Genomic DNA, 72,089 nt, shown 5'->3' with positions numbered 1-72,089 from the left:
ACTGAGAGCCAAAAATCATTAAAAACAACTACTGATATACAAACCCATGATGACACTCCAGCAAATATAGATGACGCCATTGCACTAGCCTTTCAGTACTTCTATACAGCCCTCACTTAGAGCAGGCTCACACATATCTATCAGGAACCTGCACTCCCACCCTGCCCATCGTAGATGCACAAACCTTTGACACATATATCGGAAAGGAGGAGGCCTCGCTGCTAAAGCTATACTTCGGACAGGTAAAGCTCCAGCCCTTTGACAGGCTCATCCCATTATTCTATAAGACATTTGGCTCCCGACTTATGCCCATCCTTACTCACCTACACAACTCATTCAGTGATACAGGCTCACTACCTGACATGGTGTGTGAAGCAGTCATTACGTTGCTTCCCAAGCTGTCAAGGATCTGACCCTTTGCTCGTAGTACCACCCCATCTCCCTCCTTAATGCTGACTTCAAGCTTTTCACTGGAATACTGGTGGCGCATCTCAATCTGTACATGCAAGACCTCATAGACCCCGACCAAACAGGGTTTGAAACGATAATATGAAACGCCTATTCCACTATAGACAAATCTTCAGGACCGAGACTCTGCACTCTTACCTTCCATAGATGCAGAAAAGGCGTTCAACAGGGCCCATTGCCTTTCCTGCAAGGCATACTAGGCAAACTGGGTCTAGGACCCCGGTTTCAAGAATAGATATGGAGCAACTACAGCAAGCTCAATACCGCATGCTGGTCAATGGGACTTTGTCCAAGGCTTTTGCAAGTGGCTGAGGAACAAGACAGGGCTGTCCCCTGGCACCACTTCTTTTCGCTCTATTGTGGAACCACTGGGCAACAGAATCTGAATGCACCCACAAATCACTGGCATCACAATAGGTCAGGATCGCAAAATCACATTAAAAGCAGACGAAGTCATGATCTCCCTCTCCTGCCCACATTCCTCCCTCCCAGCTCTCATGGGGGAGCTTCAGGCTTTCACTCAAGCCTTGGGCTTTAAAGTCAACATACTAAAATCACGTACCCTGAACCTGACCACACTCCCTGCAGATCAGACACAACTAGAAACGCTGTACCCCTATCCCTGGGCTGCACACTAGGTACAATACCTGGAGATAAAACCATGCTCCTCCACAGACAAGACAGTGGAGTGAAACTATTCAGATCTCATAGATGCTGTGGGTGCAAAAAAAGAAGCCTGAGGGGCTCACTTAGGTAGGCAGAGTGACCGCCACTAAAATGATCCTCTTACCCCAAATTCTGTATATTACGGAGACTGTGCATCTGCAGCCACCGCCACTCTAGATCTCCAAACTACAGCATCTTATGGAATGTTTCATATGGAACAGAAAAAAAAAGGCGGGCACTGCCAAAAAAGAGCCCACCTCCCAATAGCAGCTGGGGCCTTGTGGTGCCAATCCTCCTTACCTACTACTAAGCTGCACAGCTAAGATATGTAGTGGAGTGGTATTGACCACTCACCGAAAAGCATTGGCGTTTCCTGGAACAAGCTGTGGCAGGGATCTACATATGAAAATACCCTGGCTCCCCAAGAGGCATAGGCCTTTAAGTGTCTATATCTCACCTGTGGTGAGAGCGACAGTGGATGCCTGGGACAAGGTAATCACATCAAAAAGACTCTCTATTATTAAATCCTCTCCCTTCACGCCCATCTTAGGCAATCCTGATTTTCTGCCGTCTTACACCGGCACAGAATACATTGCATAGCAGACAGCCAATTGTAAAAGGGGTGGGGACTTATTTGACCACAATGGTTTGGTGCGTTTTATGCAACCACAATCACACTATGCCCCCCCCCCCCCCGATCACAAGCGATGGAAGTACACCACTATCGCACACTCAGTCACCCAATGAGACATTAAACCCCAAGCTGGTAGGCAACTAACATCTTTCGAGAAATGGTTTGTTACCAAAACAGAAGAGAAGCGATTACTGTCCGCCATGTACAACTTGCTAAACACTTCACCCAACGGTGACCAATTAGTAGCACAAAAACTATGGGAACCAGAATAAGAGCGCTTGTTCACCCCTAAAGAGTGCAAATACATTCCACACAGAACCCACACCTCTGCCAGAAGTTCAGCTGGCCTAGAAACACTACTAAAAGTTAAGCTTTACTGGTATTATACCCCAGCCTGAGTGGTGACATGGAAACCAAACGCTTCTGATAAATGCTGGCGCAACTGCGGAGGGACTGGCACACGGATCCACCTGTTATGGCGCTGTCCCAAATTAAAACGATACTTGGAAGACATATTCAAAGATATTGATGAAATCTTTAACCCAGAAAGTCCCTGGTTTACCAGCTTGTAATAAGTCCATGTAGTCGAGGTGTAGAATAAGGAAGAATGCTATATTGGTACTGTTCTTAGCTGTAGGTAAGTATCAAGCATATAGTAGTACAGAACCAGATATAGTATAGGTCTTCAGGACGGAGTCACAGAGCCCCACCAGGAGCAGCCTCCTTGCTGCTCAGCCCATCCTCTCAACTGACACACAACACCTGTTACCTCACCACACATACCAACATTCCACAGTACATCCACCCTGGCTGAGCAGCAGGGCAGAGAAGCTGGAAAGGTGCATTACACTAAAGACCAGCATACTACACCCCCCCCCTGTAATGAACAGCAACAAAAGAATTATGTAAGAAGTAAACATAGTAGATGCATAAACAAACGTAGGTGTAAAAATGCTGCCAAATCATGCTAGGTCTTCCCAACACGCTCACCTGTCTTTTCCCAGGCGCAAACCAATGACAATGGACCTATGCCCAGCCAAACACGTTATTACAGCTAAGTGGGGAACGGACGCCACACCAACCCACACAGACTGCCTATATAAATTGTGTGACTTGTTAGGCAGGGAAAGGTTAACAGCTTCCTTAGAACATAACCTCCAACACGTTGATGCAATGTGGCCCCCATGCGTTCGATTCCTAGCACAAGAATTCGGAGAACACTCAAGCCCCCAATATCTTCGAGTGTTGCGACCCACCACTGAAACTCCACATCGGCCAAATGCAAGTAAACGCTGGTGTCAGTAGCCACTCTACCCGCTGCGAAGTGATACAGCACACTGGTGGTTCACTACATGGGGAACCACCTCCGCCCCCCTCAAACTGAACCACTACACCCCTATAGTCTAGTTTATTCCTCCCTTATAATTATTTCCCCCCACCCATCACCCTCATTCCACATGTTTACTCCTCACCGGCCTATGGATGAAGGTAGGTGAATCTGTAACCCTGATAAAACCAATAAAAAAAAATTGCACTATAAATAATTGTTTACAGCATCATACAGACCTAAAAAAGAAAAAAGCACAAATGGGAGAAAGGGACGGACAGTAACCGACATAAGGGTAAGAAATACAATAAAATAAAAGTTGGAAATGAAACTGTGGCGATTCATCAGAAAAGACATTTTGTTGGGCAGATATGGATGAAAAAGAAAATATAAACTAAGATAAAAACAGGAGTGAAAGCCAGAAACAAAAATTGATAGGGCGAGTGACTTGGAAGACTGCTCCGAAGTTACAAGGCTTCAACAAGATGTGAAGTTTACATCGCGAGCCAGGGGGTGACTGTGTGCGCGCTCTCAGTGCGAACCAGCAGCCAGGCTGATGTGTGATGAAGTGCAGCCTTCCGTAAATACACTCCAGGGCTCCCATGTGCTGCGGACGGAACCTGTCATTTCAGACCTAAAGTTGCAGCGCCAGCTTTTTCTCACATGATCAGTTATCAAAACGTGAGAGGCTTGCCCAGCTCGGCGGGAAAACTCTAAGGGGCTGATACCTCCTCACGAGCCGTACGTAACGTGTCACACAGCAGAGTTGGACAGGCCTCAGACTCCGTGCCTTCATCCAGCCCGGACTCGCATACCTATAAAGCCATTCTCACATTAAGAAGTCATTAAGCTGACACATTAAAAGTTATCTGGCAGCTAATGTTTCCATTATGCGAGTTTTGGCAGTGGAACAACCAACACTCTGTTCTTAAGATGTCATACTTTGTTTAAGAATTCGCAGGAGGGTATGTGTGTCTACTTGAATGACATTAGCGTGCTGAGCTTTGATCACTGCGTGAGCATCCGCCATGCCTGTATTATGGGTTATCCGTAATGAGTGATGTCACTGGCTTCGTTACTCTGCAGCCAATCAGCACAGTTGTCTGGCATGAGAACGTCCAGTCCAGCAATGGAAGCAGCTATTGTTTCTTATGGCTTCAAGCAGCATCCCCTGGCATTTTTTCCAATCCTGAGAGTCCCATGCTTTTGCGGCTGGCATCTACTGAGGGTGGAGTGTTGGGCAAACAAAACACAAAAAAAGAAAAACACTTAGCGGTCGTGAGAGACGTCCTTCTCACTCCTAAGTCTTCTGCTGAGACTCCAATGCAGGCCCCAGCAAACTCCCTCCGCCAGGCCTGCTCACGAGCTGTTAACCAGCATATGAGCAGCGCCCTGAGTGGTGGGAGCGGCCTCTGTCGCCACTTCCAAGGGTAAAGGACAGGGCCGGACTGGCCGTAGCGGGCAGTTGTTTTCCTGGTGGGCTGGAAGGGTGGGAGCTGGTTTTGGACCGGTGGGGGCTGTTTAGGTCGAGGCTACCGCTGCACAGTGAAGCAGTGGGCGGAGCCGAAGATTTTATGACTTCAACAGTGGGGCTTTCCCCCGCCTCTCTCTTCCATTGGCTAGCTTCGTAAATGGAGGCTTGCCATTGGAAGAGATGTGCGTCACTCATTTGTAGTCCCGGCTTGAGCAGATTAGTTGGCGTTTCTTTAACATTTTTTAAGCCCCGTCTCTTTTTCAGAGGTGGGCCTTTGTGGGCGTTTCCTTTTTTTTTTTTTTTTTTTTTACAGGGCTGTTTTTGCGCAGTTGGTAACGTCTCTGTTGCCGGGATGGACGTAGCAATTTCTGTTGCCGGGATCTCACACACACCAGGCAGCCTGGGATGTTTTCCTTCTCTGTCGCCGCCGCCTCCCCCTCGCTGCCGGGCTGCACACCTCCCTCCCTCTCCAGCGGCCATGCTGCCTCGGCTCAACACACACACAATGAAGGCACGCAGCTGGCAGGCAGCAAGTTACCTGTCTTTCCCATGGCGCTCTGCCCCAGCACCACCAGGCACATGGTGCGAGCAGCGAGCGGGAGCCAGGCTGACGGAGCGCCGCCGGGGCAGAGGGAAGGGCGAGCTCATGGTGCCCAGGCACAGTCAGCTGCTCCGTCCTCGGTGCCCCAACATCTCCGCTGCCCGCTGCTCCCTGGACCCCGCTCCCTCGGTTTCTCCTCAGACTCCGATGCGGCGAGCACGCTGGCTCTGGCGCAGCTCCAGGTCCCCAGCCTCGGCGCTTGCACCCTTCTTCTACCCGGATCTCTGCTCTTGATGTGGCAGTGGGCATCTTTTCCTGCCTGCCGGCCTAGGAGGAGCGGCCGCAACATTTTAGAAAGGCGCCGGAGCGCCATAAAAATCACTCAGGCGTCCCGCAGCGGGGAGCCACTTTTGCCAGCCCTAGTCTTTTTCCTCCCCACCTTTTTCCTCCCCACATCTGATCCCCAGAGGCTGGCTTACTCTTTGCTTTCTCTTTGTATCACATATTTGGATGCAATGACGGAAACAGCAAAATACAAGTTGGGCGCCACACTTTGTATTTATGATGTGACTTGTATCATATATTTGGATGCAATGACGGAAACAGCAAAATACAAGTCGGGCGCCACACTTTGTATTTATGATGTGACTTGTATCACATATTTGGATGCAATGACGGAAACACAAAATACAAGTCGGGTGGCACACTTTGTATTTATGATGTGTATCACATATTTGGATGCAATGACGGAAACAGCAAAATACAAGTCGGGCGCCACACAGTGTGGCTCTGTGTGGGTGTAAATGCAATAGGCCCTGCATTTGCGAGCGATTACGCTATTGGCATTGTAAATGACAATGACATTTATTTAACGATTAAGCTATAGGCAATGTAAATGACAATGCCATTTATTTATGATTTAAAAAAAAAAAGTCATGAGCAATGCTAATAGCTCTACCTTTAATAATGCCGAGACCATTGCATTGTAAATGCTTGTTTTGCTACTGGGGGTCAGTCTTGCAGCAGTGCTACAATATCGCCCCCCCTGTAACAAAAGCGCATACCACCCGCCCCACCCCCAGGCCAAACCAATGTAATTGCCACGGCTGCTTTGCGTTCGAAGTCGAGTCCTGGTACTGGATGCCCACACTCGTTTTCAACCTAGCTGTCTTAATACAGCTGAGTTGAGAGGTTTAAAGTGCACATGTGTGGCTGGCCGTTTCAAGACGGCCAACCAAAGAGGCATGCACACATTAAACAAGTGCAAAGGCAGCCCTCTGCCCACTATTTCTCCCTGCTCACTCAGCATGCCCCACCTCATCCTGACGCTTGGTTCAGGACGGGACGATACAAAAATAAAATGGTTATCAATTACCATTTCATTTTTTTAATCTCCGGGGCTTTGAGGGGGCACATAAGTGGGGCGACGCTCCTCCGCTACAATGGAGGAGCTGCCCCATGTCCCATGGCCCCAATGCCCTCTAAGCAGTGGGCCTCATACTGTGATGAGAGCTCTGAAACGCACACCCGCTTCACAAGAATGTCGTAGCATCATGTACAATGTCGCTAGGAGGCCTAGCAGCCAAACACTGATAGGCCTTAATATTTAGACCAGAGATGTGTGACCGAGGAAACGGGACTGGAACTATAATTTTTTACTGATCTAATAACCACCCGAGTGAGTAAGTGGGATAAGTGGAGATTGGCATGCTCGAGTAAAACGGGTCAGGCAGGGATATGAGTGACAGAGTGAGTGTTTCTAAACAAATCTCATGTCATAACTCGCCCCACAAACTTCTGGAATCCATCCATGAGCAGCTATTCCATTCCAGGTTATATCTTTACTTTTGAGAATTGTAGTCCCAATTGCAGAAAGGGGATCACACTACAAATTCCAGGAGGAAAATAAGATATATATTTATTTTGTTTTGATCTAAAAAAAACTTCGCAGATAACAAAACTTTTATATTTCCTTAAAAAAAATTGTATTCAAAAGTCATATCCGTATAATAGAAAAAACAGCATTCTAAGAAGTTATTAGATTTAAATTACCTTGTTTAAAACTGCCCTAAAACTGATAAAACTATTTATATAAATTCCATAACAACCTGTTATTTTTGTGGCGCAGACAAACTTCGGACTTTCAAGTGCACCACTAACGTCATTCCACTGGAACACATTTTTAAGGAACAGATGGCAGAACTGAGGCCGCTGTGGACAAGCAAATGATGTGCAAGTATGTCCTGGGCACAGGACCTCCAGTACGGGCGATTACGATCACCTGATTTATTCCCATACCATTTGCCTACATGAATTGGAAAATGCTTAGTGCAAACACATAAGAAGAATTTCTGTATGAAATGATCTCTCAACATTTTCAAGTACCGTTGTTTGTACACAAATTCAAAACCTGGACTGAATAAGTTACTCAGTGCAGGGTGGACTAACCCACAGGGCAATCTGTCAGTGCCATAAGGGTGGGGCGGACTGGTCAGTGTGTGAGCTATCTTTTTGGCTGTATTTGGGCCTGTTTTATGATCTTGTGGGTCTATTTTTAGGTTGAGCCTAGCCAGCGCATGTGCTGTCTCTGCGAGGCATGCTCTATTCAGGTATCGACTTGAATCTCTGCCCACTCTCAGCCCATATTTTTCATTGTCTTGTGTCATTGTCCACTGTAAATTGTGGCTGTTCATTGGTCAATGGGGTGAGCCTCTCCTTAGTCCGCCTTGACTCATTTTGTAACCTCACATGGCGATATCCCCTGTAACGTGTGTTGTTACTCAGTAGGCTTTAATTACAGCCTCAGAGCACTAATTTCTCAAATAGCATTGTCCTGCTTTAGGTTGCAGGCAGGACACACTCTCTCCTAACGCTTTTTTTTCTTTTTATAGCCCGGGCACTGGCATTTCGAATGGAATAGGTCTCGCATTTGCAAGAGTTTAAGCTATTGGCATTGTAAATGACAATGACTTTTATTTATCTGTTTTAAAAACAAAACATAAATAAAAGGCATTGTCATTTGCAATGGCAATAGCTCAAACTCTCGTAAATGCAAGACCTATCACATTGCAAATGTTTGTCACTTTTGCTATCTCCGCTATTATCATAAACATTGACTGCAGCAAACACAGGTGTATACCATACACCATGCATTGCAAAACACTTATGCAGCGCACCTTTACAAGTTCAAACTGCCCTGATTTGTAAATGTGGGTGACTTTTATGTTGGTGTCTGGGCCTATTTTTTGTCACAGTTCGACCCTGTCTCAGGATGGCAATTTTTAATGCTCCGGTACCACAATTTTTAACACCAAGTTCAAATGGTTTGCTGGCTCCATTCTAGGCTGCGCTGATCTTCTACAACCCTAAAAAGATCCTTTTTTACAAATCCTCTCACTAGTTTATTTACACATTTGGTATTCTGAGACTGGGAACGCTTTTCGGAATACCTGGGCAATTAATGGGTACTGGCAATGTCGGAGCCATTACCGCTGGTTTCCTGTGGCTTAATCTTGGTATTGGACCCACAACTGCGCATCAAGTACACCCAAAGGCTGTCCTTGCCACTACAAATGGTATTGCTGTATCCCTCTGGAGACCATGTAGCAGGGCCGGACTGGGAACCAAAACCGGCTCTGACAAAGTGCTCCCCCCCCCCCCTACCCCGGGGGGTTGTGGGTGTTGCCGAGCTCTTTGCCAGGGCCGGTTTTCGTCCAATTTTGTTACAGGACCGATTAAAAACGCCCCTGTAACAAAAACGGCTTCCCGGGGGCCCCCCACCCGGGCAGCGCACCGGGGGATTGACCGGTGCCCGCTACGGCCAGTCCGGCCCGGCCACGTAGCCCGACTGTAGGTCTCAGTCTATGTCACTGGAATCCAACACGTACGCATGACTGTCGTGTGAATGTGAGCTGGGGGTCAAAAAAATCTACAACGTGCTATAATGAATTAGAGGCAGGGATGCTTGCTCTCGAGAGACCTGCAGGGGACCTTTCTTACCCCCAACAGAGATTGTCTTTGCATATTTACAGTTCAAGTTAAGAAAATTACACTGGTGATTTCTGGATAATTAAGCAGATTTAAAACAAATGCAGGGGTAAATAGTGAAAAAACATTTATCTAATACTGTAAACTTTAAGGCAAACTCGAAGAAATGTATGGCTTGCCATATAGCAATTATTCTATTGTTTTATATAAAAAGGAGCATTTGAAGCAATATATTAGGTGATTTGGCAGCTGTAAAGAGAAGCTATGCTCTACAAGATGTTCCTTGGCTGCCGACCATCCTGTTCTACATACTTTCCTTGGGCGATTTTTCTGCCCTGAGGAAGACCTCTTCACAAAGAAACAAAGACTTCGTGGGATGTGGGTTAGACTTTTGGATAAACTGAGGGCTGATGTAGCAGTGCAGGTTTAAATTGAATTAGCCTCAAAGGTCTGATGAGAGAGATGCACGCTTCCATCGAGAGCATGGCAAGCGCCTTGATGCTAATTCTTAGAGATGAGGCTTCAATGATGTCACATGTTGGGTGAAACTGGCACAGGTGTCTGCCCTTACACCTAGTTCTAGTTATTAATGAGCCTTCTTGTAGGAAGCTGGCACTTTGTATGATATATAAAACGTAGATATACTGTATAAAGAGTCCAGGGGTTCCCCTTTGAGTGGACAGGGACTTGCTGTGGCAATCCCAAAGTGCTCTGTTAGGGAGTAGTGTGGTTGAGCAGCCTTAGGCTTAACACAGAGGAGTGCAAGACATCTTACAATACTCACAATGATCAATAAATGAGACACACAACTCAAGAAGGAAATCCACACCAATTTATAAATATAGCAAGTATCTTTATATATGTTTAGGCATCAGAAGAAAATTGTTTAGGTAAGTAAGTTTTTAAAGAGAAATACTTTTCAGTTCAAAAAGTCAACACTGTGCAATTTCCGAGTTCTGTAATGTTAACCTATAGGAGGAAAATCATATGCGGATTACTGGTTCTTGCCAGCAACTTATGGGGCCCTTCTCCTGGAGTTTAGGTGAGTGGTGGGCAAGGTCCAAGGCAGCACCAGCAGAACACCACCACCAGCAGCACAAGGACGGCTGGGTGCAGGGTGCAAAACAGCATTGGGTGCCTAATGTTATCAAATGGAGAATGGTCGCAGTAGAAAAAAGGCTGCAGGAGGGCACTGAGGGGCCAGTCCAGTGAAACCGACTGGCATCAGGTTTTGCAATGATGGGGGAACATGAAGACACCTTTCGTCCTCTTCTTAGGACAGGCGTCCAGGAGCAGAGAGTCTTTGGGGTGTCAGGTTGTTCTGTCCGGCAGTTCTCACAGTTGAGGGGGCCTGTCAACAGAGGCTGCAGGCGATGTCAAGGAGTTCACGAGGAGTCACTCCACAGTGGACACAGTACCTTGAGGGCTTGCAGACCATGCTGACAACATTGTCCCACTTCAGCACAGGCTGGGGGGCTGGGTGCAGTGGTGAATGGCAGTGTCAGGTTTTGGTGGGGCTGGAGTCCTCTTAGTCTTTCTTTTGCTGTCTGCTGGATGTAGGGGACAGTTCCGCTGTCCCTCTAGAGGTCTTGGTTTCTTGGCAAAGGCTGGCAGGTGTCCCAGGCTGTGGGGACTCAGCCGCTGCAGGACAAGTTGACATTTGGTGCAATATGGGAAGTCAACAGGCAGGTCGGCAGGTCAGTTGCTGGATCTTGTGTTCTTGCTGTGTAACTCTCCTCATCCATCTTCTTTCTTCAGGTCATCAGGATCTGCTTCTCTGGTACCGGGGGTCCCCATAATACTGGATTTAGAGGCTTTAGGGAACTGTAGGTAGTAGCAAATGGGCTACTGACCATTGGGGTCACTACGCCCCCTATATGACCACTTCCTGTTGGAAGTGGGCATAACCCTATGCCAGAACTCCTAAGTATGCCATCACAAAGATGGCTACCTCTGAAAAATCATGTCCACCTCAGTTTAGCCCACCTTAGAAGTGGTACCAGCTTGGGGGTGGCACACCTACTTGAGTAGCTAATTTCTCCACCTGTCTAGGTGCCAAAGGGGCTCTGGATAAGGGGTCAGCTTCCTCTACTGTGAGGGGCAGCCAGATTCGCATTTCAAAGGCTCTTTGAAGCTTGCCGGCCTAGGAAGGTTAATCAGCAGGTCATCCTGTGGGAAGGGGTGTTACATCCTCTTCCCGGACAAGCTTTTGTTCTTGGTCTCTTCAGAGCAGAGGCTCTCACTCTAGGAGGTCAGAACAGTGTCTCAGGTGGCATACTGGCAGAAACCAGTCAGGGAGCACACCAGAGGCTGGTAGGTTTTCAGGGGGCACTTCTAAGGTGCCCTCTGTGTGCCTGTGTTGGTAAATCTGTTAGTGGAATCAATGTGGGTGTATCAATCCGAGATGTTTGATACCAAACATTCCTATCTTCAGTAAAGCCATCATGTAGCTGGGGAACTCGTGTCCAGCACATGTATAAAAATGCCTTCCCTGGTCACTTGTCCTGGCAGTAATAGGACTAACCAGCACAGGGGCATTTCTGCTCATGCAGGTATGCCCTCACTTGTAATATTCAGCACCCTGCCTTAGGGCTGTCGGGACTGCTGTTGGGGTGACTTACAAATATTAAATGCAGTGTTAGGAGACATGGAACACAGGGATGTGCGAGACGTCATGTTTTCACTTTTGTCTGCACCAAGACACACAGCTTGCAATAGCAGCCTTGCATTTGCTTGGTGAGGGGTCCCTTAGGGTGGCACAATTTGTGCTACTGCCCTCTTTAGTACCTCAGGCCCAAGGTACCATGGGTACCACTTACTAGAGACTTACAGGGAGTGTTAAAGGTTTTGCTAATTGGGTAAAACAATTGTACAGTTTTGGAAAAGAAGTCTAGCACTGGGGACCTGCATAGCAGCAACCCAGTGCACTTCCAGTTGAAATCACATCAGTTTCAGGCAAAATGTGGAGATGGCCATGCCAGAAAGGGCTACTTTCCAACAACACTGTATTTCCATGTATAAGTATAAACTGTAAAACAGCCCTAGCAAAAAAAGGCCACCCGAAAAAGAAGAAAAGAACCCCTCCAACCACAGCCATACATAAATATTACAGTAGAACTATTTAGATCTGTGTTTAATACCCAACTGCAGTCACATTTCCCACATATTTTATGGCTAGCTTAACATACTGTTTTTTTTAGGTCTATGTTCTGATACCCTACAAGTTGAACCTTAAATGACATATAAATAAGATCACCCTAAAATGAATTGATATGGACCTCCCTAGGGCATATAGTGTGTCAAGGTTGACAGATGTCCGTCATTGTCGGACACAAACATGTTTCAAGTGACCTAACATTTGGAGTATGACATTTTTCAGTGCATTTGCTATTGGCCATTGAAGTTAAAAGTAGACCCAACACTTTGGACATATCCAGTCCCCCAGTGTCTGGAGGTGCCCTCATGTTGGGGGAAGTACCCCTGATGAAGGGTTGCACAGTGTGTGGGTGTGTATTGTATATATTATTGACAAATTGTTTTCATAGCACATTATGTTATGGTATGGGCATGCATATAGAGCTTACTAGCCCTGAAGAAGTGCTGAAGTGATTTACGAACAGACGAGTAGAGAACACCTCTATGGGATTCCAGTGTCTATAATATACAGGAGCGGCCCGGGCAGGTAAGAGCAGTGAGGTCGAGTTGGATTCGACAGATGACCACGAGGGAAAATTAAATAAATAATTTCCCCTCGTCGGCGTCTACTAAAATCACACCCCCCCACCAAGCCCCACCGCTCTTACCTGCATGGGCCCCTGCTGGTAATATAGGCAAGCATTAGGGCTATAGTCAGTCAAGCTATTTCTAGCTTGTGCCGTAAACTTTGCAATATTCTTCTCATGTAAACAAATTCCAAAAGCGGATGCTAATTTTCATGTACCCGGAGATGCTTCACACTACACTGTTAGTAACATTGTTATGCATATAGACATTTTATCATATGCGTTTTTTTATTTTTCTACTCGCCGTGGCACTGAAATTGCTTGGTTACCTTTTTGATTCAGCCTCAGCACATACAACCTGTACTTCTCCTGTTTTAAGAGCAAACCACATTTTAGCTATAGGTTTAATATTCTATGTTGCTTCATCCAACATTTGGGATGTTTTTTCAGTGGCAAACTGATCTTTGGATTAAGGGGTGTTGAACTTCCCCAGGTTTTAGGCAGGTGGTGGGAATACTGAAAGGGGCCAAGACAGCTGCCTTCAAACGCTGATGTCCTGACCAACACAACTAGGTGCTTGGGCCCCTTGACTGATGTAGCAAGCCCATGACTAAACAGTCCCTGCCAGCCAGCCAAACCTCCAGCACAGATGCCTCTGCGTACCCTTGGCTTTTGGACGATGCCCCCCGCCACACTTGAGAAAAAAACTAAAGGTAGTTATGCTCATGTACGTCCCCTGGTGTGTGCTGGGTATTAAAAAACTGCCCCAAAAGCAGTATTTAACAAAAGTTTTTCTCCCCAGCCCACCATCTGTGCTCGGGAGTGCCGAGATTGGTGAATATGATGACGGCTTAATATCTTGATTCTATCATCTCTTTCGTTTACTACCCAGCCGTATCTCACTCTTGCACACTGACAACCCTCAACCACGTCAGATTGGGAACGCAAACCGGCTCAGGCAATTGGGTCAGACCGGCCACGGTAGTGAGGTTCTGTGATTTTGCGTGCTTTTAAAGTGCACGACTTTCTTTTCTAAACATGGGTTTTTGCCATGCGTCGTGACTGCCATCTGGTGTTGCCTTTTACGTAGGCCTCAGAAGTTAGTCTGCGAGCAAAGCAGTCTGACCTTTTGTGGGTCATGTGTACATTAACTAAGGTTTCCTTCGTGCGCTGGAGTTAATTTCAGAAGCTGGCCTTTCACCTGGAATTGACGGATGTATGACGTTACAACGCATACTTTTACTCCGCAGACCATTACAACGCGACTTTTACTCCGCATACCGTTACAACGCATAGCGCCTTGGGGCGCTGGATAGTGGTAAGTATAATTTACTATTCTAACTCCAGTCCCCGTGGACCCTAGGGAAGGTGTTGGATAGTAAATTATACTTATTACCTATCCTAGAGCGCCCCCCAGCGCAATGCGTTGTAATGGTATGCGGAGTAATGGTCGCGTTGTAATGGTAGTGCGGAGTAAAAAATGCGTTGTAACAGGTGTATACCGGAATTGACCCTGCCAAGCCAATTTCCCTGCAAGATCGTTATCCACTTTCCCAATCACCATTCAAGACATTTGTTAACTTTTAAGTTTCTTTACGTTTCTGTTATCTTGCACATTATCTGAAACTACTTTTCTTTACTGTTTCTTCATATCATGGGTTACGCTTTCAATGAAGGGTTTGTCCGGGCCTTCCAGATTATTATTTAGATATGCCTAAATATTAAATTGTGGGTTGGGACACTGTAAAATGAGCTTTACTATATGATGCTGTGTGATGTCATGTATTTTCTATTGGTTGAATTTTGGTGCAGGGGCGTGCATTTTAAATGTACCTTTTTGTGTATAAATAGGGATGTCTCGCCTTAATAAAATTGAGCAGTTTCTTGAGTTGTACACCGTGTTGTATTGCTGGGATTTCTGCTACTAGCTGCAGCTAATAAATTTGATCTCTGACGCCACCTAGAAGTATTCCGTGTCTGTGTATACCAAGGCAAGGGAACCCAGAGGACTTTGGACGTGTCCCTGGCGTCGCTGGGTACTTGAAATCCCAGTTCTTCAGTTGGCGCGGCCAACGTGGGACGACTTCAGTGGTACCGGTCCAAGCCCGAAGATTGCGAGGAGCCACGTGAGGAAAATATGGAGGAGGGCCCCCACTTCATCGACCCCTGCATGTCGACGTGGACCGAAAGTCTTTTCTGCGAGGCTTCCCGCTTTCCAACGGCTACGAAGGACTGCTGCCCTGACTGTTGCCTGGTCTTGGACCCTCCGATTGATGTTTGTAAAGCGAGACGATAGACGGTCTTCTGGTGGCGTGACAGATATTTGGTTAAGTATAAGTGGGTCGCTCCCACGACTTTGTTTGGTTCCTTGGTTTTGATTTGGTTGCTGCAGTACCCAAAGCCGAAGGGCTTGTATATTTACGAGTGTATCATTTTTTGATTCCTTTTGAACTTTGAAACCAGACTAGTGAGCAAGATGCCTGGTCTTGGTAAATTTGGTAATTGGTTTATTTGTGGTAGTAACAGGGATTCCCGATTGGAGGATTCGTGTCCGATACCTCCGGTTGGAACGCCGACTTATGAGCTCTATTCTAAACACGGAGTGGGTCCCATTACTTATAATGAAGTATGGGTCCACTACACTAAAAAGGATGGTGTTTTGCTAAGTTAAGCTATTTAAGAAGAAAGCCCGGCTGGGAATGTTTGACTCCTTCCGCCTTTGGCGTAAGGAAGCCAAACAAAGACAAATTAAACAAGCAAAATGAGATAGGAAAGATAAGAATATGTCAGTACTACAAGCTGCTAGACAGTTTAAGGAAGATGGAGAAGAGCGTGCGAGTGAAGTTTTATATAGACAGCATTGCATGGCCATAGATAAATGTTATCCGGCCTTGCCGTCTTCTCCTCCAAAAGTGATTGAAGACCTTGAAAAAGATCCTTTGATCTCTCATTTACTGAGATTGCCACCTCCCTATGTACAGGGTGCTGCTGCACCTCTATTACCCCCGGTTGTTCCACCCTTTGTTGTTCAACCTCCTGCTGTTGTTCAGCCACCCGGTGCTCCACAGATGGTTTTGCCTCCTCCTGCGCAACCCATTCTAGGGTCGCCAGCCTTGCTACCAGCTTTGCCTCAAACTCCTTTGCCTTCTGCTTCTGCATCTTCGATTTCTACTGTTCTTGTCCCTACACCTTCTTTGCCTCAAAATACTTATTCTCCTGTTCTTATGTCTGCTGCTTCTCCTTCTGTTCGAAAACGAATGACAGAAACGGTTTCTAATTTGTTGTCACCATTGTTTGGGTCACTGAATATGACCCCTGTTTCGGAGCGTAAGCAGAGTCGTAGTCAGCTTCCTGGTTCCGAGGAACGGGCTGTGTTGGATTTGTTGGCTCGTAAATGGATTATAAATGCCTCAAGGTATAGTTTGCCAGCGGTTATGGATGTTTTCTTTCAGTGGGAGCCACCTAAGCAAAGGTATGTTTTTAATGTGATGTGTATGTTTTTGCGTCAGGAATGGGAAGATAATGATTTGGGTTTGATCCAGCAGGAACTACTTGATGTTCAGTCGGATTTTGCTAAAGGGATGATAGTGGAATCTGATATTACAGATGCCGTAGAGACGATACTGGCTTTTAGATCTAGCCTTCCGCCTCAGACATTGTACGAACCTGATTCCTCTATTAGAAGAAAAGCGAGACAGTATCCTATGAGAGAAGTTCCTCCTGTATGGAAAGAAGCAGTTCAGGCTAATGAAATTTGGGTATTCAGGACGCTCCGGCTCATTTTCAGCGAGTATGGGTGCATGTCCCTTGGAAGAGAGCAGAGGTCTTGGCTCTTAAGCAGACCTTACCTGACCCTCGTAAGAATCCTGCTGGTTATTACAAGGAGTTGTCCCAGACAGTTGAAGCGTGTATTATGAATTTAGCTGACATCAATATGTTGATGGGTAATGTAGTCCCCCAACCTTTGTTGGTGAAGATTCGTCATGAGAATCATGCTGCTGAATTAGGTGATACCTGGGCGAATATTGTTGCCGCAGATGGTAGACAGGAGGGAGGTGCTAAACCTGAACCTCTAGTTTCAGAATTACCAGTTAGAATTATTAATCTGATGAAAACGATGATGCCCGCTTTACGAGTAAATTGGGATAAGTTAGCAGCATGTAAGCAGAAGAAAGACGAGAGTGTATCTGATTTCTTCACTAGGTTTGAAGAGACGTTTATTGATCATAGTGGTCAGGATATGAGTACGGAAGGTGGTCAAAGGTTGTTTGTGGATAAATTTGTCTTTCATTTGCTTCCCGAACTTTCTAATAAGTTAAAGGACTCTGAGAGTTCATGGGCTGTCTCTTCGTCGGCCCAGATATTGGCTACTGCACAATATTACGAGAATAGGGATAAAGATGAGAAGGATAAAGTGGAGAAGAAAACTAAAGAGTTAAAGACGAAAGTTCTTTTGCAGCAAGCTTATCCGCCTCGTCAGAATCAGCCTCAGTTTCAGCAACCTCCACAATTTCAGAGAATGTTACAGAAGCCTGAGCCTTATGTTCAGTGATTCTTTCCTGGCCCTAATCAGTGTGCTTATTGCAGAGAGGAAGGTCATTACAAGAATAGTTGCCCGGCTTTGTTACAGCGTGCGAATGGTGTTTATGGTCAGAGAGGTCGTGGTTGTTTTCAGCAAGCTCCTAGGGGTAGGGGACGTGGTGTGATCCCACAGAATGAGCGTTCCTCTTCCCTACAGAATTCTGCGAATTATTTTGACAGACAGAATGTTCCGAGTGGTCAGTCCGCCCAGTATTATGTTGAGGATTATTATGTCGAAGATGAGAGTTCTGGTTATAATGATAACTAGGACAGCCAAGGACAAAGAGAGGGAGTAGTGTCAGTTCCAGTAGACCAGAGTGGACCTTATGTTGAAGTGATTACATCAGGTGTGGTAGAACCTTTTCTTTTGGATACTGGCGCGATGAAGAGTTCTATTATGCACTCTAAACTTCCTGGCGCACCTTTGTCTGGCTTGACCAATGTTTCAGTAGGATTTTCAGGCGCCCCAGTTCGTAATCCGGTTTCTAGCCCTTTGTCCCTTACCATTGGCCCTTGTGAATTGGAAGCTCCACTTATTTTAACGACTGGTTGTGGTGAGAATCTGTTGGGTTTGGACTTGCTGAAAAGATTGTATGCGACGTTGCATTGTTCTCCTTCAGGAGTACAACTTACCCTTGGTAAGAAAGTGATTTCTCCAATGTATTTGTCTAAGGATTGTTTGCCACTGGAATTGCGTTCGCTTCCTGATACACTTTGGGCTACAGGTCCAAATGATGTTGGTCTTTTGCAGATTCCACCTTATGTTGTCACCCTTAAGTCAAATGCTAGGCTACCTCGTATTCCACAATACAAGATCTCGAGTGATGGTGAGAGATCTCTTTTAGCTATTGTCTATGATCTGGTTGAGAAGGGTGTAGTTGAGGAAACGAGAGGTAATGTGTGTAACAGTCCTGTTTTGCCTGTTCTTAAACATACTGATGCTTCTCAGCCACCTGTGTACAGGTTTGTGATCGACCTTCGAGAGGTCAATAAGATAGTAGTGCCACAGTTTCCTGTGGTACCTGATATCACTGCTTTGTTGACTTTGATTCCTGCTTCGGCAGCTTGGTTTTCTGTCATCGATTTGAAGAATGCTTTCTTCAGTATTCCTATTGCTGAGGAGAGTAGGGATATTTTTGGCTTCTCTTTAGGAGGCCGAAGCTTCCGGTTTAAGAGAGCTCCCCAAGGTTATTGTGAAAGTCCCTCCATCTATAGTCAAGCGTTGAAAACTCAGCTTGACGGTTTTGTGTTACCTGTTGGTGCTACTCTTATTCAGTACGTCGATGATTTGTTGATTACTGCTGATGATGAAAAGATTTGTAAAGAGGCTACTCTTTCTTTGTTGCGGTATTTGTCTGACCTTCACCATAAAGTGTCACCTTCAAAGTTGCAATATTGTCGCCAAGAAGTGACCTACTTAGGTCATCTCTTGTCGAAGGAGGGAAGGAGATTGACCCCAGAACGAATTCAAGCGATTGTGCAAATGAATGTACCATCCACACAGAGAGAAGTGCGTGCCTTTTTAGGTATTACATCATATTGTAGACAGTGGATCCCCAATTTTTCCTTGCTAGCGAAACCACTGTTGGCATTGACTCTGAAAGATACTCCGCATCCTCTTCCTTGGTCTGACGAATGTCAGAAAAGTTTTTCTGAACTACGCGATGCATTGTGTTCGCCTCCTGTGTTGGGTACTCCAGACTATAGTAAGCCTGTCACGTTGTACGTGCACGAGAGATAAGGTTGTGCATTGTCAGTGTTGACACAACCATTTGGGGACAAGCAGCGTCCATGCGCTTATTTTTCAGCAACGTTAGACCCAGTTGCTAAGGCGTTGCCGAGTTGTCTGAGAGCTACAGCTGCAGCGGCTGTTTCTATTCGACAGACTGCTGGTTTGGTATTGGACAATACGTTGATTGTGATGGTCCCACATACAGTGGATACCTTATTGAACAGGACTAAGACACAGCACCTTACTAGTGCACGTCTGTCAGGTTACGAGTTGACATTGTTGGCTAGTCATGTTCACATTAAACGATGTAATGTGCTGAATCCAGCCACGTTGTTACCGATCTCTACAGAGACGGATCCTCAGGAACAGCATGATTGTTTTCTTCGTACAGAGAAAGAAACGAAAGCTAGAGTTGACCTGAGGGATACTCCCCTTACGGATGTTGATGGTACCCTATGGGTAGATGGTTCGTGTTTTAAGCTTCCGAATGGTGAAACGACTGCAGCGTATGCTATCACAACTTTACATACAGTTGTTGAGACAGCACGCATACCACAGAATTCTGCGCAAGCAGCAGAGTTGATTGCATTGACGAGAGCGTGTGTGTTGTCAGAAGGAAAGCGAGTGAATGTTTACACCGATAGTCAGTATGCGTTTGGTGTTGCCCATAGTTTTGGGCGTTTGTGGAGAGAGCGTGGGTTCCTTACTTCGCATGGGACAAAAATACAGCATGGGCAGTTGGTGAATGTACTTTTGGAATCTCTCACTCTCCCAAAGCAGATTGCAATTGTGAAGTGTAGTGCGCATAAGAAAGTTGTGGACGATGTTGGTCGAGGGAATGCGTTTGCAGATGAAGTTGCGAAGGAAATGGCGAAAGACATGATGAGCCGTATGTATGTTGCAGGCCCAGCTAATTGGGTTATGGCTGGTGGAATGTGTGAAGACACAATAGAAAGTGTGAAAACGATTCAGGCTGAAGCGACTGAGAAAGAAGTGAGTGTTTGGAGAGAGACTACGGGTATGTTGGATTCGACAGGTTGTTCGGTTGAGTTGTCAGAACACCAGCGATGGTTGTTGCCTGATGCGTATGTACTCCCAGTGGTTACAATGGCTCATGGAATGGCTCACATAAGTTCGAAGGGAATATGCAAGTTGTTGGCTCCAGTTTGGCAGAATGCTGGAATTCCGAAATGTGCAGAGAACGTGGTGAAACATTGTATGATTTGTCTGAAGTATAATCCTGGTAAGGGAACTCCAACTCCAGCTGGTCATTTTGTTCCTCCAACGTATCCGTTTGAAGTGATACAGTTAGACTACATTCACATGGAGAGATGCAATAATTTGAAGTATGTCCTTGTGGTTGTTTGCGCCTTTTCCAGGTGGATAGAGGCCTACCCCCTAAAAGATAATACTGCCTTGTCTACAGCCAAGGTTTTGCTGAGAGAGTACTTCCCTAGGTATGGTTTGCCGAGAATTGTATGGTCGGACAATGGGAGTGAATTTGTGGGTCAAATCATGAAGAAAGTGTGTGCTGGATTGGGAATAAATCAAAAGTTCCATGCAGCGAATCACCCCCAGTCTGCTGGACTTGTTGAATGTTACAATGGTACCTTGAAGCTGAAATTAGCTAAGGTACAAGCGAGCACTGGTCTTACATGGCCGGATGCCTTGCCGTTGGCTCTTTCGTCAACAAGGACGACTGTGCATTCTCGAGTGGGACTTAGTCCGTATGAAATTGTTTTTGGTCGTCCTGCGAATGTTTGGGGTGTGCCTCGTCCTAAAGAATACAGCAGTATTGAGTACCCTATGTTGGTGGATTACTTACATGACTTGACTGCTAAATTACGTGTTCTCCACCAACAGGTCTATGACAGTCTACCGACAGCTACTACAGATCCAGAACATTCAATCCAACCTGGTCAATACTTCCTCGTCAAGAACTTTCAGCGTACCAAGAACTTGGAACCTAGATGGACTGGTCCTTACTTAGTCCTTTTGGTTACTAGAACCCCTGTTAGAGTAGCTTTCAAAAAGAACTGGGTGCATGCCACCCATTGTAAAAAAGTTCCATTGCCCTTACCATATGACAAGTGGGTGAGGGGAGGTATAGCCGATTCTGAATGTGAAAAAACTCCTAGATTTGTTCCATTTAGTGATGCTCATTTGACATGGACACGGTCAGAACGCGAGGATGATGATGTTCTGCAAGCTGCTGTGCCTCCTCATCTAAAGATTGACACCACCAATCCGGAACTTTTATTTAAGGATCCAACTGTACCTTATAAAGAACGCTACGATCTAAGACCGCGAAAGACTGTACATATGGACAAATAAAGTTGAAACTGGAATTTTTTATATAGTGAATTACACCTCGTCAGATCAAGAGACTTTTTTTTGCTTTTTCCTTTTTCGAGTCACCATCCGGACTCAGCTGTAAGGTCGCGGTGTAAAGACTTGGGAGTGCAAGCCGAAGACACAAGGTTGAGGTTCTGGTTGGTCTCAGGGCGTTCCCTGGACTGACAGACGCATTCCTTAGCACGGAACACCCAACCGCCGCGAACAGCACGGTTAGAGGATGGAGTCTTTTGGGTCTGAGAAAGGTGTTGAGAAAAGTGGTTTCAAAATGAACATGTGTACATTGGTTCGTAGCAAATGTTTTTTAATAATGTGTTTCCTTATGCTTGTGAATATTACGTTAGCTTGTGTGGGTTGGAATGTCTATGTCACACAATTTACGCTTACATCTACCTCCCAACCTACCCTTTCTTTTTCTACTGCATCTCCACATGAGTTTCATACGTTACCTGAACATGAACAGACACGAAGATCAGAATTTGTGAATAATTTGTTTATACAGATGTTGCATCAGCATCAGCTAGTCATAAATACCACGAATTGTTGGGTGTGTGGTCTTATGCCACATACTACAGATAAGGGAATGCCATATTTGGTTTTGCCTTTTTCACCTAATGGGTCAGTTTGGGCACTCCAATCAATGTTTAACTATGCGAACGAAGTCTCTCCAGTGCGTTCTGTTGACGATAACGTGAGCAAGAATGCTTTGATACGGGGAATAGTCGATATGATTAGAGATATTGGCGCGTATAATGCTATCCCTAAAGATGAGGTACGAGCATATGTCGGTTGGAATAAGACGACATATAGTGTTAGCTTGACGGAGAAAGAAAGGCAGCGAAGGTCTCTCCCTATTTGGATTGTACCCCACCGAGGTCATCTTTGTTTGCAAGGTAATGGTCAGAATCCGAGAGCTCATCTTGGTAAGAGTGTGTGTGTTCACACATACGTTTATACGTCCCAGAAATCTCCTCCGTTCGTGCCAGCCAAAGGCACGTATTTTGTTTGTCACGATAGAGCATACACATGGTTGCCATCTGATTTTTCCGGCACATGTTACGTGGCATTTTTGCTACCCCCTACATACACTGCTGTTTCCGATTACCATAAGACAAGATATGGTAGAGGTGTAATCGATGCAAAAGATACTGTCGCACAAGAAGCTGGAGACTTCTTTAAGGGTTTCCTACCCTTTTGGGGTCCTATGGCTAATAGTAGGAATATTCGTCAGCTTACGAGAGTGGTTGAGGCCACTATAAATGAGACTGCAGGTGCCTGTATCAATATTACAGCTGAGCTTCAAGCGGATCGCCTTATGACATTACAGAACCGTTTTGTTTTAGATATTATACTTGCAGATAGAGGTGGGGTATGCATATTGATTAGATCTAGTTGCTGCGTTTTCATACCAGATAATGCCCCGACAGTGTACCAAGCCATCTCTAGACTACATAAGATCTCTGAGTCTATTCATGTGGACGAAGGAGACTGGTCGTTGATGGGATGGTTATGGGAATTGTTGTCCAAATGGGGATGGAAGATTCTGATGTTCCTTGGTATGGCGTTAGCTATCCTTTTCTCGTGTTGTTTATGCATCCAGTGTGGTCCCGCCATTTGTAGTCTTTGTGCTACGATCTGTGTGAGAAGACCAGTCCCGAGAGAAGTGAAGGATAATAAGATGATGTTACAGCAACACCTTGATGACCTGATGAGAATAGATATAGACCTAGATTCAAATTGACATGAGTTTAGGCTATTGCCTACGTAATAGCAAAAGGAGGGCTGAGGTTCTGTGATTTTGCGTGCTTTTAAAGTGCACGACTTTCTTTTCTAAACATGGGTTTTTGCCATGCGTCGTGACTGCTATCTGGTGTTGCCTTTTACGTAGGCCTCAGAAGTTAGTCTGCGAGCAAAGCAGTCTGACCTTTTGTGGGTCATGTGTACATTAACTAAGGTTTCCTTCGTGCGCTGGAGTTAATTTCAGAAGCTGGCCTTTCACCTGGAATTGACCCTGCCAAGCCAATTTCTCAGCAAGATCGTTACCCACTTTCCCAATCACCATTCAAGACATTTGTTAACTTTTAAGTTTCTTTACGTTTCTGTTATCTTGCACATTATCTGAAACTACTTTTCTTTACTGTTTCTTCATTTCATGGGTTACGCTTTCAATTAAGGGTTTGTCCGGGCCTTCCAGATTATTATTTAGATATGCCTAAATATTAACTTGTGGGTTGGGACACTGTAAAATGAGCTTTACTATATGATGCTGTGTGATGTCATGTATTTTCTATTGGTTGAATTTTAGTGCAAGGGCGTGCATTTTAAATGTACCTTTTTGTGTATAAATAGGGATGTCTTGCCTTAGTAACATTGAACAGTTTCTTGAGTTGTACATCGTGTTGTATTGCTGGGATTTCTGCTACTAGCTGCAGCTAATAAATTTGATCTCTGACGCCACCTAGAAGTATTCTGTGTCTCTGTATACCAAGGCAAGGGAACCCAGAGGACTTTGGGCGTGTCCCTTGCGCCGCTGGGTACTTGAAAACCCAGTTCTTCAGTGGGAGCGCGTGGAAAAACACTGCAGCTGCTTTTGTTACAGGTGGCCGATATTGTAGTACTGCTGCAAAACCGCCCCCCAGTAACAAAATCGGCCCTCAGGGGCCCAAAACTAGCCCCCACCCTGGCGACTCACCAGGGAAACCCTCGGTGCCCTTTATGGCCAGTCCGGCCCTGCCCTCAACACACTGAACATCTGCAATGCCAAGACAAGTGCAAACCTTTTCAATTTCCAGCATTTTTAGATACCCCACAACCTTATGTTGGTTCTTTTTCCCAACTAAATATTCATATACGTTCTCGTTCCATATTGAAAACATGAGTATTTTGGTTTAAGTCCACAGTCCATACGTTTGGTGCCACAGACATCACAAGTAGAGTTTCAGCTGTATTGCTGCATTGCAAAAAGCAACTTAGTTTTCACCAATGTAATATGGAAAATAATCGTTCATCTCTTCCACTGGCTATATACCAAATGATACACAGATCCTTTTCTGAAGGGTTAACAAGGATTAGTACAGTGAAAATATTCTACTTCCAGGGTTTGTCACAGGGCCAATCAACACCAAACCTTGCCTAAGATTGCGATCTGTGAAAGTCTATGTGAGAAAGACATAGACTTTATTAAAGACTACAGTCTTTAATAAAGGGTGAAAATAAGCCATTCTTGAAAACCTTCTACCTTTAACAAATGCTTTTCACAATAAATAAGCAAGACTTACTGCTTATGCCATAACTTTATATAATAAACAGATCAGACATATGACATGAGATATTATAGAATATCTTTACCAGTTTCAACCTTCTATTATCTTGGCATTGGCCTCCACCACTCCCTGCTCACATCTGCTTGCCTGCATTTGTAAGATGTGTTTTCAACTCCACATCAGCCTCTCTTTGTGCAATCATGACCAGGGGCCGTATTACAGAACATACCCCAGGAACGCAACAAGCGTTTGGACCCACTTTGCACACCTCATGGCACGATAGTATTACAGCGGGGCCACAGACACTTGTGCTGCCCCTTCTGTAATATGAAACGTGCTTGTGCACATGTAGTAGCAGCGCTTTCTTAAGAGAGCATTAATTGCATGGGGATGTGGCCTCATGCAAATGAGGGAATCCCTTTGCCTCCGCACCCACACCGTTTTATAGACTCGGGGCAGAGGCAAAGAAGCTGTCAGGAGGTGCACTGAGAGCACCACCTAAAAGATGGCGCACTGTTAGTGCCCCTCCTGATGGAAGCCCTCTGGAGGGGAGGAAAGGGGGTCCTATGGACCCCCGTCCCCAGACATCCCATTGCAGGCAGGTGCCAACACGGCACTTGCCTGCAAGGGGATCTCAAATCTCACTTTCAAGTGCAGGTGGGTTGCCGCCTGCACAGCGAAACAAAACAACTGCTCTGTATTTATCTTGAATGCTTTGCCACCAGGGCAGCGTGAGTTCACGGCTGCCCTGAGGGCAGCACATTCTACATGAGAGGGTGCAATTTTCCTGTTTGCAGCTGGCACACCTGCCTAAAGGTGCGCCATGGTGCAAACAAGAAAAGTGTGCCCTATCTATAATAGGGCCCCAGGTAGTACAAGGCACTTTTTGCATGGCTGAAGTAACAGACAAAGAGGTGCAGAGGTCAGTAAGGCCCTCAAAAAAGGACTCTCAGTGGGCCCTCGTCAGGCAAGTAAAATGCGGGAGGAACACTTTCAGGATGGAAAAATTCACCAGAGGATAAAAACCTGAATCCTACTCAGTTGTGCATAAATCTCTTCTGAAACTTCTCACCTCTTCCCAAAACGAAATCTAAAGTCAGGATATGACGAATACCATTTTCTATTGATGTATAGTTTGACAATTCACTCCCCAAATTAGTGACCGAGTTCTATTTTGAGTAGCCACCTATGACTATCCCATTAACTGCACTGCGGGCAGAAAAAAACATTACTGGTGTAATAGGCAACCATCTAACTTCTAAAATAGAGGCCAGTGGTCAACAGGAGTTTGGGTTTGCCCATCCTTCTATGTTTGGGCAAAAGGGTGTACAGAGTGTCCTTCCAGGAAGCTGGCATAAGATATTTAGTGTGACATCTGGATACAGAATGCCAGATTAAGTGCTGGTTGATATAGGCAAAGCATAGAATGAGGCACATTTTGTCATCCCACTTGGAGCTCTGAGTGATTGTAAAGTGATGGGCCATGGGCTTCCATTGTGAATAACAAACAACACACAGATTAAAGAGCTGTTGGGGAGTGGAGTGAGGGCTTGTTTGCTCATCTCCTCTTTAATTAGCCCCGGGTGACCTGACTGGTGACCCCTGTGAGAGATGGATGTGGGAAAGTGTAGGACAGTCCTCTTAGGAGAGGGGGTTGGTCAGGAACCTGTACTCAAGCACATCTGAGTGAGGTCAAAGGATTGTCTAGTACACTGCTTAATTTATCAAAGCAAAAGTGTGGCCGGCTTTATTTAAGGTTGGGATGCTGAATCCCAAGGCTGCATTGTCTTGATTCCACCCCAAACCTCTGTAATCCACTACTAGACCCTCCCAGCCTCTTTATCTCAATATTGAGAGTTCTTTTTCATCCCTGTTTCATTCTCCATCACTAGTTGTCCGTCTATCTCTTCCTCCTTTCTCCTTTAGTGTTTTTCTCTCTCTTGCTCTGGATCAAATTCTTCTAAGTAAAAATAATAGTTGGTCCCCCAAAAAGAGGGCCAGTGGGCCCCACCTGCAACCACTGGCTCAAATTAAACAATGGCTCTAGTATTGAAGCACCAAGTACGGAATCCCACCCTACCAGTAGATACAGCCTGAACTCTGCGCTGACACTGACTGTGTGATCTTGGGCATGGCATTGCTTGTCTCCCTCAGCGAACTGCTGCCATTTTTCCACATGGTAAAATGAGACGGTGAACAAATGACGTGCATAAGATATTAGTCTCTGAATATTGACAAAAACAATGCTTGTTAAGCTAGATAATTGAATCAGGAGTGGCAGCATAGTTTATCCCAAAACAAGACATCACGCCCCGTTTTCATGGAACGTGCAGACATGTTCCATGCCGTCAAATCCCGCATCCAGCCGCTAGGGGGCAGGCCGCTGCCGCCGGAAGCGCCCAGGGGGAGTGGTCTCCGAGGAAGCCTGCTCCTGCCATGTGTTCCGTATTTGACTTATTTCGCTTTTTTTCCGCTCCCTGCTTGGCGTGAGGTCGAGGAGGGCCTGGCCCGGGGAAACAGCAGGGACTGCGGGCGGCAGCCAAGCCGCCAGATCCTTCAGGAAAAAACAAATTAATCAAGAGCCGGCTGAAGTGGCTTTAATGATTGAATTCTGCATACAATCAGCTTTCCCCTTTTCGAGGGCCATCAATATGTCAAGGGAAGACGTATCCGAAGGATACACCGCTTCACATCAAGGTTATCTATTGAGCACAAGGCCCTCCGCCTAGCCCGGCCCGGCGCGCGCTCCGCTGGTGTCGCTAACATTTTCATCAGCCCGGCAATCCATCACGGTAATAATGTTGTGCAAAAAAATCAATTAACAACGCAATTAAACTTTCCTTATTATCTCAGAGGGCTGAAATAATACCTAACGGGGGAGATGGACTCGCGGGCAGGCCGGAGTGAGTTATGGGGCGCGTCGCAGGCCACCGTGTTCCAGCTCAGTCCGTCTTGCCTTCCCAGAGGATATATCTCGGCCGCCTCACCAGCAGCCCCACATCTTAAAATTCCAAATTGCTTTTAAGAAATATATACGATGGCCCTGGCCTTCGTCTCACATCCGCTGCAGAGATGGCCAGAAAAAAATAGACAACGCCGCGCCAAGAGCTAATGAGGAACATTACAAGGATAGGGCTGAGTGATCTGTGGGGAGAGCGGATAAACATATACCATATGAAGAATGGACTGCTCTAAATCTGAACGCAGCCGCGGCGTCACTATTATGCGTGCACGCACTGTCACCCATGAACCATATAGCTGCCAAGGTTCCCAGGTCCATGTATGATGAGCGGTTCCACTACAGTTTTTTTATGTGACATTTGGGACAGGTATTTCTGGTTTTAATAATTAAATAAACAAAACTACAAGTCCCAGAATTCAAAGAAAAAACCTGGACAAAAGCAATTAGTTCCACTTGGCAAAGCTGATAGACCTGGGCCACCCATCACCAGCATGTGCACATGTCCACCGCGAGCCATTACCACAGGCCATACCTCAGCAACACATGCATCCAAACACATTCACCCGTAGCCACATACCGCACAAAAAGGACACACACCTGTGGGTAATTTCTCACCATAAATATAAAAAGAACTTAAACTAAGTTGTATCCACCACTCCAGGTCCATTGAGGCCAAAAATCAATATGTCCGTATATGAACCTTTGCCCTTAAAAACAGGTGGAACATCACCAACACATTGGTGCTCTATCACCCACAAACTGTTCTTCTCTAATAAGCGGATTTGTGCTCCTGTTTCAACACAAACACAGGGTGTGCATCAATATACATGAGTTAGAGCACAAACACAGCCAATGTATCACTAATAAGTGCATCTATCAGCTCACTAATAAATCCAGAATGGCCCTGGCGATGTATGAGAACTCTCTAGCACCAGGTGTGGTTTTCCGTTTGTGTTTGATGTGTACAAGTAAGAGTACGGATGAGTGAAGGCGTCTGGAAGATGAGTGAAAGCAAATGTGATTGTTAAGCCATGCTGGGCAAGTGTTACCTAATGCCTTGAAAAGAGGGGGTGAGGAGTTTGAATTGTGCTAGTTTGTGTATGGGGATCCAGTGGAGCTCCTACATGTGTGATGTGAGTGTCCCGAGGGAGGTTGAGAGTGATTCTGGCTGCCGAGTTCTGAATATTCTGCAGGCTTCTACTGAGTGTTTTGTTGACCCCGGCAGCGAGGGTATTCAGTCCAGCTTGCTTGAGACAAGGGCATGTGTGACAGATTTTCTAGTGCTGGTTGAGAGCTATTTGAAAACCTTCCTCAGCACCTCAGGGTATGGAAGTATGAGGCAATGACGGTTTTGACTTGGACAGTCAGGTTGACTTTCTATTGACGACAACTCAAAGGTTCTTGGAATGGGTGGTGGGGATAGGTGTCCGTCCTGGCCACCAGATGGAGCCTCACAGAGAAGGTCTCTTCCTGAAGATCATGATTTCGGTCTTGCCAGGGTTCAGCTTCAGATACTTGGTCTTCATACAGTGGGCAATTTCATTCAAACAGGTATTGAACTTGATCCTGGTATTGGGCATCTTGTCCGTCAGGGACAGAATGATTTGTGTGTTGTCGGCGTAGCAGAAGACGTTGATGTTGTGAAAGCAGAAGATGCTGGACAGAGGGTTAATGTAAGCATTGAAGAGGGTCAGGCTCATGGAGGATCCTTGCAGAACTCCATAGATGAAGTTGCAGGCATCCAAGAGTGTAACGTGCCAGGCTGACTGACTGTCCTTCCAGTCATGAAGGAGCAGATGCATCAGAATACGTGTCCTTGGAATCCCGCGCTGTGTAGCTATTGGATGAGGATGGATGGAAGACTGTGTTCATGGCTGGCACCATGCATCTTCCAATATCCATAACATAAACCCTCTTGCTCATAATCAGAGCCCACACATTTCTAACATCTGTTTTCAGGCACTCTACCAACTACAGACATAGATCTTAGAATTCCAGCACATGGATCTGTGGCACCACTCACCCATAAACACAAGCAGTACATCTCTAACCCATATATATGTGCATGCTATGCATCACTAATACATACATTTTAGCCTCATCCACTGACACATCGCTCTATACTGTCAGGGTTTTTTGGAAAGGGTGTGGGTGGGGGTTAGCCACACATACTTAGAATGAATGCTATATTTTTAAATTCTTATCGGAGCTTGATAAAGTGTAAAACTTGCCAGAATAGGCACTAAGTCACCGTACAAATAAAAGCAATTTGTCAGCTTATAATGGAAATTAGCAAAGATTATGAAAAAAGAAACAGAGGCAGCAGCTTTAGGCTGGGTATACGGCTACAAGATTGCACAAAATTGGCGAGCAACTCACTGGGGTGGCCTGCAGAAAATGGAAACAGTCAAAGGATTTGACATGCATATAAAGAGTTTCTATTTTCTGCAGGATAGCTTTTTACATTTTTACAAAAAATGAGCTCATTCTTCTAAAAAAATGTTACAAAAAACCTGTATTTGTATTGTAAAATATCAAACTCCTATGTTTCGTTCATTATAAGATAGACGAACATCTAGAAAGTCCCTTTCACTTAAATACAATGGGGCAAGTCACCAAAAAGTAGACAAGCTCCGCCGGTAACAGCCCTCCTACAAAAGGTACAGATTTACTATTCAATGAAATTCACAAACATTCCCAGTAGTGCACCTAGAACGTTACACCAAGGACTCCAAGTTCCAAAATGAGTACATCTACATAGTTTGCACGTATGCACTGGGGAAACAGAGCCCTTTGTGTAAATACAAATTCTTTCTTTTCTTAGGTTCCTCCATGCAAATTTTTCCCATTAGCAGAATCATTTACCTTAAACTCTTGTCTAAGTTTAAAAGTGGCATGTGCTCATTCTCATCCTGGAAGTGGAGTTACTCCAGCCCTGCACTGGAGTGTTAAACCAACCAATTTCAGGGTGGGGAGGGTCAGATTGGCATTTGTGAATGTCTACAAATGTAAATGCTTGTGGGAGTTCAAAAATATATGACTAGCCACACCTTGTTCTGCCTGCTTCCCACCCCTTCCATTGGAGTTACTACTATATACTTCATTGTAGTCATGGTGAAGAAATATAGCATAGTAAACCCATTCAGCCTGCCAGGATTCCAGGAAGGGTGTCATAAATGTAGGCATTTGTGCCCTTATGCAGATGCTTATAGCAGAAAACACATTTGTGAATTGTCTCAAATAACTTCAGAATATGCATAGTACCTGGAAAATTTTCTTAGAACTCTGTTTTTTTCAGAGGTTTAACAAGCATTTGCAATGCATATAGGTTTCGCTTATGAGAGCTATTGGCATTTGCAATGTTTTGCAGCCATGCGATAGAGCAGCATGGATGCTTTGCAGTGTGACTAAAACTAATTTTTAAAAAGTGCTATGACGCCGCCAGGGCCAATGCACTTTTTTTAAGTGCATTTGCACTGCAGGCTTCATAGTCCTTTAAAAAGAATGTTTAGCCATTGCTGCACAGCTGCCATACTACTATACAGCATGGCTACAAATCATTGCCAAAGTCAGCAATGCCCATGCTAAATACAGCAGGAACTAGAGGCAATAGCAGAGTCAGTGGTGCCAAAGGTGGGATCTATTGGCTTTACCAATGCTTGTTAGGTCTCATTTCAACACTCTGGGATTCTTAGCAAATTAGTTAATCTATCCATGCATAAAAAGAAAAAAATAACATTTGACAAAAAACCCTATCACATTAAGAAAGCAACAGTGCCCATATCCATGTCCTAGTGAAAATACATTTGGAAGCAGGGAACATCTGTTGTCACAATCAAAGCAGAGAGCATCCGTTGTCACAATAAACATCCATTTTAAATAATAAATGGGCATTAAAAAAATATATTTTAATAAACAGTTGCAGCATTATACAGCAAGTAAGCACATCGAAAAGTGTTGTACCATATCATCATTATACGGGTCCCACACAGAAATACATTGCCTTACGAACATTACACTTCCAACAAATAGAATGCCACACAGTACATACTGTAATACACTGTCTACCAGTAAAATGGTTTGTTTGAGGTGTGTGTGGTATAGAAAAACATAGCTACAAGTGGGAAGGACGATAGAGAAGAAGAAAAAATGTAAATAGATCTTCAATCACAGCACAATCAGCGGAAGGACAGCAATCAAGCTGAAGCTATCAGTATGTGGTCCATACTCCAGCCCAAAGAAGAGGAAGTGAAGCCAGCATATGCTGGCCAATTAAAAGGCAGCAAATAAGAGTGATAATGAAGCCAACAACTGTTAAGCAATGAGCGTGCCATAAGCCCCTTGTATACACTATATCTTGCAAGTGAGTGCATACGCTGTCGCCGCCGAGACTTTATAAAAAAAAAAATTTTTTTTTTGTTAATTACTAGGAATTCATAAGAAGAAGTTGTCAATAAAAATAGATGAAAGGATGACTTACTCTGCAGACCAGGCAACGAAGGGCAATTTCATCCTTAGACTCAATTATACACATGTGACAATTAAAAGTTTGTAATATTTTATTGGGATTTTTCCATGAAAAACAAGTAATAAATACCAAAAAAGACAAAAGTGCCATGCCATTTATAAATAGTACTAATAGATATTGGCAAACTCGGATATTTTCTCATCTCAGGAGCTAATGTCTGTAAAACATAACATATTGAACATAGGTTTTATTGGGTCTGTGCTCCAGGGCCTTGAAGTGAGAAGAGGTTAGGGCAGAGTGAGTCAGGAGAGTAAGTGTCATACAGAAGGAGAGTAGGAGTTTGTGGTACTTTGGTTGTGCAAGTATGGAAGAAAGAAAGAGTACAACAATATGCTTTTTAAAGTCTCGTTACTATAAACTATATAGTGGCTTGGGTCAATACTTAACATTTAACCCTTCATGGCAGTTGTTCTATGTGTAGAATATTATCAAGGTAATCCCAGAGGAGCCCATCACAAGAAATTATGTTGGTACCCTTTACAGTGCTGTTGCTCTTATGCATGCGTTATCCAAGCCCACCAACTGAACGCTGAGAATGTATGTACCTGTTTCCATTTGGATAAGAAGTTTTTAACTGCAACTCTGAGGAGAAAGTCGAAGAATAGGGTGTCACAGTCCTTGGGTGGTAAATCCCTTTGTAAGATCTGAGAGCCTAATCAACCTCTAATGTGCCAGGTTTTTATGTGAACTTTACAGATATCTCATAGTGTGCATCATGTGTCTTTCAAGTGTGCCTGTATGTGACTGCCATTCACAATACAGTCAATACATTTCATGAATCAGTTTTTAGGTCTCGGCTAGAAGCGCGCAGAGCGCGTTCTCGCCAGAGAACTATAGCTGTCAGCTCAGCCGACAACGAGTGGAGACAAGAGATGGCCACGCGCACATTAAGAAGCATGGCAGAGTTGGATTCCGACGCGCGTGACCCAATCCCAAGGCGCACGTCGGAATCCGACTCTGCCATGCCCCTTGGGATTGGGTCGCGCGCGTGAGCTTCTACCGTAGACAGCTCACGGCGCGCGGCTCGTAGGTTTCGGTTTCGTTTTGACTTGCTCACCAAGGCGGCGCTTCTGTGAGCACATTAAATCCATCTGCACCGCCATTCTGCAGCAGCACCCCAGCTTTGCAGTGGACAGGTGGGTGAGAGCTGCACTGTCGGCTGCTGGTAGTGGTGCCTATCCCTGAACCCCTGTCCCAACGCCCCCGCGCTTCCAGTAGGAGAGCTGTCCATGCCATTAGGAGTGCCCCCGGTGTAGTAACCTTCTGAATGTCACATGTGCCCTGAGATTCGCGTGGAAGCGGTGAGCCCGGCTCTCGGGTTCCTGGCATGTTCACACTTGAGTGGGAGAAGCGCTGTCCTGTCATACTTCATCGGAGCAGCATTCACACCAGGGCCTGGAGCCGGTACGTAGGCCGAGGAGGGGACCAGAAACGCGCGCACCATGTCCGGGGTGTGGAGCGAGGAGTACCACTGGCAGCACATCCACGGGTCAGTTCGGTCAGGTGTTATGTACTGACTTTGTTAGGCTAGTAGAGTGCATTACGTACAAAAAGGAGGGAAGAGTGCGAAGCAGAACAGAGTGTGTGCACATCCCACCAAGGCTTGTTGGAAAGGCAGGGTATTAAATGATTGTTTCACGAAATACCACACTTGCGCTTATTTGCTTGTTTTTCTGACAGTGTCCACCACCGCCACTTTTCCACTCCACTGAGGTTGACATCATGAAGTCGCTGACGCCGGCTCTTGCTCGGCAGATGGCTCCTTTACACGGCGCCGGCGCCCCTGTCGCAATGCATGTTTCCCCCCCAGTCAGCGCATTTCCATGGGGCAAAACCCTCTCCCCAGCAAGTGGCCCCGCAATTTGCCAACATAGGTAATTTTTGTGGCCACATCACTTTCAACCAAGGCTTTGCAGTCTGTTCCACACTCTAATTACTAGTGCCAAAAAAGGACATACATTTCACAATGGGTCGTAAAATCAGACGGAGGCACTGAATTGTCTGTGCATGCTCTTTATTCCAGGCAGCCCGTTTCTGCTGGGGTTTTTTTTTTTTTTTTTTTTGTTAACACTGGCGATCATGCTCTGAAAACCCGTGCCTTTGCAGAGATTTCTTGTTGGCCCAATCGTGGCCCTGCCTTGGAAGTCGTTGCTTGTGAAAGGAAGGCCCTGAATTACTACCCTCTCGTTAATACCTGGGTATTAACTCTGCAGTTTTGCTTAGAGCTGCAGCAATAGCATGATAACAACACTCACTGGCAAAGCCAATAGGTCTCGCCTTTGGGACCCCAGATGCCGTGCAGCATGCTTAAAGAATAAAAAGAAAAGCCTTTGAGTTGGCGGCTTTTATTTATTTATTTTTTTAGTTACCCATCGAAGATGGATCAGTAACTCAAAAGGAATAAAATGCTCAGTGTTTGTTTTTGTTTATTTATTTTTTTAAGCAGTGGGGAAAGCAACATGGTGGCGTGTTTGGGGGGCCACAGTAGCATGGAGAGTGAAGGAGGTCAGGGGGACACAAGTGACACGGGAGAGCACAGGTGTGGCATCTGTAATATGGAGGGCGTGGGTGGGAGAAAACTAAACGTGTGAGAGGAGAGAGCGCAACAGGGAGCTGGAAGGGAGAAGCACAAGAGGGAGAGAGGATCATGGAGCACGGCGGAGGCGGAGAGAAATACCAGAGGGAAACAGCTAGAAAACACATGCACTTTTGAGGTGTGCTTAAACAAAAAGAAACAAGCAATTGCAATGCAATAGGTCTCGCATTTACGCAAGTTTAAGCTATTGGCATTGTAAATGACAATGCCTTTTATTTTTGTGTTGGTTTTTAAAATATAAATAAAAGGCATAGTCATTTACAATGCCAATAGCTCAAACTTGTGTAAATGCGAGACCTGTTGCATTGCAAATGCTTGTTAGTGCTAGCGTGTAGTTGTTAAGAAGCGTAGCTGTGAAATGTCTCATGATCCTATAGTACTCACTAAAATCACAATTTAAATTGCAACAAAATGAATTGTTTAAAAGTGAAAAGATCTTAAGGGTGTGTTTATAGCAAATGGTGTAATGTGTTCATTTTAACACATACTAAGATGGAGGTCTCAGTTATGGTCTGGAATAGTGGTTTAGTCCAACAAGTAGTGTAATGTGAGCGCTGTGTCCAGAGGCACTGTCTGTCCCATCTCATTTAGCCTGTAGGCAGCAAGCGGTAGGGTCCAGGAAAATGAGAACGCAGCAGTCCAACCCTCTGGCAGTGATGGTGTGGGCTTGCATATCTGCACTCCCCTCAATGGAACAACAAACTGTGCAGGCCAATGAAAATATGAATAAAGGGGAGCTGACATGAGATCCACCGGCATTTAGGTGTATGTCCCATGGGGTGAGGGGAGGACTTCCATAATCTGTGCTGTTGGAATATTGTTGTGAGAATTGGGGCATCCACTTTTACAATAGGTTTGGGCCGTAACAGAGGTACAGTATAAATGAATGAGAAATGGTAGTCAGATTACTATAAGTGCTATGTTCGCCTCAATCTTATGTAGGCCTTGGGAGACAGGAATTAACACACCTAAGAAGGGACGTTGTTTACTAATGGCATCTCATTTTCCTCCTCAATTGCTTTTATTAGGTCACATGGCTGCAGACAGTGTATGGGTTCTCTGCCATTTCTTGGTGAAGAGAGTAGAGGTTACATTTCAGCTGGGCGAGTTCCAAAGGCTGGCAACAACAGCAGATCTACAAATACATTGGCCCAGTATTGGGGAACTACGTCTCATCTGTGTCATCTGGTGGAGAATACTATGAGCAGGAGGTTACGGCCACCTGCGCTTATCACTCTTCATGTTGGGGGCAATGACTTGCCTGTTTTTGGCAGCAATGGCTTGTATGATCTTCTGATAATAGAGATTTCATAAATGGCAAGAAGATGCCCTGGGGGCAGTCTTTGCTTCATTGTACATCGTTCCCCAGAAAATGTGGAGAACGGGTTTCTCTTCCAAAGGCCTCAATAAATCTGCTAGGTACCAACACAGCCATTTGAGAAAGTTACTTAATACAGCCAAATTAAAGACTGTTCCTCAGGGTGGCCTTACGGGGGAGCCAATGTTTTCAGAGAGATGGTGTTTACTTGTTATGCTAAGTTAATGAGATGTTCATGGACTCGCTGATGGCGTACACTATGCAGTACTTTTCTCAAGCCTGAAAGGAGGCCTTGCTTTGGTTAGTTAGTAGTGGTGGAGAGGGTTTTGGGGTGGGGGAACAGGGGTCAGATAGCCAGTTAGGATCGTGGCTAGCCATGGCATGTACACACCTTGACATGAGACATTCAAGAAATAAGGCAAATTCTGGACTCAGCTCAAATTTTACTCTACAGTGATCGAGGGGGCTTAGGAGTGGGCACAACAGTGATTGTCCCTAGCCCTTCACGGGTACTCCATAGCACTGATGTGAAGGCGGGGAGATGGTGCTTGCTCCAGGTGGCCATGTTCTTGAATGGTCACTTAGGCCCATCTCCCAAAGGGTGACAAGGGAAATCCTTCATTCGGGCTGGCTTCGGCATGTTGGTTTTTTGGGCTCATTTTAATAGATGGGCTGGACTACCTTGGTACTGGGGAGCAGGTCAGTGTGTCCTGTATTAATGCAGCAGGGGCCCCAGGAAGTAGTGGAAGGGGCTTCAATTCAATTAGCTGATGTTGGAAGGGCCACCTTGGTGGTCAACCATGACACTTGGAAAAGTGGTGCTTAGGTAGAAATATAGTTTCTAGTTTCTGCTCAAGTCATCATTGACTGATACAAATAATGCTGTGGTTTTCTTCGCAATGATTGTTTTAATCTTGTTTGTAAACAAATACGGCCTCATAATTGTATTCTCAAATCCAATCGGATGCCTTTCATGCCGATTCCTGGTGGTGGGAACAAATGTTGTGCAAGTGTTTTGCTCTAGGGTCTTCCTATCCTGCCTCGGGTGGACCCTCACCAATTCACTCTGGGAATTCACCATGACTGTGTGGGTTGGGGATGGAGCAGCACAGTGAAATTATTGGTTTAAGGCTGGGACTAATACTTCATCCTGACAAACAGGTAATACGCTTCTTGTGTGAAATGTACTTAAGAAACAGATTATATCACCACCATGGCAGTTCTGGAACAACATAACTTGGGGGCATTCTTCAATTGTCACAGTCAGTTACTAGCACATTTCACAATGTTTGCTGTATTATGTTAAAGGTTTCGAAGTGCGACAAATACCAGGAAGCGTTTCCCAGTGCTGAGGTATTAGTAGTGGACAATACCAAAACAACTCAGGAGAACTAGTACGTTCTTATAGGAATATACTTTAAATGGCACTGTACCAGCACTTTTTTTTAAAGTAAGCAGACATTTAGGGCCAGATGCATCAACAAACCATTTTACGATTTCCCAATTGCAAATCCTTACGATTCGCAATTAGAAAATCACAAAACTGATTTCTTGAACGTGTGTATAACACTTCCTGCGATTCCTAGGGGATTGCAAATGACCTACTGCATTAATATTAATGAGGTAGGTCTCAATTTGAGACCCCCTGGGAATCGAAAAAATCACGGGGATGGTGGCCTGCTGGGGCCAGCAGACCACCATGTCTGTGATTGCTTTTTAATAAAGCAATCTTTTTCTTTGTAAAGCAGCCCATTTTCCTTAAGGGGAAACGGGATGCTGTACAAAAGAGAAAATGAAAACTTTTCCTTTCATTTTCTAAGAGCAAGCAGTGGTCCGTGGGACCACTGCCTGCTCTTAGAAAATGCATTTACAGACATTCACAAAAGGAAAAGGGCAGTGGCGTCACTAGGGTTGGTGTCACCCGGTGCGGGTAACTCATGGTGTCACCCCCTCACGAATTACCGCATGGACCTCCTCCGCTCCCAGTACGCCAGTGGACACAGTTGGCAAATAATGGGACCACAGAACAACACAACACACAACACTAGACAACATGGCAGCATACCACCAAGGTCAACACCAGAGATCCACATTATAGCATTGCTTTGGACAACGTAAAAGATGGAGCCACAACGCACAACACAACATGGACATTACACTAGGAAGTATGAAGCCACAGTGGAAAATGTGATGGCACCATATTAAACAACATGGCACAACTTTAGTTAACATGACATCACAATGAACAGCACAGCATCACACTAGAGAGAAGAACACCACAATAGACAAAACGTCACTACACAAAACGCAATGGACCTGCAATGGATGATATGACACCAGCTTAGCAACATGACACCACACTAGACAAAATGGCACCACTCTGGATACCCCGATGGCGCAACACTGGTCAATATGGCACCAGACTAAAACAGTGTGGTACAAAACTAAGTAATACGGACCCACAGTAGGCCTCAAGAACCATCAAAAACCATAACACTAGACTGCACCCCATGTTATGTGGCACTAGTCAAGAAAAACAGCACCACACTGCAAAGGCAGGCGTGAGACTTGACTGAAAGACACTGCACTGAACAACACGGCAGCGAACCCACACTTGACAATATGATGACACAGTCTGGCTTGACAACACGGCACACTCTGGGCGAAACTAACTGCCACGTTAAAATGTTGAGAAAGCTCCTAATACAGTACCTCGACACTGACAAAGCAAATAGGTACGTAGCTGTTCTTAGTACAGCAGGTGCAGTGGCACCGGAGCTCTGGGGTGTAAAGTGCCCAATCTCACGTAAATTGTCACTATTTTTTGCTCTGGCACACGGAGGTGGGGGTCACATTTCCTCCTGCTTGCACTAGGGCCCAAAGTGCCCCACGGAAAGCAACAAAAAAAAACAGTAAATAGCCATTGCAAAAAAGTCCAGAGTTTAAAAGCGCAGCCCTTCCTGCGGGCGGAACTCACACTTGGCAACCGCTGTTTGTGGAAACCAATATCCATCTAAAACTGTTTATTTTCTAATCATACTGCTAATAGTCTAATCGCACGGCGTGCTGCAAAAACTGCAAGATAATGGGTGCCCTGTCTGAGTGTATTTGCATGCAGAAAAAAACACACACATCACAGAGGGCAAAGAGAGCGCGAGGGGTGGGGAATTGTGCAATATATATGGTGATTTAGCCAGCAAGTGAGGCAACTCCCAGCAGTCATGGAATTGTACAATTCCAGTGGCCCTGCTTATAGGCACTAGTGAAAGTGTTGACTGGTTATTTTCTCCATTTGACTCTTGTAGACCAGTGCAACAACAGCAGTAGCCCTAAGCTTTCTACCTGAGACTGTGTACCCCAGTTTTCCTGTTGCACCTATATTATCTCATTTTAGGACACTGGCCTGTAGGAAACCCTTTGATACAGACTTAAGGTCTTCCCTAGAATTGGAAATGAAGCCATGTTGCATTGTTTTTCTCGGAGCTAAACTATGTCTGAATACAGTGCATCCTTTATCATATCGTACTACATACACAAACCCATGGGAACCTATGTTGTCAAGATAGGGCAGCACAGACGAGGGACAGTAGAAGCCAGTATGGCCTGGGCCGAAGGGCAAGGAAGACGATTGGCCCTCTGGCCGCTGACGGAACTGTGAAATACATTGATAGTCGGGGTTCAGTTGGCTCCTCAGGCCTCTGGGCTCCGGTGTCACTGCACCTGCTGCACCAATGGAAGCTACGCCCCTGACTAGGGGCAGAAAGACGCACACAAGGGATGGAGGCTAAGGGTCCCATGGCCTAGATCCTGATGGGTGCACTTTCGTCTTTGGGACAATACATCACTAGGCTATTGCAATCCAAACTGTCAGTCAATAGCTACTGATGGTGCATCAGGTGTAGTGACACCGGGGATCGGGGGACTGGGGAGCTCACTACACCCCAATTACATATTTTATCATACCAAGCCAGGGGATGGGTGCCCTATTCCTTTGACTTTATTTTTTATTTTATCTATAAAGTTTTATATAGCGCGAACTTGACCCTAGTGGGTATCAGAGCGCTTTACAGATTAGTTAAATAAGTAGAAAATAGATTACCAAGAAACATAAACGATGACGATGTCAGTTTGCAAAGTGTTTGGAAAAATATTGCTCCTAATTAACCCTTTTCTAGTTTCACATGGTAATAAAATGTGCTTCAAGTCTACAAGAGTTGCATCAAGAACGAACCTGGTGGCCCTGAAAGCTAAACACCAAATACATCTGCTAGCCTATACATACATCACTCTTCAATATTACCAAATGTTTGCTTTTTTGAAGTCGCACAAAGATGGCCCCTGCCCTCCTTTTAAAACTTAACAAGAATGCGAAGAATAACGTTTCTGAAGGACTCGCAGAAAGAAATTTGCTGGTGGTCGGACTGGCTTTGCAGATATCATGAAAGAAACCTCTGTCCTTTTGTGCGCTCTGGTCTGCACTACAAGCGGCCTCATAATACTGATTTTGGCGGAAAGAGGAGATGCGACAAAATTAGTATAATTTAACATGCAGAAATGTTGAATCTGGCATTAGTGCACGCGTTGTTACTGTGGATGACTCCAGGGACGTACCTAAAACAGGTGACATTTGGCAGAACAGCCCCCACAAAAAAGACCATGTTTCAGAAATGACGCTTAGATATCAGTGCATTAACATAGATTTCCTATTTTAACTCATCATGTAGGAACAACTTGGAACGGGGTGTGAGGGTTATTCCGCAACATGGATTTACTGACGCCGAGGGCACTAGTACTTATGGATGCAAAATTAAAGCATTAGTAATTTCAAGAGGGCCTCTCTGTAACTGCTGGAGGGGAGAACCCTAATCCCTTGCAAACAACGAAAATGTGCCATTGGAAATAGTAGTCTGTTACTATGACCCAGTGGGGCTCATTTTATCCAACCTGATGAAAGGCTGAGCCAGCACTGGTGGGATTTCAACTGAACTCTGAGCTTTCACAAACGACCTTGCAACAGGCACACCGGGCCACTCACTGAGCTACAAAATCACCCACTTGTGAACTGACCTCAGTCTAAACCTGCATAGGATGTAGTCTGTGGCCATTTGCCATTTACAAACGAGCGCAAGCAGATCACGAAACATTACAACTTACTCATCTTCGTGGCGTCGGCCTTGAGGTGGAAATCCCCAGTCCCGGGCAGCCTGAGGGACATCTTCAGGAGACCCTTAGGGAAGATCGTATCAGACATGGGGCAGCAAACTCCAGGATCCGCCTTGCTGCGGTGCTCCTCTATGCACGGGAGAGCACCAAAACATGAGGCTCGCCCGTGCACGGTCCCTAGCGCTGTATGAAGCGCATTAAACACCCAATGTACACTGTCCCCGATAGACTGCTTTCTCGCACGCTTAGGCCTCTGCTTCCTTCCTCACACGCTTAGGCCTCTGCTTCTTTGCACGCTTAGGCCTCTGCTTCCTCGCACGCTTAGGCCTCTGCTTCCTCGCACGCTTGGGCCTCTTCTTCCTCGCACGCTTAGGCCTCTGCTTCCTCGCCCATACATCTGTGGGCCCTGCCGGGAGCTCCTCCGGCTATATGGACCCCGAAAGGTGCTATCATCCCACCGGAGGAGCCGGCCTCGAAGCCCGCTGCCCGCCCTCACCTCAGCAGGAGGCAGCCTTCCCCTCAGCACTTTTCCGCGCTTCAGCGAGGAAGTGGGTGTGTCGATAAAAACGATACTTTCGGCGGGCGGGCACGTGTCGCAGCTTTTCTTGCTGAGACAATACCGGTTCCGGAAGGATTTCCCAGCCAGGTAGAGAACCTCGCCAGAGCCCGCCCCGAACCAGTAAGGAGACTCAACTGTGTAATTTGCGAGTCACAGTGTGGAGTCCTGGCAGGGCTGACTCTCCGCCTTTCATCCTTCTGGGGGCCAATAAAAGTACAGGTGGCTTTGGTAATTATTGGCAGCCCTTGGAAGTCCGAGTGCGGTGTATGCTTTATATAAAGCATAGTTATTATGATTATACCATGTGTGCGTGCAGGAGCATCGATGCAAGAACCTGAACGAACATTCAGTAAAGTCAATTTTTACTGAACAGCAGCAGTCGGGTTTCTCCTGATTAGAAAGCAGAGCAGATGCAAGGCTGCAGAGCTGTGTTACACAGCGTAGCCAGATTGGTGTCACCCCTGTGAGGGTGTCACCCGGTGCGGTCCGCACCCCCCGCACCCCCCTAGTGACGCCACTGGAAAAGGGATCCCCTTGGGACCCCTTCCCATTTGCAAATTGGTTACCACCTACTTGAAGAAGGTGGTAAAATGCGAATGTTTCGCGACTGCAAGACATTCATGCATACCAATGCGATTCGGTATTAGGAAGGGACGCCCTAAACACGCCCCTATCTAATAGCAGATCGAAAACCCATTTTGCAATTCGGTAACAGGTTACCGAATCGCAAAATAGGGTTTCCCACATCAGAAGAGCATTTTTGCGTTCGCAAATTTGTGAAGGCAAATACTGCTTAATGCAACTGGCCCTAATTGTCAATTAGCTCCTTAATGATCATACGTATACAAATATTGAACATCTTTAAATTTCAAAGTGTGAGAGAAGATGTACTGTGGGTAACCACGCTTTTAAAACCAAAACCCATTTATTCATAACTGTGTGTATGAAAGTGGTATTTTTAATATACAAATCGAACCAAAGGGCACCAGAGTGCCCTACAGCATCAAGGACAAGATACAGTCAAAGAGGAGGGGAACTGTGTTATCTGAGTGGAGGACTATTGATAGTTTGTCTTGATGTAGTGCTCTTTAAAGAGTTGAGTCTTCAGCTCTTTCCTACACTGCAGCAGGGTTAGAGTAGTCCTTATGGATACAGCGAAGTGCCTAGGATCAGTTCAGAATGAAGAGAGTATTTCTCTATTATAAAGACTCTGAGTGCCTGGTACGGTTTTCACACAGGCAGCGATGTGGTACTTCAGTGTGGTGGAGAGTATGTCAAAAGCGGCCTGTGCAAGTACGAGCGGTTGGGCCGTGTTTGGGCGGGATTCGACAGATGTCCACGAGTGAAAATTAAATAAATAAATAAGTTTTCCTCGTCATCTGTCGAAATTGCCCCCCCCCCCGCCCAATGGCATGGCTACCCAGGAAAAACATAATTCCGAAAAATAGGATTGCACCTTCCGACACAGTGCCAGCACTGGCCTCTATACCTTTACAATAATGGAGAATATAAAACATGATTAAAAAATAACTTATAATTTATAATGTGATTTCATGTATTTTATATAAAAATAGCTTTTACTTAAAAATCTTCAAATGCCTTGTCCTATTTAATGTTTTCGATGTCTACGCAGATGGAACATCTATTCGCCCGTTTGTAGGTAAATTCAGTTGTTACTGCCAACTTACTCTTACTTTGCAACCTTAATTTGGCAGCTTTTGGTTTCTTTTGTTTCCTCCAATGGAAGTAGGAAGTTTTTTGTTTTATTCTGGCATTGAATGAAGTCTTATCCATCAGTTTATTTTGCAGCGTTAAGCTGGCAGGACAGTACTACAATGGAGTAGCAATGGGCCATAATGCAAGGAAGGAAAATTGGCTGCACTGCTAGGTTCTGGGTTCCAAAAGACGTATGGAGAAAGAACTAGCCCTTCTCACTTGTGGGCCCCGGTACTCCACATACAGCATTGATCATGTCTGTGTCCCTGAGTGCATCTTCTTCACTTTCTGCTTTCTCTTGCCCTCCCCTAAAGCTGTGACCTTGGTGAAGACCTTCTGTTATACTGTTTTGTCCTAGAGCAAGCTGCCCCCTATGCCTAGTAACACCTGGTAATGGGTCTGCTGCTGTGAACCTTCACCCTTCTACCACTTGCTATGTTCATGTGATGCTTGGACAGGACCGGACTGGCTGTAGTGGGCACTGGGCGTTTCCTTTGTGAGCCAGGTTGGGGGCCGGTTTTAGGGCCGGGGGTCTTTTTTGTTACCGGGGACCGGTTGTGCAGCTTGCAATATCGGCCCTAAGCAACAAAAGTGACACAAAGCTTCCCGCTAGCTTACCCATATAGCCCCCCCACCCCAGGACCGGCCGAGCCCTTTTCCAGGGCCGGTTTCGGCTCCCGGTCTGGCCCTGAGCTTGGCCACCATTACTTTCTTACCAATGGTGCATTAAATGGTACATACCCCACGTTCAAGTTTTGTTTAAATATCACTATGTTAATCCGTCATTTCATTATTTGTACCATAATTAGTTTCAGCATATATTTTTCCGATAGGTCAATTCTCAAACAAACTTTTCAAAAAATAAAAACTTTGCTATTTAGACGAAGGCCTGTTTCTTTAGGGAAAATGGATTGCATTTAAAAAATGCTTGCTGTATTTAAAGCTGATCACAGACATTGTGGTCTGCTGACCCTAGCATGTAACCGTCCCAGTGATAGCCTCCAATCAGAATGAGTTGCAATGTGCAACCTCCCTCTTTACTATACAGTAGGTAAGTCTGATACGACCCACTCTATTCAGAATTTTACAAACTAGCCTATTATTACATACCTTGGTTGGTAAAATGTCACTAATTCCAGATTGCAGGCAGATTTTTTAAAACCGTTCTTAAAACATCTGGCTCTACCTTCCCTGTAAAGTCAAAAAGATAAATGTGGCAACCAAGGACCAGAGGAGCATTTCACTTTTGCATTTTCTGAACAGATTGGAGTCCAGGTGAATTAAAGACCTAGAAGAAAAGTGCTGCTGCTAGGTGTATAAGTAAAGTCCTAGTTTAAAATCTTTGTAACAAATTCCTGCAGCAACATTTTGTATTAGTTACATAGATCAGTGAGTCTAACACTTGCTGTAGAGGAGTTTTTTTTTCCACGCGTGCATTTTGCAGGCTACATGTTTTCTGGCAGGGCTGACGCCAGCCTTAAATCCTTCTAAGGTTGATAACAAAAATCCCCAATGAGTTGGGTAATAATAACCAATGTAAATAGCGGTTAAATGCTAAGGAACAATTCCATTTGCGATGCGTGCTATAATAATGTTAAATAAACTATATTAATGTTTTGCTGGTGTAAGGTCTTGGACCATTAGAGCATGAATCCCTAGAGCCAATCACCATCAGTTTGCAAACAACAAAGCTAACCATTAAACTGAACAAATCAACATAACATTCAAGCAATCTGCATCATTTGTAGACTTTTATGAAAGCCTTCAACATTGTTGCAGTCTTGAAAGCGTCTTTGGTTTCAAGAAGCCATCCTTTGACAGTAGTAGAAAAAGGGTCAATTTGTATCTGAACAGGTGCAGACCAATTTGCACTCTTTTTGATGCCTTGTGGCGTACCCATATTTTCATTTGCACACAAATAGACAGACCTTTCGGATCTGTGCCTATATCACTGGTCCCAAAAAAGAAACAACGTTCCCGTCTTGGGGAGCACCCGATAAGGTTAATGTTCGACAGCACTGTTGCGACTCCCTAATAGAAGAGCGCACACTGCAAGCGCCTTCAATTCTCCTTCACTTGAAGACATGTGAATCCCTTTGGACACCACCTATAGGCACAGGATCTGATGGCCGGGTGAGCTGCAGGCATGCACGGCTAGAGGCTCCCAGGAGCTCCCAACCATGAACCGTCCCTGTACAAGGTGCTCATTACAAAGAATCAGAACCAGACGTTGACTGATGCCTGACCAGCTGTCAGGGAGGCAGGTCCCGGCTCCGCTGGACTTTGACTGGCAGGACTCTGAATCTGCTCTCATTGCTTAGCGTCATAATCCGATGTGCCTTTACCGCCAGCCTCAAGATGTCACAGAACAGGACCAAATTAGGATAATTTGGCTGCGCTCTCAAGCCGCCTTATAACGAGCACTACCATGAGTCGTCAAAGGTACAAGGCATGTCACGAAGATCACCTAACTCAAGGAAGACACAAAGGCAATGATAACGGTGACGTGTTGAGTGAGAGTGACTGCATGAAGTGGTAAGAAAATAAAAGGAGGCATACCAGGAGCGGTCTGTGCAGGTAAGAGCGGTGAGGCGGGGGGCGTGGGGTGGGGGATATGACACCCAACAACAAGAGAAAATTAATTATTTATTTAATATACCCTCATCGTCGTCTGTCGAATCCTCCCCGACCCGCCTCGCCGCTCTTACCTGCACAGGCTGCTCCTGAGGCATACATACAGAGCACAAATCACCTGAAGGATCAGGGGCCCGAATACAAAGGGCTTCTAAGAGTTAAAATACAGGAGCAGGGATGGGTGACAACAAAATGATAGACGAACAAAGAGCATCTTGAAGAGGATAATTACAAAATGTACAGCAGGGGCTTCCAGCACTCGCAGCAAGCTGCACTTAATGAAAGGTACTGGAGAAAGAAGGCCAGAGGCTGGGATCTCAAATGGAGAGTGGTCAGGAGCCACAAGCCCATCATATCATAAGAAGCCTCTCTCTTACAAAGGAGTCCACACTGTGCTCTGCATTGAACCAGTGTTGAAGGTAAATAAACCTGCCGATGAAGCATGATCGTTTAGGGGGTTTACAGCCACACCCTTATAAGTGATTGGCAGCCTTTGAACGAGAGCCATTTGGGTGTCACGTTCCATATTATCTGCCGTGGAAATCTGCAAAATATGACGGGGCTGCAAGCATGCCAGTCTTTACTGTTGCATAAGCACACCGTCTGGTTAAGACACAATATTAAGGAAATTAAAACATATAACATTCCCCTCCCATTGTCAACATTCTTTACTTGTTTCTTGCCACTGAACTTACCCAAATAAAAACTCAATTCTGATCAACTTAGCACCCGAAAGAGTCACTCCAGATAGCTAATAAATGATAAAGTGCTGATCCATCATCCACTCTAAATACCAGGTGGATTGTTGATTCCACAGCTGTGCTTTCTGCTATGACTGGAAGGCTTGTTTTTGGATACGATTTGTAGCCTGGTGTATAAAAAGACTAGTTGGACAAAGTGATTACATATTGCAGACCGACCTAGGTCGTCTAACAACATTTCCAAAGGAGAAGCTGCCCAACACTGACAGCTTATAGTTTTTGAATCAGTTACCAAATCCTTTAAGGAGTTGAAAAGTGCTCAACATTTTGCAACTAAAATTGTGCTCGAAAACCAATGATACATACCATACCAAATTCCAATTGGGAGGGAATGTTCCTTTCTAATTGTGATTTGGTATGGGTAGGTAATTCAACCATTCTAAAAAGCAATGTTGAAGTCACAACCTTGCAGTTTTATGAATCAAAGGGTTTGCCACTGCAAAACGGTGTGCTACATTTGGCTGAAAGCTGTTTGCCACAAATCCAAAAACATAAGAGCCAACTGGTGTTTAAGGTCTGCTAATAAGATTGAGAAAAGGCAGTAGTGTCCTGACACCAATGAGGCCCCCTTTTCGTAAGACATCTGCCTGCTCAATTATGCATCTGCTTTTGAGCATAATGCGAACTCAGATTCTCCTATTCCACTCTCTCAAGAGACAGATATGTTGGGGCCAAACGTTTTTTTTTAGTAAACACTGCTCTTGTTTGAGTCGTTAAGTGAGTGGTGTTTTGTAGAGCAGTACAGGCTTCAGTGTAGGCCTCCTCTGCACTTGAGGTATGCGAGAAAGTGGTCCAAGAAGTATAAATAAGTTGTTGTGCTGGAAATAGTAAGTATTTGTGAACTTCTCAAAAGGGACCTTGTTACTCCAGTGGTTAAGGCCTTTCTAGCAGATGTCCTAGTTAAGCTCTTGGGCCAGACAACATTCTATCTAAAAGCAACAATAGTTTAGATCGCTGGCCAGTCCAAACCTTTGTAATCACCATGTGACTATCGCTCTACGTGGACCCTGAAGGCAATTTTCTCATAATTAATTGTGTTCTACTTATGTCTACATTTACTTGTAACAAGCTAATGTACTGAATGTATATTTCTCATGTTTAGATTGACCATTGCTAATGTTGTTCTACTTATGTCTACATTTACTTGTAACAAGCTAATGTACTGAATGTATATTTCTCATGTTTAGATTGACCATTGCTAATGTTGCCTACATTAAAAAAAGGTTAACATCTGGTTGCCATCATGCTTTCATAAAGTGTCTTTTTACACCAGGAGAAGTTGACACCATATATATTATCTCGGTATGCCCTTGGTGTTCCATTCTCATGTGAAATGTTTTCATTCATGCAATCTTTGTAGAATGTGCTAAAGAGCTGTTGTGATGCATGTGATGCACATGCAGGGTACAGCTTGGTCCAATGTTTCCCGTTATGTTGCAGCGAACTGTAAGTTTGAAAGATGCTTAGAGTAGCTTCATTGTGTGGTAGTTTTGTCATGTATTCCTATAGGTTCTGAATCGATCCCCCTATTCCTGACCCTATTCTGGTTAAACTAACTATCAAGTTAACTAGCAGTCAGCCCATGAGGCAAGAACAGCCCCCATGATGCAGATACCGTTATCTGACGCAGTCACACTACGGCACAGGAACGTGTTATCTGATTAGGTCATAACGCTTGAGATCTAATTAGACAAGCGACATTCCTCCAGCCCCTGATAAGGCATACGACGTTCTCATAACAAATCAAACCTATGACAACCTGGAAAATCCGTGCGGCCATTGTTTTGATTTCACAGAGAACTTTAGTAAAAGAATGTGCTAACGAGCAAGTCGTATGACATCTTTATTGACGTATCTATGTCCATCCTTACGTCAATCTCGGCACCTTTAAGGTATAAATATTGCCGATCTTGCCCTATGCAAACACACGCGTGGTGACAAGACGGAGCAGCCATACTTGCCGAAGCCGAGAGCAGAAGCAGACCCCGCTGGCGCAGCCCCGCCTTCCTGACGCGCTGAGAGACGCGCTGCTATCTCAAGCCGAGAGACCCAGCACCGGCGCTTTCGGGCAGCCCTCGCAGGCAGCCTGGAATATCGAGAGCAGAGAAAGAGATACCATTCCTCATTCATCCTAACTTCCAGGTACAGAACTGAATAACCCCTCGCAGAGAATTCTTTAGTTATTCACTTGGCAAAAACAAACTTAACTTAAACTGTAACTTTCTATTCCCGCCCACGCATTAGACTTAGGTCAGGTACACGGGGTAGGCGTATTTAGAAACACCAGTTGAGTACGTTTAGTCAAATGTATATGTGTATGTAAATATATTTTATTCATTTAAAACATCATATGGCTCAGAAACCATATCAATGTTTTTACAGTATTATTTTATACTATTGCTTTTAATGTATGCACTTTACTTAACTATAAGTATTGCAATAATATCGATCCATTTCTCTTGTACGAGAAAAGAGACTGATCAATAAATAACACCTTTTTATTGAACACGCCCGTCTCTTCCTTTTCTCTACAATCTGATGAGACTAAGAATGCACGTACTGACTGAGTAAAATAATTGCCTTGTGCTCACACGACTCTCGAGATTGACTCTTGATTAGGGGAGAGCAAAGTTGTCATGTTCTATGGTTGTCAGAAACTAAATCCCTTCTTGTCTAATCAGGGGAGTTAATTCTTTCCTGAACATTCGAGAAAGTTTCTAGCGAACTCTGAGCTACGCTGGCAAACCCAAAAATTAAGTCTAGTATCGACAGTAGTAGACCTAGTTAACGTCTGGCCTAGGCCTTTACTGCTGTAGGTATTATTCCAATGCGCAGAGCCTATTGGGAAAATAGGAACTACACTACAGTTTGAGCAAGTAATGTGTTTAGTTATCTACTTGTGCCTTAACCTGATTGGTCTGTTATATGGGAACAATTGGTAGGTGTATCAAATGTTAGAATTGTGTGTTTTGAGGTAATGCAATTGTATAACTTTTAGTGAGAACCCCTTTTTCCGATTTGCTAGCAGATCATTTCCCAGACTTAGAAGTGTAGGGTGCTTTCTTTCTGGTAGGACACCCTTTACCTAACTTTCATTTTGAGACAATTTTATAATAGTTTGTCTTTGCAATTCTGAATTGTATAAATCATCCACTGGCTAATCCATTCACGTATTGATTATTCATTGATAACTATTTTGAGTAATTTGGATGTGTAGCTTTGCAAGACTTAATAAACCTTCATGGTTTGAAACGTAACCACTCTCTGTCTTCCTTGTGGAGCCTTAGTGGCTTCACGTTATTGAATTGTGTTGAGTTCTGCTGTTTAGTGTCAGAACTAAAGATTCTCCGGAGAGTGCTTCATGAACCTGAATTTGTACCAGAATTACACAAAGAAAACAGCTCTATCATCATAGGAGTCGAGGATGGTTTCCATCTGAGGCTTAGGAGATTTAAAATTTGCCCCAGACAGAGTTAAAATATTCTCCAACCCAATCTACATTCCCAAGCTTCCATGGTATAATTCAGAGTAGTAATGGTGTTCCAGGGTTCCTGAAGTCGTTGCAGTAACCTAGGAGTGTGAGCATAAGTAGAATTAAGCATTTTGGATTGTGAATTGCCAAGAGTTATGGTGTTTGCGGTTTTTGATGATTTGGGATGGTTTGAGTTGTGGTGTCAATTTTGGATCCAAGAGGAGTCTATGTTGAAAATGAGAATTTAACAGCCTTTCTTTTGGATATGTTGCTTGTGCTTATGAAGAGTAACACGCTGGCTGCAAAGAGTTGAGGTTAGTTATCGGAGATGCCATAATCTAAGGTGTCAGACCATGAAGCGCTATCAGCCGCACCAAGATAGAGATTTATTACAATTTTATTGCGAGATTGTACAAACTGAAATTAGTGTTTGGTTGGTCTTTTAGGACAGGAGTAGGCAGTGGTAGTCAGGGTGATTTTCCGCAGAACGAGAATTCATTTGTGTGTTTGAGAGGGCCAGGAGGGTACTATTCCCCATAATCCCAGAGTAACTGCTGAATTTGTTCTTCTTTCAGTGTAACAGACATGAGTTGTTGTTTATTTTTGATATTTTGCCTATACAAAGCTGATTGGTGTGGAGTGAGGACTACTATGAGGTGCTTCAAGTTACGTCATTAGGTGTTGTGCTAAGATTGGTGGGTTAATGTTTGTGCTGCACTGGCATTGGTCATTATATCATTGGATGCCACACTACGATTGGTCAGTACAGTGGTGTCATTCAAGGATTGGATGCTTGGATGGTTTAGTATTACATTGAGAATTGTTAGTAACTTCTGGTTATTTCAATTTGGAGTTCATAAATTCCTTGTTGCATTTTGCAAGGAGAAAAGATAAATTTTTTAAGAAAATATGAGCGATATGTCGTAATGAATTGAGAATGCCTGTTTCTGAGGGTGAAGTGACCCCTCTAGAGGGCACACTTGCACATTACATGACCACCAAGTTCAGTTTACAAACTTTTATTTGAATCAAACAATGGACTTAGATCACAGCAAATGAAGGGTACCTGCAATTTCCAGCACGTTGCAAATTTAATTTGAGACCTGGTCAATATGGGGTTCTGGATGTATGGGAGCGTGCTGCACATGTGAAAAAAATATATATATAAAACTCAAGTGAGAAATAAGGTAAGTAGGTGAATGGAGGCAAAGTGGGACGCAGAGTAGCAAGGATGGAGAGATAATGTGATTGCGGCAGTATCATAAGATAGTGAAGGGAAGAACAGAGAGAAAGAAATCATAAGCAGAACGAGGAGAAAAGGCATGGGAGAGACAGTGACAAAGATGGAACCCATCCTGGCTTTCCCTGTGAGGTGTCCACTCCTGGGCACCCCCAAGGTGGAGGCCAGGCATCCTTAGCGTTGTGGGGGCCGTTGTGGAGATTAAGCAAGCTATTGCCCAGAGTTGCAGAGTGGGACCCATGATTGGAATAGGCACTGAGGCGAGAATTATCAGGTCTGTGGAATTTTTGAGCTCAAGACCCCCCGAGGCGGGGAATTGAACCCTGGTCCCGGGCCAGACCTCTGCATCAGGGTCTGCCGCTCTAACCATTGAGCCACGTCATCATCAGTGTGTCTTTGAATTACGACTGCCCCAACCCTCTAGGGTCGGCATCAGTAGCTATAGTGTTGTGTTTCCTGGCGTCAAAGTACACCAGCGTGGTACTGGATGAGAGGGCATCTTCGGTGGCTTAAAAGGCAGCCATGTGCTCTGGGCACAGTGACCATGGGATGGAGACTTTAGTGTGTTCTTGGAGGGGCTGCGTCAGGGTAGTGAGGATCTTGTTGAAATGGCCACAGTAATCGACCATGCCTAAGAGACTGCGCATCTCCGTTACTGTAGATGGTGCAGGCGCTTCCTTAATGTCCCTGACCTTGTTCGGATTTGGAGCTAATTCCTCTGATGAGAAGACGTAGCCAAAGAAATGTAGCTTCAGGAATTCTTTGCAACACTTTTGTGAGTCTCGCATTATGTTCTGGTACAGTCTTTGCATAGATCAAAATGTCATCGCTGACATTATTGACCCCGGGAAGATCAAATAAAAGCTCTTGAATAGTGATTTGAAACACTTCAGCAGCACTGGAAATGCCAAAAATTAAATGCTTGTAGCCCCGCAGGCCCACATGTGTAGCAAAAGTGGTTATATAGCGTGACCCTTCATCCAGGACAAGCTTGTGACATCCGGACCGCAAACCCTGCTTGGAAAATAAGCTGGCCCCACTGAGTTTACCAACAGATCGTCGATGGTAGGTTTTAGGTGGCGCTCTCCTTTTATCACGAAGTTTGAAAGGTGCATATCCACACATATTGGTACCTCTCCAGGCCGCTTGGGCTTTCTCGTGACTACAATTGGCGATACCCAGGGTGTTGGGCCCATCACCTTCTCAATAATGCTGTCTGCCTCCAGTTTGTCCAATTCTTTTTCCACAAGAAGTCTGAAATGAAAAGCAATGCACCAGTGTCGGCGAGCTACCGGCCGCATTGACTGATCAATATGGAGGTGTATCTCCTTACCCTTCAAACGTCCTATGCCCTCAAAGACATTTGGGAACTCAGAGAATGTGAGGTAGGGCTTCATGATATATGCCAAATGCGAAAGTTACAATACCAAGAGCCTCTGCCGCCCTGCAGCCCAGGAGCATACCATGGCCCTCTTCTGCACCATACACCTGGGTTTACAGCATTTGTGATCCATGGGTTATGGCAGTCTTAAACTTGTCTTGCATCACCAAGAGTTTGTCTTGGGCATTGGCGAAGCAGTGTTTATGGCGCAATATGCTTCAGCTGACATGATGTTGATGGTTGCTCTGGTATCTACCACTGCACTGGTGAGGTTCCGTGACAATTTTAAATGATGTTTTCGACTCACACGAATATGGTCGAGTCTGGTATCTATGAACCGCAAATGACAAGTTTAGTAAGTGTGCGCAGTTTCGCTGTGCTAACTCAAACCGTTCGTTTGTTATGTGGGTTTTTCATCTGTACCCACGGGTTCCATCTTAGATACGGCATCCATTTTGTCTCTTGCCCTCAAGTAGCCAGCGAACGGACGATGTCCGCTTCGCGACCCTGAGACTTCCAAGATATTCATAGAAGACACATGTTCTTTGTAAATGTCTTTATGATGAGGGGGATGATACTGTAAGACAGATGGCCCCGCTCGAGGCCCATCTTACCGTGCCGGTTTATTGTCTCAGCCGTGCATCTCATTAGGCACGTCCCTTTGATGCCTGTATCTCGTGTTTCCCGATACCTCCCCTTTTTACACCCTTTCCGATTCTCCCACTGTCTCCATTTTCCTCTCCACCTGTTTTAGTTCCTATTTCGATCTGTTTTACTGCCGATTGGAATTCACTAATGTTGGGAAGATGGGTTTTTACAGTTGGGAACCACCAAATGTTTCCGCACTTATGTTCCGGACCTTATGTGCATCAAAGTAACCAAAGCGACCCCTCTGAGGGATAATTATGGGAACCGGGTTGTAAACTTTGTGTATCATGATGTCCTATGGGTAAAATCTGTATAAAAGGAGCGATCCACAGAACCAATTTGAAGCAGTCTCCCCAAGTTGCACGTGTTGTACTTGTCGTGACTTCTGTGTTCCCTGCAGTAATAAAACCTTGAATCTCTGACGCCGAAGGAAGTGTCCCGTGTCTCTGTAGTTTGTGCGCCGAAACAGGGGTATCCCATGAAGGTTATAGGTGTTGTTCCCTGGCACCGCTGGTACTGTTAAAAAGTCCAGTCCTTCAGTTGGCGCCCAACGTGGGGCGACTTCAGCGGTACCGGTCCAAAGCCTGATGATCGTGAGGAACTTCGTGTGAAATCTCCGAGGGAAGGTGCACCCCGCTTCATCGATCCTGTTGTCGAAATAAGTGGCCCGAAGTTTTTCCCTGCGAAGATTCCCGCCTCCTGACGGCTGCGACGGACCGATGCCCTGACTGTCGACCTGTCTTCGACGCCCGGCGTAGACCTTATGTACAAGCGAGACGATAGACGGGCCTTCCTGGTGACGCCATTGAAGTCTTGAGTTAAGTATTTGTGGGTCGCTCCCAGTCCTTAGTGATCGTTCTAGCTTTTTGAAAGCTTTGTTGTTAGCCTTTAAGGCTTTGTTGTAATAGCTCACTGAGCTTTGTAATAGCCTCCTCAGGCTTTGTGGTAATAGCTCTCCGAGCTTTGTAATAGCCTTACGGCTTTGTTGTATTGCATGGTTCCATTGCATTTGTGGTTCTTAGTATTGGTTCTTAGTATTATTTGACAGTTGCAATTGCCAAAAACCGAGGGTTTTGACTTACACGAGGTTTTAATTACTTCGGTAATCCTTGAAGTTTGATACTAGGTTAGTGTGCACGATGCCTAGCCATAGTGGTTTGTTTCGTATTTTCAAATGTTGCGCAATGGATTCCCGGTTGGAGGACTCATGTCCGATACCTCCAGTTGGAACTCCGATACATGATCTTTATAGTCGACATGGTGTGGGTCCTATAATCTATAATGATTATTGGATCCGCTACACAAAGAAAGACGGTGACCTTAGATGGCCACCACACGGAACTTTTGAACTTTCGATTTTAGATAATCTTGAGGCTAAATTATTTTTAAAGAAAGCTAGGCCAGCTATGTTTGATTCCTTTCGGATATGGCGTAAAGAGGCCAAACAGAAAGAAATCAAACAACTTAAAAAGGATAAAAAGCAGGAATTTATTCCAATAATGCAAGCTGTAAAAGAATGTAGACAAGACAAAGAAGAAAAAGACCTGGAAATTGCTACTAGATTACATCACATGAAAATAGATAAATGTTACCCAGCTTTACCGAATAAATCAGAAAAAAAAGAAGAAGAGATGAGGGAGGATTCCTTGTTATCATATTTGATGAAATCACCACCTCCTTATGTACAGGGTGCTACTGCTCCTGTAGTTGCTCCTGTAGTACCTCCTGTTGTATCCCTTGTTGCTTCAGCGGCTGCGGGCCAGCCCGCTGTTAACCCTATGTTTGTTCCTCCATCTGTTATTATTCCCACTGTTCCTGTACCTGTACCTTCTCAGACTGTTGTTTCTGCTACTCCGACTACCTTGTCTGTTCCTACTATGCCTTCTTTTACCTCTAATGTTGTTGCTCCTGTTTTTCTTTCCCCATCTGTTCGTAAGCGTGTTCCTAATTCTGTTGCTACCCTTTATTCACCTCTTTCTGGTCCGTTATTTCCGTCGGATTCATCTGATACTCCTCAGAGACGGAGTCAGATCCCTAGTGGTAGGGAGAAAGAGTCATTGATAACCATGGCACGTAGGTGGATAAGACATCCTGCCAATTACACTCCACGTATAGTCTTTGAAACGTTTTCTCAGTTTAATGAGCCTACGCAGAGATTCGTATTTGAGGAGATGTGTAACTTTTTGAGAGAAGAATGGTACAATGATGATGTAGAGAATGTACCGTCCGACATAATTGAACTTCAGAGTCACTTTTCGAACGGTATGATTGTAGGAGACGATGTACGACGTGCCGTGGAACGCTTATTAGCATTCAGACCCACAGCACATTCTCGAGTGTCATTAGATGATACCACTGAGAACTGGAAAGCGGTTCCTGGTCAGTATCCTATGAGAGAGGTTCCGCCGCTATGGGTACCTGGTGACCCCGGTGCAAACCCTCCGGTTTTACCGCATTTTCGAAGAGTGTGGATACATCTTCCATGGAAACGATCGGAAGTTTTACAAGTAAAGCAATCCTTGCCCGATCCGCGTAAAAATCCGGCTGGTTATTATAAAGAGTTATCACAACTGGTGGAAGCTTCTATTATGAACCTTGCCGACATCGATATGTTGTTTGGCAATGTTGTACCACAACCAGTTTGGGCCAAAATTCGTCAAGCCAACCACGCGGTTGAATTAGGTGGCGATTGGGCTGCACTATTAGCGGCTGATGCATTACAAGTTGGTGGGGCTAAGCCTGACCAATTAATTTTGGACTTGCCGCAGAAAATCATTACGCTCATGAAAACTCTCATGCCCGCGATGAAGGTGAATTGGGATAAGTTATCAGCTTGTAAGCAAAAGAAAGACGAGAGTGTCTCGGATTTCTTTACAAGGTTTGAGGAAGCGTTTGTCGACCACAGCGGCCAGGACATGGGCGCTGAGGGAGGTCAGCGGTTATTCGTTGACAAATTTGTGTCAAATTTGTTGCCTGAGCTATGCAACAAATTAAAGAATTCAGAGAGTGCGTGGGCAGTCTCAACCCCTGCGCAAATATTAGCAACGGCCCAGTATTATGAAAATAGGGAAAAGGAAGAAAGTGATCGTGTAGAAAAGAAAACTAAGGAGCTCAAAACGAAGGTTTTGTTGCAGCAAGCATATCCTCCACGATCGAATCAAAATGATTCACAACAACAGTATCGACCCCGAGCACAGACTGATAGGATGCAGCAGCGTTCTGACAACTTTGATTATAGATCTACACTAGGATATAATCAGTGCGCATATTGTAGGAAAGAAGGACACCTAAAATACGAGTGTCTTGCTTTAAAAGACCGTTTAAATGGTGTGTCAGCTCGAGGAAATCGTGGTGGTGGTCCGCAACAGGCACCACGTGGTAGAGGTCGTGGTTCATCACACAATCAGAATGACCGCTATCAAAATCAATCAGATGTGAATAATTATTTCGACCAGAGAAATGCGGGATCAGTCCGATCTGCACAGTATAATGTGGATGATTATTATGTGGAGCATGACACTGTTGTAAACGACCATTACTAGGACAGCCTACGACAAAGAGAGGGAGTAGTGTCAGTTCCGGTCGATCAGAGTGGGCCTTACGTTGCAGTGGCTACATCGGGTGTAGTTGAGCCTTTTCTGTTAGACACTGGTGCGACGAAAAGTTCCATCATGCATTCAAAACTCCCTGGCGCACCTTTGTCTGGCTTAACGAATGTTTCCGTTGGATTCTCTGGCGCCCCTGTTAGTAACCCGGTCTCTAACCCTTTGCCTCTTATGATTGGACCACGTAAGCTAACGGCTCCACTGATTCTATCTACAGGTTGTGGTGAAAATCTTTTGGGGCTGGATTTGTTGAAACGACTATATGCAACATTGCACTGTTCCCCAGAAGGAGTGAAGCTTACATTGGGACAGAGAGTGATCTCTCCCATGTATTTATCGGTTGATAAATTCCCACCGGAGTTGAGTTCCCTCCCTGCGTCCTTATGGGCCACAGGTCCCAATGACGTGGGCCTGCTAGACATTCCACCCTATGTGATTCAATTGAAACAAAATGCGCGATTACCACGTTTACCTCAATATCGTATTTCTATCGAAGGCGAGCGGGCGCTGTTAGCAATCATTCATGATCTCATTGGTAAGGGTGTTGTTGAAGAAACTCGTGGAAATATATGTAATAGTCCTGTATTGCCAATTTTGAAACGAACCGATCCAACTAAACCTCCTGTGTATCGTTTTGTTATAGATTTGAGAGAGGTAAACAAAATAGTGGTTCCGCAATTTCCTGTGGTTCCCGACATTACAGCTTTACTAACAATGATTCCAGCATCTGCCTCTTGGTTCACAGTGATCGATCTAAAGAATGCTTTCTTTAGCATCCCGATTGCAGAGGAAAGCAGAGACCTATTCGGATTCTCATTAGGAGGTCGCAGTTTTAGGCTGAAACGCGCTCCACAGGGCTACTGTGAGAGTCCGTCAATCTATAGCCAAGCACTTAAAGGTCAACTTGATGCCTTTATACTACCTAAGGGTGCAGCTTTGATTCAATACGTGGATGATCTTTTAGTGGCAGCTGATACAGAAGCCATTTGCAAAACGGCTACAGTATCATTGTTACACTATCTACATGAATTACACCACAAGGTATCCCCTTCAAAGCTACAGTATTGTTGCCAAGAAGTTACCTATTTAGGTCACTTATTGTCAAGAGAAGGGAGAAGGTTGACCCCAGAGAGAATTGCAGCGATTTCCCGAATGACTGTGCCAAAAACCCAAAGAGATGTTCGCGCCTTTTTAGGTATTACGTCCTACTGCAGACAATGGATTCCAAATTTTTCATTGTTGGCGAAACCATTGATAGCCCTCACATGCAAAGATGTTTCATCCCCAGTACCTTGGTCTGAGGAATGTCAGAAAAGTTTTTCTGAATTGCGTGATGCGTTGTGTTCGGCTCCTGTGTTGGGCACTCCTGACTACAATAAGCCGTTTACACTATACGTTCACGAGAGGGACGGTTGCGCGTTGAGTGTTTTGACACAATCTTTTGGTGATAAGCAACGCCCATGTGCCTTTATTTTTCTTCGACTTTAGACCCAGTAGCAAGAGCCTTGCCAAGTTGCTTAAGGGCAACAGCGGCAGCTGCGGCGTCCATTCGACAGTCCGCAGGTCTAGTTATGGATAATATGCTCACGGTAGTGGTCCCGCATGCAGTCGACACTCTATTGAACCGAACGAAAACTCAACATCTGACGAGCGCAAGATTGTCTGGGTATGAGTTGACGTTGCTGGCCAGTCATATACGGATAAAACGGTGTAATGTGTTGAATCCAGCAACATTGCTGCCGATCGACACAGAATCAAGCAGTGAAGCAGTACATGACTGCTATCTCAGAACTGAAGAGGAAACCAAGGGTCGTATTGACCTGAAAGATACTCCATTGACAGATCCCGATGGTACTTTGTATGTGGATGGTTCCTGTTTTAAATTACCGAATGGTGATGTAACAACTGCGTATGCTATAGTTACATTGAGAACGATTGTGGAGAGCGCAAGGTTGAGTCAGAATTCAGCTCAGGCTGCTGAGCTAATTGCTTTGACGAGAGCGTGTGTGTTGTCTAAAGATAAACGGGTGAATGTGTTTACAGATAGCCAATATGCGTTTGGCGTTGCGCATAGTTTTGGACGGTTATGGAGAGAGAGAGGTTTTCTTACATCGCATGGTACGAAGATTCAGCATGGCCAGCTTGTGAATGATCTTTTGGATGCACTTACGCTGCCTGAGCAAGTGGCGATTGTTAAATGTAGTGCGCATCGTAAGGTGACAGATGATGTTGGTCGTGGTAATGCGTTTGCGGATGAGACTGCTAAGGAGACTGCTTGGAACATTAGCACTCGAATGTATGTGACGAGTTCGGTTAGGTGGCCTGCAGAATCAAGTATGTGTGAAAACACTATCGAGAGTGTGAAAGCAATTCAGAATGAGGCCACCGAAACTGAAAAGACGAAGTGGAAAGAAAGTACGGGAAAGTTGGATGCAAATGGTTGTTGGATTGACTTGTCGGAACAGAAAAGATGGATGTTGCCTGATGCGTATGTGCTGGCTATTGTGACTATGGCACACGGGTTAGCACATATTAGCGCGAAAGGTATCTGTAAATTGCTGTTTCCTGTGTGGAAGAATGATGGTATTACGAAATGTGCTGAACGCTTGGTTAAGAATTGTATGGTGTGTTTGATGCACAATCCTGGTAAGGGCACTCCCACTCCACCTGGCCATTTTGCCCCTCCTGCGTACCCTTTCGAAGTTATTCAGTTAGACTTCATCCATATGGAGCGATGCAATAACCTGAAATACGTTTTAGTTGTTGTTTGCGCATTCTCCCGATGGATTGAGGCCTACCCCCTTAAGGACAATACGGCCTTATCCACGGCAAAAATTTTACTCAAGGAGTATTTTTCCCGTTACGGAATGCCTAGAATTGTGTGGTCAGACAATGGAAGTGAGTTTGTTGGGAGCGTGATGAAAAGCGTGTGTCGCGGATTAGGGATTGTACAGAAATTCCATAGTGCCAACCATCCTCAGTCAGCTGGTTTGGTTGAAGGGTACAATGGCACCCTTAAACTAAAGCTAGCAAAGATTCAGGCTACGACAGGTCTTTCGTGGCCTGACGCTTTACCCTTAGCATTACTGTCAACAAGGGCAACTGTACACTCCCGAGTAGGGCTCAGTCCCTATGAAATAGTGTTCGGTCGTCCTGCCAATGTTTGGGGGGTCCCTAGACCAGGTGTTTTTTGTGATCTTGAATATCCAATGTTGATTGATTATCTTCATGACTTGACTGCTAAACTGAGGTTAATTCACCAACAGGTTCATGAAGCATTGCCAACACAGACGGAGGGTCCAGGCCACCAACTCCAGCCCGGAGATTGGGTGGTGACGCGCAACTTCTCGCGCAAGAACAATTTGGACCCTAGATTCACTGGACCCTACCAAGTCCTCCTTGCCACGAGAACTGCAGTTCGTCTTGAGGGGCGGAAAAATTGGGTGCATGCCACCCATACCAAGAAAGTCCCCATTCCGTTGCCAGCAGACTCGTGGGTGAGGAAAGGCATTGCATCATCTGAAACCGAAGGATTGCCGGCATTTGTACCTTTCAGTGACGCACAACCTGTTGGAGAATCCTCAGTGCAGCAAAAAGGCATTGTTGAACACTTGTCAGCAGAGAACTCAAGACCAGAACATTCAGCTGATCAACAGGGTATTGTCCCTTCTACAGATCTGTTGTTTAACGAACAGACACGCCCTGGGAAAACCAGATATTTTTTGAGATCCAGTACTAAAGACTAATAAAAAACCCCGTTCTGTTCCTTGATAAGTGCATTATCCCGTTTTCCATGATCAATTTGAACACCCATATTATTGTAATTATTTTGTATATATTCTTTGAGCTTCGTTCCTTACACTTTTTGTCTCCACAGCTGAGAGACATTGTTTTTGTATATATATATATATATGTGAAATAAAGGCCGTAGGGCCGCGCGTGTACTTCCTTCTGGTTAGTAGGTTTTGACGCTAGGTTAAAGACCGTCAATTCCTGGGAACTCCTAGGTATTGACTATTGCTACACAGAACGAAGTGCGTCAAGAAACGTTGCGGACGGTCATAGGGAATGGCATTCTCGAAGCTGATGGACTTGGAAAGAGCTCAAGCAAGAAGATTCAAGCTGCAGCAACTCAGTCGTACCAAATGTTTCATATTCCAAATATTCGTACTGTTTATGACTATTTCTGCATTTTTGGTGGGTGGAGTGTATTACACAATGTTTCATTTTATGTCTTCTATCATACCTACTCCTACCCCTGACCTTAAATTCAACTCCACTGTTTCTCCTCATTCTTTTCACATCCTACCCGAACACGAGCAGGCTAGACGTGCAGAATTCCGCAATAATTCCTTTATTCAGCTCCTTCATCAGCATCAGTTAGTGGTTAACACTACTAATTGTTGGGTGTGTGGGTTGATGCCGCATACTACGGACAAGGGAATTCCATATCTGGTGTTACCATATAGTTCCCAAGGATCTGCTCGAGCATTTCAAACAATGTTTCGAAGCGCACTGGGTTTCCACCCCATTCGAGAACCACGTTCCCCCTACTCTGGTCCTACTTCGTACCAAAAATCTTTATCGATAGCAATAGAGGATTTAGATAGCGATATCTATGATCCTTCGCTTATCCCTGAAGAAGAAGTACAAGCCTATAGGATTTTAAGTAGAGGCGAATATAGTGTGTTCACTAATGAAAAACAGCTTAAAAATTCACCTCCGATATGGGTTGTGCCCCACATTGGTAATTTTTGTCTAATAGGTCGTGGCCGTAGATCGAAAGCCCGACTTGGAGAGAGTGCTTGCACTGAAAATTACATTCTGCCAATGGTCTCCTCCCCTGTGTTCCTGGCTGCCAAGGGTACCTACTTTATTTGTCATGATCGTGCATATGCATGGTTGCCCTCTGACTTTATGGGCGCATGCTTTATTGCCAACTTGTTGCCTCCGACATTCACTGTAGATGCAGATTATCACAAGACTAGAGTTGTGAGAGGCGTAATTAGCGAAGAGGATACTGCCGGTCAAGAGGCAGGAGACTTTTTCAAGGGTTTCCTCCCGTTTTGGGGACCTATGGTTAATAGTAGAAACCTGAGACAATTGACTCGAGTGGTAGAATCGACAGCTAATATTACTGCCAGTGCCCTTGGTAATATCACCACAGAACTTCAGGCGGATAGACTTATGACGTTACAAAACCGTATGGTTTTAGATGTGATCTTGGCAGATCGAGGTGGGGTCTGTAAGGTAATCCATTCGGCCTGCTGTATTTTCATTCCTGATAACGCTCCGACTGTCTATCAAGCCATCTCAAAATTGCATAAGATCTCTGAATCCATACACGTGGATGTAGGGGATTGGACGCTACTTGGATGGTTTTGGGGCCTGATGTCGACTTGGGGTTGGAAAATTCTGATGATCATTGGAGTCGTTGTGGTGTTCCTGTTCACGTGTTGCCTTTGTGTACAGTGTGGTCCTGCCTTATGTGGCCTCTGTGCTACAACGTGTATAAGACAGCCACCTGTTACCAAGGGGACTCGTTTGGACAGAGCTATGCTACAGCAACATCTTGAGGGTCTGATGAATATCGAATATGATTCTGATTAGTGCTTGCCTACATGAGGGCAAAAGGAGCGTCTGAGGTTCCGTGACAATTTTAAATGATGTTTTCGACTCACACGAATATGGTCGAGTCTGGTATCTATGAACCGCAAATGACAAGTTTAGTAAGTGTGCGCAGTTTCGCTGTGCTAACTCAAACCGTTCGTTTGTTATGTGGGTTTTTCATCTGTACCCACGGGTTCCATCTTAGATACGGCATCCATTTTGTCTCTTGCCCTCAAGTAGCCAGCGAACGGACGATGTCCGCTTCGCGACCCTGAGACTTCCAAGATATTCATAGAAGACACATGTTCTTTGTAAATGTCTTTATGATGAGGGGGATGATACTGTAAGACAGATGGCCCCGCTCGAGGCCCATCTTACCGTGCCGGTTTATTGTCTCAGCCGTGCATCTCATTAGGCACGTCCCTTTGATGCCTGTATCTCGTGTTTCCCGATACCTCCCCTTTTTACACCCTTTCCGATTCTCCCACTGTCTCCATTTTCCTCTCCACCTGTTTTAGTTCCTATTTCGATCTGTTTTACTGCCGATTGGAATTCACTAATGTTGGGAAGATGGGTTTTTACAGTTGGGAACCACCAAATGTTTCCGCACTTATGTTCCGGACCTTATGTGCATCAAAGTAACCAAAGCGACCCCTCTGAGGGATAATTATGGGAACCGGGTTGTAAACTTTGTGTATCATGATGTCCTATGGGTAAAATCTGTATAAAAGGAGCGATCCACAGAACCAATTTGAAGCAGTCTCCCCAAGTTGCACGTGTTGTACTTGTCGTGACTTCTGTGTTCCCTGCAGTAATAAAACCTTGAATCTCTGACGCCGAAGGAAGTGTCCCGTGTCTCTGTAGTTTGTGCGCCGAAACAGGTATCCCATGAAGGTTATAGGTGTTGTTCCCTGGCACCGCTGGTACTGTTAAAAAGTCCAGTCCTTCACTGGTAGGGTGATCTCCAACCAGTATTTGGCATTGTGGCAGGTGACGGGTAGTTTGGGAAGCAGTGCTAATGTGAAAACAGAATGGCTGGTGTGTTCCTCGCTTTCATCACATCCATGTGGCTGCCTCTCTCTAGCACTTCTACTTGGGCATTCATAGTGTTATGTGGCACTCGTTCTTTTCCTGACCAGCAGACTCTCATAAAGGTATTGCGTTTGCCACACCCCTGCACATTTTGCCTTCTACCAGGCATTCAGAGGGGCAATGAGAAGGCCTACTGCAGTAGCCATGGGTCCATGGTTTTATGCAGTCTCTCCTGGCATGTTTGTTATTAGAGTTCTGCGTGATGCTGTTAACTGGTTGAGTCTTTCTGGGTTTCTGTAGGGTTGCTTCCATGTGAGCAGCTCGGGTCCTAGAGAGCTCTGTGGTTCTGCCTAGTGTGAGGATGTCAGCTAGAGACTTTCCCGACTCTTCCAGGATTCACTCGCTTAGATTTGCGGAGGCAAAAACCTGAATGGTTAGCCCACTTATTTCTTCATTCTCATCATTGCAGCCACGCGTGCTGGCAAGTTCCTTTAGCCACGCATAGAATACATCAATGGATTCCTCAGCATGGTGCTTGCTTGACGAAATACGAACCTCTCATGTTCCTGTTTCTGCATCGGCGCAAAGTGAGCTGTGAGTGCCACTATGAGAGTGAGGTGTGTCTGGGGGCAGCTTCATTGAGTGACTTGGAAACTTTGTGGATATCCCTTCCTCCCAAGTGTAGTATCAAGGCTCTCTTCTGTGCGTTGTTCACTTTGGTGGCTTCCAAATGAAGTAGTACCCTCTCTACCCATTCTTTCCATTGCGGTGCTTGTGCTGACGGGGCACCTTCCACTGTGAAGGGGTCCAACACTGGTATATTCGCCATGGTGTGGACATAAAGCATGGTTGTCAGTGCTAGTCAGTATTGTTGGTTTTCCCCTTTTTCTTATCTTCTTTTTATTTTACAGCCAGCTGGCCAGCAGGCAACACCTTTGCCTGGGAGGTCATGTGTGATCAGAGTCTTATTGTATTGTCTTTTATGTTTGTTAGCAGAGCAGGCTTGCTGCAGGCATCCGCTTTGGCCAGCAGGGGGAGATGCACTCTCCACGTGTTCACTCCGATGAGTCAGAGCAGGCTGTAGTCACTCACCTTCCTTACCAGCAGGGGGAGAGAGAGAGAGTGTCTCCTCGCCGTAACCACGAGTGCCTGCTGTACCTCTCTGCACTGCATGAGGCACAGATGGCCCACACATGCAGCTGGACATACACAGGCTTGATCAGTGGATCGCATGTGGCACGAGCACCGCGCATATTCCTGCTCAGTCAGTATGCAGCCGCCACGAGGCACCGCAAGTGATTGGATGACATTTGTTCGCCGCCAGGCTCGTGTCGGGCACTGTTAGCACTGACAGTGTGGAGCCCTCTAGCTGCGACATTGGGCCTCGGGCACTGATGGGCCATTCGGGAGAAATAAAAATGACATGGAAACGTGTTGGCTGTAATCATTGCTGGTCGGGGACACTATCTCCGCTGAGTCTATGCCTAGCCCAGCCCAGGTAGCCTTTATCATTGGAGCTCCATGTGGCACGTGGCAAACCAAAAACGAGAAGCCACTGCAGCTCAGGGTTGAACTAAAGGTTGTTCAATCAAGAATGACTGGACCCAAGACAGATTTGTACAAGTGTATTACACAGTAAAGTTGAACAACCATACCATTTGATACACCCAAATCCTCACAATAGAACTCTGATTTAGGGTTGACAAATTAACCCACCTCTTCATAAAAATAAAAAAACTTTCTTTAGAGAGGGCATGTGGCCATGCTGCAAGATGGCTACCAGTTCTTGATGTTATAACCTCCTACCGTATGAACATTCATTAGATTAGAGGAAAGTTGATGGCCATGGAACACAAAACAGCCAAGTAGAAAATCTGATGAAAGGTAGTGATGTGCAGCACAGTGGAGGCATGGGACCAAACAAATGGGAACGCTGGGGACCCTTTAGTTGAACACTGCAGTAAAAAGTCTGAAACAAGGGTGTTCTTCCACTCTAATGAAAGCAGTATATTGTTTGTCAAAATATCGACTCCAGCATATCTACCACCACTATATCATCAAGGTAAGTATTTATAGGTCAGTATAGATTTGCAATTTTTAACTCCACATCTATTTGTCTTGAAGATATATCTATCTCTCTCTCTATATATATATATATATATATATATATATATATATATATGTATATATATATATATATGTATATGTATAAATATATGTGTGTATATATATTGCCCTTTATGCTTTTAACAGATTTAATTCTTTTTTAAGACTGTTATAATTGTATAGTGAATTTAATATTGTTGCATTTATGCACTTAATTGCACTGTACATTGCATTTGGATTATTTGCTCTATATACTGAATGATATTACCTTTATGTCTATTATTTTGTGGGAGGAGATTTGTTTGTCCACCAGTACTTAACCACTCAAGTCTCTGGGTCTTGTCATGTGATCAAGTTCGGGTTTCCCGGACGAAACGCGGCATGCTGCCATCCCCATTGATGGAATAAAGCACATTACTTTCTTCTAAATCCTTGGTTTGTGGTCTGTACCTGGCTGTGTCCGTTTGCTGTTCGGCGCTTCAGGATTGTGGTTTCTCATATATATATATATATATATATATCCAATTGTATTGCATCCCTTAACCTCCAGAACGGCGAGAAAGAATGCTCGAACTCCTCTTATGTATGCGGTAAGATTTTTATTCTCTTCTCATCATAGTCATAACGCATTTCGGCCAGTAAAACGGACTTGAGCACCTATATATATATTTTTAAGGTATGTAGATGTGGAGTTAATAGTATTAAAATTGCTCCTGCACTCTATATTTTGCCCGGAAAATATTTCTTCACTTGATATTGCGTTATACAATCCAAACTGTTGCTGATATGGGTATGATGCTTCAAAGACAAGTAGTGAGGTGGTGATTAAAATGTAGTAACAAAACCAAAAATAGACTTAAGTCTGAACTATGATGGAAGCTCTGTATTATGCTAGTAGAGTACCTGAAGAACCTGAGAGGATCCCAGACTAACTCAAGTTTAAAGCTTGGGATAACAAGAGCACAAGTACCAAGCCTGGAGCACAGGACAAAACACCAAGAGGAGGCAGAACATGTTGGTTCATTCTGATGACCAAGGGAGATCGGTTAGACAAGTGGCTAGAATAGACAGAAAAGCTTTCAGCTCATTGTCAGCATGGAGTAAGTAAAGGAAAGCAAAATAAAAAAAACTGTCACCAGGAAGACTTTCTTCAACACTGGTAAAAGACAAAAAATCAGAAAGATTCTTAACATAAAACGCCTCAACATACAACTTCTGCTCTAACAGGAACAGAAAATGAACTGCCCAAAGAAGCAAGTAAATTTGGAAAACAAACAAAAAGGTAGCCCAGTAAAAGCTTGCAATGGGTGCCTTTCAACAAAAGTTGGCACAACATAGGTGACAGTGGCATCACAAGCATGCCATCTTGGGCCTTAATGAAAGCAAGGAGAATGAGCACCTGTGCTTGGCTGGGCAATAAAAAATAGGCATTGCTAGGGGGAAGTGGACCCCTCACATCTAACCCTGGGCGAAGTACTATGCTACGCTTGCATAGTTTGCGCTGCTTCGCACTACACGAATTGCACGTAGCACAGTGCAGACACACGTAGCGTAGCGGTAATTTTTTGCTTGCTCGCAGTCCTCAACGTTAAGTTGGCGACCGCAAGCGTGCAAAATGACATCCCGGCGAGACTTTTTCCTCGTTCGCGATCGGCAACATCAAGTTGCCGATCGCGATCGAGGAAAATAAGCCTCCCGGCGAGATTCTCAACGCAGGGAGGTCAGTTTTCTCATTGCGAGTGGTCGCATATGCTCGCGACCGCTCTCGATGAGAAACTACCAGTCCGCATTGAGAAAGCTGCCGCTCGAGTAGAAATCTACTAGAGCTGCAGAAAACGACTGCTTGCACAGTGCAAGATGTGGTTTGCACTGATTGCACAGTGCGGACAAGCATCCGGCACTGCGCAATCAGTGCGAACAGCATTTTGCACAGTGCACTACGCTGTTCGCGTAGCTCGCATAGTGCGAAGTGCACTTCGCGTAGCTACACGTAGTGCTACTACGCAAACTACACCCATAGTTACTCACATCCCTGCCCTTCTGCCACTACATCTAATGAACTAATAGCTGACATTGGATAACCAGAGTACCCACGTGCAGGTGTGTCTTATTAGATAAAAAAACAAGATCATCAAAGACTACAAACCTGAAGATAGACTTTTGTTTATGTAATCTCTGGCATAATCATAGTAGAGATTGGACTATGGCTTTTGGGAATCTACAAAATACACTTGGGTCTCCTTAAGGTGTCACTACATGCAACAGTGAGACTGGTGTCCGGAACTAAATGCTTAAACAAATAACTTCCTTGCTAATCCCTCTACAATGGTCTCAATCAGACCTAGATGCTTATACACTCGAACATGTATTGTTCACCAAGCTCTGCATTCGGGTGTTCTAATTTACTTGGCTAAAAAACTGACACGCTCCAAATGCTTCCGCAGTGTGATGAACTCTTATACGCTTCTACAGAAAATAGCACTTTTTAAGAAAGTTCTTGACAGGAAACCTCAAAGCTGGGAGACTGAAGCTATAATGTGGATAAGTGTGATAGCCAAAAAGATACTCTATAAGAGAAATCGTTGCCACCGAAAATGATGTAATTTTTTGTAAGACTGTGTGGTCAGTATGGTATGGACTGATGAAGGTAGGAACACCTAAACTATTGCACTACTTTCTGTTTAGGAATTGCATATAATCTTTTTAGTGCTCATAAACTAATGCCTTACATTGAATGCCCACTGTACCCTTGATTCTGCATCAGTGTATTTCCATCTATGGAACAGCTCTGTGAATATATTCTGCCTAGATCCAGGAAGACCCGGACTGCTTCTGATTACACTTCTACTTTAACACTTTTTCAAACCACTAACAATGTGAGCGCCTCAAAGATATGAAACTCCATTCCCCTAGCATTATGCGCCAACCCCACATACAAAAGTTTTAAAGAACAGTGTCCCAGTGTAAATAACTCACAACTGCAAGATTTAGTAACAATGTTAAGCCCACCAACACATGCCCACCAGCGCTGCTATCCTATCTACAATGGTCAACCGGAAGATCGGATTCCAGTTCTGGAATGCCCACCTCACGTCACATGACCACTGACCTTGCACTACCTACAAGCTTCACATGCCCATGTCGCCACCACATCTTTCCTCTATGAACGAAAAAGTAAAGCAAAAATAAATTCATAACCAATAAACATGAACCTATACCAAAATATACATAGAGTTTTAGTGAAAGAACAACTACAATACATGTTATGCCATATGAGTCCATAGATAAAAATGAATTTCTGAAAAAGCAAAGATAGGTTAATAAAATATACCTAGTCGTGTATTGAGTTCAACAAGTAAAAAGGCTATCTAAAGAAAACAAAAAAAATCACAGGTAATATTTAGCATTCAAATTCATTAAGATACACCGTTTAAAAAAAATTCTACCATGTTTAGTGACCACTGGACCAGATCTAGGACCATTCTGCACAACTGAACCATCTTACATCAAAGGAGCAATGGTATCCTCTAAAGTGATAAATACCTCAGGTGCGCCACCGGTCTGTTGCTCTATATTCATACTTTTAACATTGAAAACATGTCTCCACAACTCATTTTTATCATGTAAATTATTTTCCATAACCATGTGTTGGAATTCACTCACGGTAATACATTTCATTTGGACCAACGTAGTCCATCAGATAATTTTACCGCTGTACGTGAACTTTTCCCAACCTTGAAAGGGCCTTGGAAATGTAAATCTATTTTAAATCTCTTGTTTCTCATGTTTTTTAACACAGAACCCAAGAGCCCATAGCTATATATCCTTGATATTGAGCCACGTCATGCTGCTGTATCATTCTATATTGAGCTTGTTTCACCTTATCTCTCAACCTTTTCTCATCAACTTCCTTTCCGTCCTTCCCAACCATCCAGGAACCAAAAAGACCTAGTAATCCTTCCTCTTAATAACCTAAAAGGTGACACGCCCTTTACTGTATGAGGAGCGTTATGATTCATCCAAATCTTTTCCCTCAAGTACTCCACACATCTATTCCACATTAGGGCAGTTTGAATCTCTTCCTTCAGTATTCTATAAGCTCTTTCCAGAACTCCATTGGCTTGGCTCTTTAATGCACCACAGTATAATGCCTCTCACCAACTTCTCCATTTTGTCAGTAACCAACTGCACATCACTATCAGTAACTGTCTCCGCTGGCGAACCTTCAATGGCAAAAATGTTGGCCCAAAAATGTAAAGCTATCATGGAGATCATCTCCTCAACAAATGTGGAAAAAATAATCTATAGCCACAGTAATGTATGTTAATTTGTGCTTTACAGCATTTATAGGTCAAACAAAGTCCAATGCTATTTTTTACCAAGCTTTTTGTGGAAAGGGTGCTGGTAACAATGGAGTATCTTTCAATTTCCAGTGTTTGTTAGATAATATACACTCTTTACATGTCTCCACCATTGCGTCTATGTCTTTATCCATAGCTGGCCACCAAAACGTTTGTCTAAGAATCCATTTTGTAGATGACAATCCCAAATGACTGCATGAGCCAACAAAACAATTCTAGACCTTAATATTGCAGGCCGTACAAACTTGTCCCGCATGATAAAACTCCATCTTCAAAAGATAGCTCATACGCCACTTGTGCAAAATTCAATAGCTCACCTTTGAGCGGTCTAAAATTCGGCCACTCCTTTTGTAAAAACTGCATTACTTTAGCCACTGTTACATCTTGACTAACTGGTGATAATCTCCCCTTTTATCAATTACACCTTGACAATGACTCACAATATCCACTACAGCAATCACGCACTCATACTCACACTCCTCCTCTTTCTCTGAAAACTTTGCAATAGGCAGCAGAAACATGCAATCAGCTCTACAATTGACTCTCCATGGAATATATTTTATTTCAAAATTATTCTCCTGCAACCTGGCCAGTATTCTCAACAAGTGTGAATAAGATGATGCCAGACCTTTGTCCCCCAATAGGTAAGTTAAAGGGTGTAATCTGTGTAAACATAGTACTTTTTTACTCTGATTGTTTGCTGTTTTATATATTGCCAGTAATGCTCCCGGTTTTGTTGCTTGACCTCTATAAAATAAACACCTGAAAGATTTTCATGATCTCAGCTGAACGTTGAAGAACTGTGCCCCACTTCACGCTGCAGAAAAAGCGACAGGTGTTGAACCACACGACGTCTTGCACACCAGGTACACTCCTCAAAACTTATGTGGAAACATGCAAGATGGCCTCGCATACGTCAGGCACTATGACGCTAAACGTATTCCACAACCAAGATGGCCGGCTCACGTACTGCATGCAGACCTCTCTCCTGTTCCGATGTCCTGATGTCGTTGTACTAAAAATTGGCCCACTCCCCTTGCAAAGATCAGTTAAGAAATTCAATGGGATAGCGTTTACTGCACAGGAGTCATTCAGACCACTCCATGCACGATTATCGAAAATACAATAACTTGGCCAAGAGGTGATGATGCCGTCTTGACATTCCAGTCAGTCCAACTTCCAAAAGTCACTGTGCCACTTTACAGGACACCTGAACTTTGGGATGCCTCCTGAAAATCGTTAAATAATTTATTTTAAAAGCGATGATTTCCCTTTTTGTCAATTTGTCCCAGTGTAAATAACTTAAACCAGCAAGACTTATGTTGACATAAATCTTCTTTATGTAGTACAATGTGGAGTCCACTAACACACGTCCACCAGCACTGATATCTGATCTCCAATGGTCAACTGGGAGATTGGATACCAGTGCAGGAATAACCACCATACTTCTCTTGACCACTGACCACGCGCTACCATCAAGCTCTTCATACCCGAGGCACCACTACAACAAACAAATTTTAAACGGACACGTCCTCATCGTCAGACTACCCTCGGCACAGCTGTATTTTATATGAAGCCTGAGGGTGGCTTGTTTATCATGCATATTCTGTTTTATTTTTGTTAATTAGTATATGTCATATTCCCACT

Source organism: Lissotriton helveticus, chromosome 5_1 (assembly GCF_964261635.1).
Source record: "Lissotriton helveticus chromosome 5_1, aLisHel1.1, whole genome shotgun sequence".
In the NCBI taxonomy this organism is placed as follows: domain Eukaryota; kingdom Metazoa; phylum Chordata; class Amphibia; order Caudata; family Salamandridae; genus Lissotriton; species Lissotriton helveticus.
The sequence above is the reverse complement of the archived record's forward strand: the minus strand, read 5'-3'. Positions refer to the sequence as shown.